Below are 68,468 nucleotides of genomic sequence, written 5' to 3'. Positions count from 1 at the left end.
ATGTGTACAGTGTATATAGAAAAAAGAGGGCTTTTAGGTAGTGGGTGAATTATAATTTGTTTGATGGTTATACGGTCAATTTCCCTAAATTAAATAGCATATAACTCTTTTTTGGGAGAAAAAGACCCTTCCTAGCGTGTATTAAATCCATGACCTCTTTGGTCCCTACGTTATCAGCAACAGAAATATTGGTAGTTAAAAATATTATTAAAAGAAAATATGTTATGTATGTTTAATATTTCTCTCATTAGTTATAATTTTCTCTATTTTTTGTAATTGAAATGAGTTAATAATTCTTTTCAGTCCACATCACATTGATTAGAGTTTGTTTTTAGTATTTTTATCATCAAAATGAGATCATTCGTTTTTTAGATTTATTAATATTTTGCATATTTGATGAAAATTTATATAATAAATAATTAACTCAAAATATATAAAAGTATTATAAATTAGTTAATTTTAAATAAACTACTTAGAAATTAATTTGGTAATATTATCATTAATTTGTCTAAAAAATTAAGAGTTCTAATGATAAAAATTAATAAATAACATGTCAGATAAATGTTCCTTTCATATAATGCTTGTGATATAACAGAATCGATTCCCCATAAACCAATAATGCGAAGATATCTCAAGATAAGGTGGCACAATGTTGTGGTTGTAACTTAACAGAGTATGAGTGTATGGCTTGGTTTTGTAATCAACAAACGTTGTTGTGGTTGTAAATTAACGAGTATAAGTAGTGTATGACTTGGTTTTGTGATCACTGGTCACGGAACGATTTCAACGATGACAGCATGTTTTTGACAATGACTTTTAAGAGCATGCCCATTGCAGATATGTGGTCGAGTATTTACGTATGAGAAAAGAAAAAAAACTAAACAGAGAGAAAGAAAGGAGAAACTCTGATTTATTTATTTTAAGAACTCTTTTAATTATATTAAGGATATCAATATTAAGGATATTTAATATTTACGTATGAGAAAAGAAAAAAAACTAAAAAGAAAGAGAAAAAAGAGAAACTCTGATTTATTTATTTTAAGAACTCTTTTAATTATATTAAGGATATCAATATTTTGTTTGCTAGATATGGAATACTGATGGATGTGCGGCATGATCCTGCTCCAAACTATATTTGTTTGTACTTTGTTGTCATTAGCTTATTGAGTCATAACAAAAAAAGAAAGAAAAAAGATTGAGTCACCTTAAGTCATTCACGGCTTGGGCTACTGAAGGACTATTGTTATCAATCACGTCTTTATTTATTTTATTTTTTTGGTCGCAGAAGTTACCCAAACTCTTGACCCACCCGACCTCTTGACCATGCATATGAATTGTCCGGATCGAAAGTTTGTCTGAACCTTGAATATACTTGTCTATAGAACGTCCATCTAGTCCTATGCAAAACTGAAGGCAGTACACTTATTGCTTACCCTTCTTATTTTTCTCCTTTTGTTTTGGTTTTTAGTTATTTTCGGTCCATTGGATGGAATTGTTCATTTTTGGAAGCCTATAGGTATGCATGCCTTAAAAATGCATGGTTTACTTATTTTGGTATTGCTTGTTGAGTATGTTGGATAATTCCAATTAACTTGAGCAGAAAGTTAACTCATTAAAGTGAAGTTTGATGGGTTAAGGAAAAAAGAAAACATATCGAGCTTAAGAATGTTTCCATATTATTATTAGGAAAAGATGTAGTTTCGTCATATATAAAGAAGTCTCATAGAGAGATGTAACATCAAGAAAAAACACATTGAAAGGTTTAGTTTTGAGTGAGTTTCTAAATCTAATAAGAAGAGAAGTTCTTATAATCTTTGTGTTTATGCAACTTTAAATTGGTATCAGAGCACGGTTGACGAGAAATCTGCAAGAAGACCAAAATACCCTTCGAGAAATGAATGGGTACCCTTCGAGTTAAGAATGGGAGGTGTGTGTGGCAGAGATCAAGTCAAAAGATCCTGGAAGTCAGTTGTGGGATATGAGATGAGTGTGATCCTTAGTTTGAGGGGGAGAATGTGAGATATCAAACTAAGTCTCACATTGGAGAATTAGACAAAGAGTGTCTAATATATAAATAGATGTCTAACTCTGATTAGTACGAGGCCTTTTGGGATGGAAACCAAAAGTAAAACCATGCGGGCTTACCTAAGGCCCAAAGTGGACAATATCGTACTAATCAAACAATATAGAGTTGGACATGGATTTAATAAATCCCAACATTGGTATCAGGTTTCAAAAATTGTTTACAAGAGGAGTTGTAACTCGATCAAAACATGGGAGACAATAACAATTCTCAAGGACGTGATAAAGGTCTTGAGATGAAGAAGGACATATGATGTCCGATGCTATCATCGACCAACTACACCGTATGGTCGATGCGAATGAAAGTGATGCTTCGTTTATACGATGTTTGGGATACGATTGATCCAGGGAGCGATGATGCAAAGAAGAACAATATAGCGATTGCTCTAATCTTTCAATCAGTCCCGGAAGCGCTAATACTTCAGATAGGAGAACATGACACATCGAAGAAGATTTGGGAAGCTATCAAATCCCGTAACCTAGGTGCTGATCGCGTGAGAGAAGCGAGGTTACAGACTTTGATGTCTGAGTTCGATAAACTGAAGATGGCAGACACAGACACGGTGGATGACTACGTAGGAAAACTTTCAGACTTAGCATCGAGAGCAGCCGCGTTAGGAGAGATAATGGAAGCATCGAAGATGGTAAAGAAGTTTCTGAAGGGACTTCCACGAACGAAGTTCATTCATATCGTAGCTTCGTTAGAACAAGTGCTGGATCTAAATTCAACGGGGTTCGAAGATATTGTTGGGAGATTGAAGGCTTTCGAAGAATGCATAAAAGAAGAAGCCCAAGATGAAGATCAATCGAAGCTAATTAATGTTTGTAAAGAATGATACGCAAGGTTGTGGAAGCCATAACAACTCGCGAGGAAGAGGCAGAGGTAGAGGTTATGGTGGAAGAGGAAGAGGACAAGGAAGGTCTAATGGTTCTGATGGTCATAACAAAGGAGGAGAAGCTTCGGACAAGACCAAGAAGGATTACTCTAAAGTTAAATGTTGGAGATGCGACAAAATGGGGCACTTCGTGTCACATTGTCCTACACAACCAAGAGAAGAAGCTAACCTAACGGAAACACAAGAAGCAGATGCATTATATATGCATGAAGTAGTATTCCTCAACGAAGAGAGAGTGTTTCCTAAGAGGTTTGATGAATGCGATGGAAATACGAGTATATGGTACCTTGACAATGGTGCAAGTAATCATATGACAGGCAAGAGAGAGTTCTTCTCAAACCTAGACGAGAGCATCAAAGGCAAAGTCAAATTTGGTGATGGATCAAACGTCGATATTGTTGGGAAAGGTTCGAACACGTTCATCAGAAAAATAGGGGAGAGAAGAGCACTCAAAGACATCTACTACATTCCTAGTCTAAAACACAATATCATAAGTCTTGGACAAGCAATCGAGATGGGTTGTGAGATTAAAATGAAAGAAGACTTACTGATGCTGAAACATCCTCGTGGAAGGCTATTAGTATAAGTCGCAAGGCAACCAAACCGATTGCACAAGGCGCCAATGGAGGTTGAATTTCCGAAAGTATCGAGCATCACACGCATTAGAGTTGGTACATGCTGACTTGTGCGATCCGATATCACCATCAACACCAGCAAACAATAGATATGTATTCGTCTTAATGGATGATTACTCAAGATATATGTGGACAATGCTGCTAAGAGAGAAGAGTGAAGCGTTCGATCGGTTCAAACAGTTCAAGGAGTATGTGGAGAATCAAACGAAGCTAATACTCAAGACTTTTCACACCGATAGAGGAGGAGAGTTCACATCTTCTGAGTTCATTCGTTTTTGTGAAGAAAACGGTGTAACTAGACATCTCACTGCACCGTATACACTGCAACAAAACGGTGTGGTTGAGAGAAGAAATAGAACACTAATGGAGATGACTAGAAGTTTGATGAAAGCTATGAAGATACCTAATCAGCTATGAGGAAAATCAGTACGTCATTCAACGTATCTCATAAACCGCATTGCTACAAAGGCTTTGGAAAACAAGACTCCATACGAAGGCTTGTATGTTAAGAAACCGAACATTGAGCATCTAAGAGTCTTTGGATGTGTAGCTTTCGCAAAAATCAACTGTCCTCATCTCAAGAAGCTGGATGATCGATCAAGGATGGTGATCAACCTAGGCACAGAGCCCGGCTCAAAAGCTTACATGCTCTATGATCCGATTGCGAAGAAGATAGTTGTTAGTAGAGATGTAATCTTTGACGAGAAGAAAAATTGGGATTGGTCCACACTATCAACAAACGTAGACGAAGAACCAGGATCATTCAAGCCTCCTCATATCGATGTTACAGAAGAAAGAGATGGTGATGAGCATCAAGATCACCAACACCACGAAGCGCAAAACAATAATGAAGAAGAAGAAGATGTAGACGCAGGTGAACAAGAGCAAGTAGCAGAGAACAACGATGCAAACCAAGACCAGCATGTAACATCAAGATATGGCTGAAACATTCGAAAACCAAAGCGGTTCGATGATTACATTCTACTCGCCGAAGTTGAAGGTGGTAGACTCTTGCTCACCATCGATGGTGAACCAAAAAGTTACATCGAAGTTGCAGTGATACAAGCTTGGATCGATGCAATGACGGCAGAGATTGAATCTATCATCAAAAACAAGACTTGGAAGCTCGTCAAGAAGCCGGCAGGTGTGAAACCGATACGTTTGAAGTGGATATACAAGATCAAGAGGAATGCAGATGGAACAGTGATTAAATGCAAAGCAAGGCTAGTTGCAAAAGGCTACGTGCAACAACAAGGCATAGACTTCGACGAAGTGTTTGCACCAGTTCCTCGAATAGAAACCATACGACTACTCTTGGCGTTAGCAGTAACTAATGGATGAGAGATCCATCACTTAGATGTGAAAACTGCGTTCCTGAATGGAGACTTAAATGAAGATGTATACGTGACTCAACCAGAAGGCTTTGTGGAGAAAGGGAAGGAGGATCATGTGTACAAACTTAGCAAAGCACTATACGGTTTGTGTCAAGCTCCGAGAGCTTGGAACATCAAACTCGACCGTGTTCTCAAGGAGATGGAGTTCACGAAGTGCACCAAGGAACCTTCGGTATATCAAAAGAAACAGAAGGGGGAGCTGCTGATCATAGCTATATACGCTGATGACTTGTTTGTAACAGGGACTTCGCTCAACGTTATCAAGCAATTTAAAGATGATATGCCAAGAAGATTTGAGATGTCAGACCTCGGGAAGCTTACATACTATCTTGGTATAGAAGTAACGCAAGCAGCTGATGGCATTCGAATCAAGCAAGGAGGATACGCGCAAGGTATACTTGTCAAGATGAAGATGGAGTCATGTAACTATACTCACGTTCCGATGCACACGAGTTTGAAAGTATCAAAGGCAGAGGAGGAGCCTGAGATTGATGCAACATCGTATCGAAGCACCATAGGATGCTTAAGATATCTTCTTCATACACGACCGGACTTGGCGTTTTCGGTTGGTGTATTAAGCAGATATATGCAGAGTCCAAGAGAGAGACATGGAGAAGCAGTGAAGCATCTACTACGATACATAAAGGGCATTACAGAGCATGGTCTCTTCTTCAAACGAGATGGAACAACGGATATTACAGGTTACAGTGACAGCAGCCATAACATAGACGTTGATGATGGAAGAAGCACTACAGGGTTTATGTTCTACCTAGGAACATCGCCGATCACGTGGACATCGTGCAAGCAACCCATGGTGGCACTCTCTTCATGTGAGGCGGAGTTCATGGCAGCTACATAAGATGCAAAACAAGCAATATGGTTGAAGGAGTTAATGGCCGAGATCATGAAAAAAGAAGACAAGAAGGTCGTGTTGAAGATTGACAACAAGTCAACAATTTCCCTCACCAAGAACCCGGTGTTTCACGGTAGAAGCAAACACATACCCTCGAAGTACCATTTCATTTGAGATGTGTGGAGTTCAACTTGATCGAAGTTAAACATGTACCTGGAGTAGAGCAGAAGGCAGACATACTCACTAAGCGATTGGCGAGGATCAAGTTCGAAGCAATGCGCAAGTTCATCGGAGTTCAGAAGATCAACATACCCGAGATTCGAGTTGGAATTAAAGGGGAGAATGTTGGATAATTCCAATTAACTTGAGGAGAAAGTTAACTCATTAAAGTGAAGTTTGATGGGTTAAGGAAAAATGAAAACATATCGAGCTTAGGAATGTTTCCATATTATTATTAGGAAAAGATGTAGCTTCGTCCTATATAAAGAAGTCTCATAGAGAGATGTAACATCAAGAGAAACACATTGAAAGGTTTAATTTTGAGTGAGTTTCTAAATCTGATAAGAAGAGAAGTTCTTATAATCTTTGTGTTTATGCAACTTTAATCCTAATGGTTAAAATAATTAACCAAACATGTATATATTTCTATTCACAAGGGGTGCTAAATTTCATGTATGCTATTTCTCTTGAGAGGCTGTGATGATTCCGATGATGGTGTGGATGCAGGAATGTAAGACCATGCCAATGCTGCCGGTGCCGTCCCGGTAAATTTGGTGGCCTAAAGCATATTTATATACAATATCATATATTTATAAAATATAAATATATATATATATATATATGCTATTTGAAATATAAAATGATATAGTAGGTTAGTTACACCAGATTAATATCAGATAATTAGTAGATATTTTAGTAAAATAAAAATCACTAGTTTGTTTGAACTATTATTATTTGCAATCCTAAGTAACACAAAAATAGGAACACAAATAACAAATAAATTATTTCAATTAAAAGAGGTTGTTTAAAAAAAAATCAAATTAAGAGAGGAACGCACATGTAAAAAAAAGAAGGAAACATTACAAGTCAACATAAACCATAATATTGAAGGTGCAAACTCCAACTCAAACAAAAAGTGAAAATAACGTTTTTAACCACTTGACCATAATCATTTTTCAAAAAATGTGGCCTCTAAAATTGTAAGAAAATTTGTGGCCTAAAGCTTTTGCTTCACTGGCCTTATGGCAGGGACGGCCTTGAATGCTGCGCTCTCTAGGGTAATGGTTGCTGCAATCGACTCCTATATCCATCTCTGCCTCTTATTTCTATTCTCTCTCTCATTGTGCCATCTTTGTTATCAAAAAGGTTGGAGATACAAAAAAAAAATGATAAATAATATACTCCATTTGTTTTGATATGTAAGTAGTTTTAGCAAAAAATGTTTGTTTCACAATGTAAGATGTTTACATAATCCAAAGCACCTTTTACATTTATTACATGTTGTGTGACCAATCAAATAATTCATACCTTTTTATTATTTGTTGAATTTATGTATTAAATGCTATTTTTTCAAAAGTAAAAGTTTTCTTAATATTCACACTTTTAAGTTTTAACTAGAACTACTTACAAATAAAAACAGAGGGAGTAGATTGATTTTCCTTTACCTAGCCTCTTGGTTTTGTTGAGACATTTCTTGGTTCGTGGATTCGTAATAGTGTACACGGTCTACCAAACATGCAATCACAAAATTCTTAGCTTAAAGCATAGTTTCCATCTCCATCTCTACCCCTAACTTGACCATCCTTCTACCTAGAGGGTCGGAGACAAACATAGCCACTTCGGTTTTTTTTCTCTTCTTGATTTCCATTAGTTAGCTCATCCTTGTCTCCCTTGGTTCAGTGTCGATGTTGTTAACTGAACTCCCGATGCGGCAACTCCGTAGTTAGCCGGCGTCGTGTTCTCTCTTCCCTGTCTCTTTCTCTCTGTTCTTTCTTGTTTTTATCCAGAAATTTCTCATCTTTTTTGGCTTCTTAAACTCCACCATTGTCACTGTAATTGTTCAAGATTACCGGAGCCGTCTCAGGGTCTCTTGGCTTTTGTTCTTCATCTGCAGCCCACATCCATCTCTCATGACACCACTTGCCAGATCTGTGAAGCTCGACAGCTCAAAGCATCACTTTCCTTTCAATCCGGTGAAAAAATCCCGGTTGAAAATCTACAAACTATTGCCTTCTTACCACAAACATCATTCACTCTTACACCTCCTAGTACTCGCTCGTTCATTCTCAGCTTGATAGAGTCTGGTGACAAGCGGTCTTGTATGGATTCCGTCAAAACTATAAGGATCCGAAACGGTAATGTTGGCTTCCAAAGTTTTTGGATTAACTCATCTGTCGCTTACTCCTCAAATCTCGTCAAGTTCATACACCTGGTCACCACTGCTCGCTCCCACCCTTTTCTATCTCAGTCTCTCTCTATTTCCCGGTTAAAAGGCATAGTAGTCGTCTCTCCACCATGTCAATTTGAGTCACCAACAGTTTGGATTCCGGTTCCGAGACCTCTCCTCTTCACTGGCGCATCCCGTCGAGTCGACCACCTCAGCTTCCTCACTGTCGACATACTCCCTTTGTGGTCAATTATCCAACGCCGCTGCCTCTCTACATCACCAACAGGTGTTGTCCTAATTTGCTTGTGGTTGGGCCAGACCCATATTTTTGAAGGCCCAATAGATACATTTGAATCAATCATCATGGCCTTAGTTGCATGACTTCAGAACCCATCAGCTGCAATATTTCAAAGCCCAAACCTGAAGATTATTATGGTTTCTTGTTACTGTCGTGTTTGACAAGTACCCGAATCTCAAGGCCAAGAAGGCTGAGCCAAACTTTGAAATCGTGTCGTCTTCAGTTCAGTCTAGAATTGCTCACCCCTCCCCCTCAGTGCTCCACCAGCCAGATCTACTGCCGCTACCGCCTCTGCCCCCTCCGATGGTGTCATCCACATTGTGCGTTTCAGTGTCAAATTCAGCTATGGACTCAGAGATGATAATGGCATTACCAGTTTCACCTTCCTTCTCACCGAAAATATATCCTATATTGTATTTGAGATTCACCTAGTCTCTCTGGAGAGTATCGTCGGATTTTGGAGTTGTTCCTCCTCAATCAATGGGTTGTATGACATCTGATCCATTGCTCGGAAACTTCAGCGTCAAATTCAAACAATTAAGGTTTCTCTTTCTGACTTTGTCAACCATTCGGTTCGTTTCAGTGTCAAATTCACCAATGGAATCGAAGATGAAAAGAGTTCCAACCGCCTCAACATCTAGCTTACCGATATTTTTGCTACCCGGATCTATTGAGATTCACCTAGTCTCCCTGGGTAACATAGATGGTTATAGAGCTGTTCTCTTTCGTTTGACGAGTGCACTAGCCTCATTCGGTTTCCCACCCCTCTTCAAACCATTTTCACTAGGGTATTTCAACGTCTTTTTTAACTATTAAATCTTTTTTGAATTGTGTTTCAAGGATTCAAGTGAAGATTATCCGCGGTTCTCTTACTTCGAGCTAATCTCTCCTTTTAACACTTCTATCATATGTTTTATTGCTTCTATGTTATTGTTGTTCTCTTACTTTGAGGTAGTCTCTCCTTTTAACACTTCTATCATATGTTTTATTGCTTCTATGTTATTGTTGTTGTTTATCTCGCTGTCGAAAGAAATCGTCGTAGGTTCTTAGGGTTAAATTATTGAAATTTGTTCAAAAAAAAATTAAAAAAATAAAGTACCTATGCGTAACTGAGGTAACCGGCACGAGGCAATCGCAGCAAATTGAGAACAGGAATAGAGAGATTCAAAATAGCGTTTCGATAAACGCAGATCAAGTCAGGCCCCACGCTTTTAAACAAAATCACAGAAAGTGACCTAAAGAGCACGACAAGGTTCAAAGCTCCAATAATAATCTCACAATTTAAAAATAAAAAGAAAGAAAAGCGAGAGATAATTCGGTGGGAGACAGACAGACAAACAGGAGAAGAGGACAAAATCATATCTATTGTCTTTTCAATTCTCGATTTACCCCAAAAAAGAACTTGTTTACTGTGTGTGTAAGTTAAACGATTAGCATCCAACCCGCATGATTAAAAGAAGATCCTTTTTCGATTTCATCTGCTATTCTGTAACTTCGATTGATTTGGCTGCACAAGTTTCTGTGTACGATTTTGGATTTCTAATCAAAAAGGTTGCTTTTTTCTTCTGGGTTTGTTTCTTCACTGATTAACAATGGCGCCTGCATGATTGACTGTAGAAAAATTAGGGTTTTTTTTTTTGCTGTAAATTGAAAGATTTTGAGGCAATTTGTGTTTGTGTGTGTTTTAGATATAGGAATCAGAGAAATGCAGGAGCAGTTGGTATGCCGTGGATGTAGAACAACGTTGATGTATCCAAGAGGAGCTATAAATGTGTGTTGTGCTTTGTGTAGAACCATCAATCCTCCTCAAGGTAACAAAAAAACCTTATCTGTCTTCGGATCTTTTGTGGCGGTTTTATTGAAGCTTGTCAATATCGAAAAAGAAAAGAACAAGATAATATGTTTTGATGAAAAAGTAAGCTTTTATGATAACATATTTTGTGTAGGAATGGATATGGCTAACATCGTATGTGGTGGTTGTGCGACAATGCTCATGTATACACGTTCTGCCACTAGCGTTAGATGTTCTTGTTGTCAGACTTTGAACCTTGTCCCAGGTAAAATCATTTCTAAAGCTCAAACAGAATTTGTGCAGTTAACTTAGAATAGTTTCAATTTAAGTTGTAGCCTTTTGAAAATTGAAATGTCTAATTGCTTTTTATGTCATGACTGGATCTGTTTCTTCTGTATAACCTGTAACTCGCAGCACCTTCGAACCAGACGGCGCGTATCAACTGTGGGCATTGTCGGATAATCCTCATGTATCCCTATGGAGCATCATCTGTTAAATGTGCTGTTTGCCAATACGTTACTAATGTTCATGTAAGTATATATATGTATATTCCTATAAAAGTATACTGTTGGCTGTTGCATGAGTATTTACTATCGTAATCTTGTATTGATTGTGCTGGAAACTTGCTTCCTCTATAGTTGAGAAATGGAATGGCTCCTTTCTCCATGAACCGGCCTAACGTAACAGCTTCTCCACCAACAACAATGCCCTCTGCATCAACTGTGAGTTACCATTGACAGTTCTAGCTATTAGTTTTGTATAATCAGATTGAAAACACCTAAAGAAAGAGTAATATTACTTTGTTTATTGTTGATTCATGCCTTTTCAGACCCAAACAGTTGTTGTGGAGAATCCCATGTCCTTGGATGAAAGTGGAAAACTGGTGAGCATTGATTACGTAGTTACTAATCGTCTTTTCTTTGTAGTTGTACTAACGTATATAGACTTGTCGAAGATCTTTGACCAATGAATACAAAAAAACACTTGCAGGTGAGCAATGTTGTTGTTGGAGTAACAACCGCTAAAAATTAATCTGAGGAGATTCGGTTTCTTTCTTTGTTTGATTTTGTGCATATAATAACATTGGAAAACATCTGTTTATGTCTCTGAACTTTATGGTTCCTTTTCTTTTTAACCCCCAAGAATTGGTCTCTTGATCTCCGTTTTAATGAGTTTGAGAACCGATGGGTTTTGGTTTGCTTTTATTGAGTTTTTGAGCTGTATTGTTCGTCTTTAATCTTGTTATTCCGGTTATTGAGTTTTTGAGCTGTCCTGTATTGTTCTGTCTTGGCCGGTTGAACCGGCTCTGGTTTGGATTAAATCAGTGTGTGGTGAGAAAAAAATGGTGGAAAGCTCCAACATCACAAAATGGTTCAGTTCATAAACTTGTATCCTTGTGATATTCCATTTTATGATGTTCAGTTTAGAAAATAGCTTGAAATGGATAAAAGCTATTGGTTCATTTTAAAAACGACACAATGATAAATACAAACACAATATAATAATTTTGTTTATTATTTTCATATAAAAATCAAAGAAACATATGAAAAGTCAAGAAGTCAATACTTGTTTAAGATTTGGGTAGATGAGATTATCCGAAGAAAAAGTTAACTTGCCACAGAAGAAACAATACAAAAAGAAGAAAAATCAAATCTAGAGTTTTTTTCACTCAAATCTTCACAACAACCAGAACCTAAAATTAACCCTCCAAAGTTAGATGGTCAGACAAAAGACCAAACACAAATATATATAGGCAACACTCTCTACACATTATAACACAACACAAATTTACCACCTTAATCTCCAAAAAAAATGGCGGTTGCAAAGCTCGTGTTAGCTGCTACGAGCGGTAAGAGCAGCAAAATACTCTTAGGGCTAAGAGTACTTGCCTTCTTGGCTACGTTATCAGCAGCAATTGTAATGGGATTGAACAAAGAGACGAAGACTTTTGTTGTGGGCAACGTTGGAAATACTCCGATCAAAGCTACCTTCACTGCTAAGTTCCAACACACTCCAGCTTTTGTGTAAGCTTTATTACTTTAGAATTATAATTTTGAGATGCCAAAATGTTAATTTTTTTGGCTAATCATGTTTTGATTGTTTTGATGGTTTTGTTGTTGGGAGAAAAGATATTTTGTAGTGGCTAATGCAATGGTTAGCTTCCACAACTTGCTGATGATTGCTCTTCAGCTATTTGGAAGAAAGACGGAACTCACTGGTTTTCGTCTTCTTTCCATCGCTATTCTCGACATGGTAAACACAGTGCCAGCTTCACTATGTGGTCTGAGTAGTGTGATGGTCTAGAGCAGCGATATCAGTGGTTTTTATTTTAAATTTTTTTGAAAAATATAGAATTATTTTTTTATAAATTAGACATACATATAATTTTAACTTAACTTTTTCTTATATATATCATAACTAAATTTATCAAAAATCTCATACAGCATAATCTTTTAAAAATTATGCTGATAAATTTGTTCTCAAAACCAAGATATTATCATTTTTTACTAAAAAGTCCTATAATTATTTTTTCGCACATATAAATCTACACCTTTTTTTTGTTCAAAATACATATATACACTCATATGAATATATTAATTTTTCTCAAAAGTCCTTAGTTGTTAACTACTAGACCAACTACTTGGAGAAGGTGGACTAGTAGATGTATTAAATGTTTTTTTTTACATTTTTAAAATCAAGATTATAAATATTTTCACATTTTTATAGCTTTGGATATAGTATGCGTATATATCATGTGGATTTCTTGAAATTTTAAATAATATCGACATTTTTTGTCAAATATTAGTTTAGAAAAATTGAATTTTTAGATTTTTTACTGACTTGGCTTCTTCTTGGCTTATGAAAAAAAACTTAAAAAACAGCTGAATGTGACTCTGCTATCGGCGGCAGCAAACGCGGCGGCGTTCATGGCGGAGGTGGGGAAGAACGGAAACAAACACGCCAGATGGGACAAAATCTGTGACAGATTCGCCACTTACTGCGACCACGGCGCCGGAGCACTAATTGCAGCCTTCGCCGGCGTGGTACTTATGCTCATTATCTCCGCCGTTTCCATCTCTCGTCTCGTTCAGCCTAATAAATGCTCCATCTCCACCACCGCAGCATCTACCTCCGTCGTCCCTTGAAAACATCGCCTCTTCAAAAATTACACACACACGTGTGTATCTTCCCCCTGTTTCTTACTTCTTTGCTTTCTTGAGTGATTGTGTAAGCATCTATGCATTTGCCTTGTCTGTTACTCTGTTAGTAAACTTTCTTTTTTTAGGTTGTTAAATGTGATGGACCCGACTATAATGTGATTTGATCTATCCACTGTATTCATCATCATCCATATACTACATGGTTCGCACCTGTTTGTATCACCTTATTGTACTTTACTACACTACTAGTAGTATAATACTGATTAGAGGTGTCAATTGGGCGGGCTGACCATGGGCTAGCCCAGTCCAATTCGTTTTGGGCGGGCTATGGATGTGCCCAATTAATAAATGGTCCAACTGGACAAAAGATCAATTGGTACATGGTCCAATTGGGCGAAGACCAAATACACAATGGGTGTCCATGGGCTTCCTAAAACATGTTTATGAGTTTAACAAAAGAAAACATAACTTTGCAATTTAACCCAAAACAATAGTTTTATCGTTAAAATAAAAAATTCACGATTTTGACGGGAAACATAATTTCACAATTTTGACGGAAAAATGTATTTCATTAGTTTGACGGGAAAATGCAATTTCTCGGTTTTGGCGGGAAAACGCAATTTCTCGGTTTTGGCGGGAAAACGCAATTTCTCGGTTTCAGCGGGAAAACACAATTTCTCGGTTTCAGCGGGAAAACACAATTTCTCGGTTTCAGCGGGAAAACACAATTTCTCGGTTTCGGCGGGAAAACGCAATTTCTCGGTTTTGGCGGGAAAACGCAATTTCTCGGTTCTGGCGGGAAAACGCAATTTCTCGGTTTTGGCGGGAAAACACAATTTCTCGGTTTCTGCGGGAAAATGCAATTTCTCGATTTTGGCGGGAAAACGCAATTTCTCGGTTTCAGCAGGAAAACGCAATTTCTCGGTTTTGGCGGGAAAACGCAATTTTTTCGGTTTTGGCGGGAAAACGCAATTTCTCGGTTTCAGCGGGAAACACACAATTTCTCGGTTTTGGCGTGAAAACACAATTTTTCGGTTTCGGCGGGAAAACGCAATTTCTCGGTTTCGGTGGGAAAACGCAATTTCTCGGTTTTGGCGAAAAAATGCAATTTTCGGTTTTGGCGGGAAAACGCAATTTCTCGGTTTTGGCGGGAAAACACAATTTCTCGGTTTCGGTGGGAAAGCGTAATTTCTTGGTTTTTGCGGGAAAACGCAATTTTCGGTTTTGGCGGGAAAACGAATTTCTGGTTTTGGCGGGAAAACGTAATTTCTCGGTTTCGACGGAAAAATGAAATTTCTCGATTTTGAAAGGAAAACATAGTTTTACAGTTTTGACAAGAAAAAAAATACTTTTATAATTTTGGAAAGTAAACATAATTCAAAATTTTAGAAATAAGATCTAGACTAATAATTAAAAAATAATTATAAATTTTATTGGGTGTCCATGGGTATGCCCATTTGGACATGGTCTCTATTGGTCTTGGACATTTGTTTGGACCATTGTCCAATATGGACCACCCATTAGTGCCCAAAACTGAAATGGTCCAACTGGTCATGTCCATTTGTACCATGGACGGACCATTTGACGGCTATAATACTGATACAGTTACAAATAACATACATTTCTGAACCTTATAATGGTTTTTATGAACTTATTAGATTCAAACTGTGAGTTTTAATCATAAATCTCTACGATGTTGATACTTTTGTTAACTAATCTTAGAGGCTTGATTCTTGTGGACTAAAATCTGAATAGTGAAACCCACAACTCATCATCTCTCACGATCATGCTCAAATCATGAAGCTTTAATTCGAAAACTGCTTGTTTAGGTGAGAAGTAGAAACCCAACGTTAAGAACACCTACTATTTTCTCTTCTCCAAACTCAAAATCGCCACTTATAAATAAACCCCCATAAAAGCCCATAAACACACAAAAATATCACAAAGCAAGAGCACAAAAAACACCAAGCAACAATGTCAAAAATCTCAAAGGTTTCTTCTTTCTGTTTACTCCTCCTCGTCGTCGTCTTCTTCCTCAGTTCTCAACCTGCACTCTCACTCCGTCTCCCAAAACCGCAGTCAGAACTAGCATCACCTCAAACCATGATCGATGACTCATCTCCAATGGGAATGATCGACCATGCAAAAGCCATGATTGCTGGATTCTTCAGCCACAAGTTTCCACTAATGGGCTGGCCTTTCCCAAAGTACCCACCCTTCACAATGGTTAACCCTAACGTTCCAACAAAACCATCTGGAGCTCAAGAGGAATCAGAGAAGTTACCTTCTTCCCCAAGCAAACTTAACAAAGATGGACGAAACGCATGAAAATTGCTGTTGGAAACATTTCTATGGTTTTACATTTTCATTAAAATAAAGAAATTGTATCTTTAACAATTGAATGGTAAGAGAAAGAAAATATTATATATCTATCAATCAGCTCAAAACGATTTTAGCTATGACAGATACAGGAATATTCACAACGTGTCCTGCCTTTCCAAACAAACCTATTCTTCCGAAACTAGAACTTGAACTGTTCTTTGTCGGCTCGAGGGTTATGCTTAGTACTTGAGTTTCTCCCGTTCCTATAGAGAACAGAGAAGGAGATACCTTCATTGAAACACCATAAGGAGGACTCCAGCCGACATTGTATGTCTCATTTCCAGCTATGTTTCTCACCGACCTTTTGAAAACTTGCTTGCCATTAAGGGTTGATACTGTGATTGATGGCAAGTTGAGATCAAAACCGCTAATTGTTGAGCTGTTGCTAGAAGAACAATCAATCCCAGTGTAGTTAAGCACCACTGAATCTGAGCCATTGATTCCACAAAGAAATGACATATAGTCTTCAAAACCTACAAATAATACATTTTGATGAAATTGGTAAAAGAAAAAATTTAGTTGAGTGATCCAATTTTTGAATATAAACTTACTAGTATCAAATATTAAACCAGGGTCTAAAGCTGCCGTGGCGTTCACGAAACCGCTTCCCATATCAAACGGTGTTGCGTTAAGGAGGCTTTGATCAGGATTGGCATAAGTACGCTGAGCCATAATGGGACCTCCTCTGTTATCATTAAGAAGAGCGGTTGTTGAAAGTGCAGATGCGATTGCCGAAGGACTAAAGTTCGGGTAGGTTTGTTTGATTAGTGCAGCCACACCAGCTACATGAGGAGCAGCCATGCTTGTACCAGACATCATTGCAAATTTCTCACCTAAAACAGAGTAAACAGAACAGAGCTTTAATCCAAAAGTCAGTGACTTTATAGAAAGAACCCTCTGTTTTCACTTTGTGTAATAATGTTTACCTTCAAACTCGGTTGAATCAATGGAAGCGGAACTCCAAGCACCCCAAATCGAGTTTCCAGGAGCTACGAGGTTAGGTTTCAATATGTCAGCGTCGTTAAAGGAGTTGTCTTCTGGATCAGGTCCTCTTGCTGAGTAATACATAACCATAGGAGCTTTGTTACTGAAGTTAGCATTTAAACCGCCTTCAATGGCTGCAACTGCTCCAAATTCAACAATCTCGTTGGTGGTTGCATCTCTCTCAATAGAAGAGTTATAGTATTTAAGTAAAATCTGCAAAAAAAAAAAAAAAAAAAAAAAAACATATCGTTAAATCATTAGAAACAGCACAAAAAAATTATTATTTATTCTCTTGTACCTTTGAATCTTCTGCAGATGGAATTATGATTCCAGGCATGTCCATTGGCGTTGGATTGATCTGAAAACCAAGAACATAGGGGTCCATATAGAACACAACACCAACTGCTGATAGATTCTTGGCAACATCTAAAGCTTGTTTTATAGTCGAAAGGCCAAGAACGAAACGAACAGAGTAGCTACACATCAAGAGATTCTCGGAGACAAGTTCTTGATTGTAATTTTCATAATCTTGACATTCACCTAGATACATGTCTGTATCTACAGAAGTGCTATTGTTCAAGGCATGAAAAGCTGAGACCATCTTGTACATCTTTCCATCATCAGTAGGACCTATATAAAATAAACAAATCAAACAATTTATAAATCCATATTTTTCGATCATGCCGGTTATGAAATAATGACTTACTTGAGAATCCTACGCCTGGAATAGTTACATTGTTGCCTAGCGTTATGGAGTTGGAATAAACTCTATCATGAGAAGAAGCACCAACTGTGAAAATCCAAGGACTAAAAGATGACATGCTTTTAGGCGATGGACCGGTGTTTCCTGCAGCTTGGACTACAAAAATTCCGGTTTTTACAGCGGAAAGTATGGCCATGTCTATAGGGTTGAAGAAAGTGGCAACACCAGGAGGTTTTCGGTTCGGTGTAATCGATAAACTTAATATATCTACTCCATCTTGAGCTGCCTAAAAAATTCACACTCACTTATCAAAATCTCATGTTTGGAAGAAAAGGTGAAACCTTCAGTTAGACTTAGTTTGTTGTTTTGTAAACCTGATCTATAGCTGCAACAACATCTGCAGCAAAGCCTCCAAAACTCTTGTACAATGCCTTGTAAACAGAAATTCTGAATATAAAAGTTTAAGTTAGTTTGTGTATATTTAACCATTGATCCAGGTTTTGTTTTGTTTGTCTACTTACTGCGCACGAGGAGCGATTCCACTAGCATTTCCAAAGCTATGGTTAGAAACTATCACTGGAACTCCATGGTTACCAGCAGCAATCGAAGCTGTGTGTCTGCATATATATCAAAGGTAACAAATTTTAAGCTACAAAACTCTGTTTTATATAATATATTCAACACATTCAGTAGTCACACTTACGTTCCATGACCATCTCCATCGAATGGAGAAGCATAATCTTCAGATGAGTTAAAGGTTCCTCTAGTTATAGCCGATTGCACGAAATGCCTAGCTCCAACCAGCTTTTTATTGCAAGACCCTGATGGAAAATCTGGGGTGACTTCACAAACACCTGAGAAATGCTTAGGGGTTGGATATGAATGCTGAGAGTTAATGTCTTTGTCACTGAAACTAGGATGATTCGGATCGATTCCAGTATCGATAAATCCGATAACTATTCCTTCTCCAGCAGTCTCAAATCCACCTTCTTTGACCCATGCTCCTTCTGGTAAACCCATAAACTGTGGAGTATATGTTGTTGCTGTCCTAACAGAGAAGTCCAACACTATGTTTGCTACTTCTTTTCTCATTGAAAGCTTCTCAGCCTTTAAGAATAAAATCAAAGTCAGTTTAGTCCTTATTATACATTGTTCAAGAACTATATATAGAGTTTACTCCTTATTATACAATGATCAAGAACTACATATATACCTGTTGTGAGCTAACAAAGACGGCAAATCCATTGATTAGATAATTGTAGCTATAAAGCTTTATATATTTTTCTCCTTTTAATGTCTTTCTCAAGAAAGAATCATGAGTTTGAGCAATAGATGGTGGTCTTTTTGGCCTCCCCCTCCCATGACGTTTCCTGGAAATGTTTCTATTAAGAAATTCAAATTAATACAAAGATGGTTTAACTAAAGCTACACACAGATAATCTAGTGACAACACAAAAAGAAATAAATTTTCAGTACCTTGGTTGTAATTTTGGTTTGAATTTAGAAGTGTGGCCATGCATAGGACTTTGGTGTCTATGTCTAATCTGTTTAAGCTCTTCTTCCTCAAAGAGATGAACAAAAGGAGGTTGTTTAAGTGTGACAATGTAAACAGCAGTATCATCATCATCATCATCACCAGCATCGTCTTGTTGTTGTCCCAAAATGTTTGACAGAAACCCAAAAGAGATCATCACTAGTAATAAAAACCCAAAGTTCACCAGCATAACTCTAGCCATTTTTTTGTTCCTTCTAAATCAAGAAAGTGGAAACAACAGGGCTTTTTGCATTGGCCACCACTAGGTTTTGTACAGAGAATGAATGAGTCATGAAACAACTCAAACCCCACCAAGAAACAGAGATAAATAAAGAAAGCTGCAAAAGAAGAAGAAGAACCCATTATAACATTTATGGTTAAGTAGTGGAATTGACAGAAACACACAAAAAGGACCTGCCTTTTCGTGTCGGAGGTCGGTGAAAGAAGAGTGCGTATTTATATATATTAATATATTATCTATGTACCATCAGAGAGATGCAGGTAGAAGTGAATAATCCCACGAGATTATGAAACCCTTTTTTTTTGGTAAAATGTTAAAGCTAATATGAAACCTTTTTTCTTGGATTCTGGAGTAATTATGAGCCAGTTTGAGTGGATACCACGTACTTGGTTCCCACATGTTTAAGTGCGATCGAATTAAAAGGACTCTCCTTTTTGTTTATGTTTCTATTAATTATTCAATGTTTTTTCTTACGGTTGATCATTCAGTTTGTCGTTTGATTTCTTTCGTTTTGTCTTTGTTTTTCACTTCTAGCGGTTTATTTACACAAACTAAAAGTCTTAAAATGTTTTTGTACTTCTACCAGTTTACCGTTTGATCCCATTTTCAAAAAAACAACAAAAGATTTTCATTTTTGTAAAACATAAAATTTATTTATTTATTGTTATTACAAAGAAAACTCTATAAATTAATATACAATGAACTAGTTAACATTTTAGATAGATAAATTAAAAATATAATACTATAAATTAGTGAAACAATAATTTTGACAAAAGTTTTATCTAATATATACGCTCTATCAATTAAAAAATTGATTAGTTATTACATATTAATATACAAAGATATAAATAAAATAATCTATTAAAATATGAGTGTAGTGTTATTTTGTTAAATTAAAATTATTTTAGGATCTATCTCTATTTTCTTACTACATCAAAACTTATGATGTTTTTTTGTTAAACAATTATAAATGCAATGATTGTTTATGCGCCATTGTTTCTAATAAATTGGCATATCAATAAATGTGAAGACAATGAGTGTCATCAAGTTCATACAACAAAATATAATATCCAATCAAAATATTTTTTAAAACAATATGAAGCTTTTATAAAAAAAAAAAAAAAACTAATTTTTTGAAAAAAACATACATTTATCGAATCAAAATAATATACAATCGTAATATATATTTTCAAAACAATATGAAGTTTTTCTATTTCAGACAAATGAAAATTTGGAAGATTACTGTTTTAAACATTATAACTAAAGATTATTAGATACACTAGGTATCTTTAACAACATTCTTTTAAAAATACCTTTACATAATATTCGATCAAAAGACCGTAGGATGTTTCATACAAAAAGCTGATAGGGATAATTTGGGTGTTACTTTGTTATTTAATACCGATGAAGTTTTCGTAAGCTAATGTGTTTTAAACTTTTTTTCTTTCTAAAGTTTATGATAATATTTATTGTTTTGTTGATTCAAAATTTTGCTTGTTGATGTGAGTAATAGTTCTTGTGGTAATTAGTCACCAAAAAGTTAAAAGTATCATACTTGGGGTGAATTTGTGGATTAGTCATTTTTAAGTTTGTAATTGTATTGTAAGAATGAGATAGTTTAAGTTCGCAATTATAAAAATAGGTAAATCTAGGATGAGAAAGAAAAATCATGTGCCCATTTTAGGTTTTTAGCCCATAAAACTTGAAGGTCTTACCCTATAAGGCTATAACTTGTTGTTTGACTTGAAGAGGCTTTTACTCATAAAACTGATAAACCATACCTATTGCAACTATTTTTTGGATAAGTTTTTGGGTAAATTAATACAAAAGCATTTTTCTAACAATTTAATTTAAATTAATATAAAGTTGACATGAACACTTTATGAATTAATATAAAGTCAACATGAACTTTAAAATTTATAAAGTTTACCCAATAACTTGTCACTTTTCTTGATTTCTCGTGGTGCTGCAGTTTCATATTCATATGCAATCTTTTGACAATTCCATGAATTATTGTTATTTGCCTCAAGTCTGTATATTTTTCCCAAGTGATTCAGAAGAATCTCATTCACTTCTCTCTAGATCTGATCATCTCAGCTGCGGTAATGTATCATAACGATCCGTACAACTCTAACTATCATCCAACTGTTAATGAGATTCCCACTAAGTGTCAGTAAGATACATGGACCATGGAGCAACCCCAAGTTTCTTCTACAGTTATTAACTTACACAAACAACTCACTTGCAACTACAAAAAAAACATTCACCAGCTACTTAGAAATACTCCGCCAGAAAGTATGAAATTCTTTTAATTCTCCAAAGCATTTAGTCCAATCATTCATATACATGGACAATGAAAATAGCTCAAACTTCAGTGTTTTCTTATGTGAAAAAACTCATTTAACTAGTAAAATTAGACGACTTTTGATGGGATTAAGTAAGACACATGACGATGACGTCAAAGAACATGATCATTTGATAAGTAACTTATAAAAATGCATAAGAGTGTCGATGAAAAAACCTCTGTAGTCTTTGAAATCTGAGCAACATAAGACCAGCTCCATCGACGAGTTCAGGAGAGGTTCTAAGGGAAAAAAGACAAAAAAAATAAATGAAAAATGCAAAAATATGAAAGAACCGGTGTTTAATTAGGAGAAAGTAGAAGTGGTAAAAACCCCTAATGTGGCGGATCCGTATTGGCTTAAAAAAAGAGTGTGAAATCAGTTTCTCTCCTTCGCCGTGCTTTGTGCGAAATCAGTTTCTCTTCTTCCTCCATTCTCGATCACTCCGTCTCCTCTCTCGAATCTCATCTCATCCTTCTGGGTTAGGCAAAATCTCCTTCTGAAGCTATGATGAAGATCAGAAGGGAAGAAGGCTTCAAGAGAATGATTGTTTCTGGAAATCGATGGTGGGAATGAGCGTTCAACGGGAAGCCGACGAAGACGGCAAGATCTCACGGGAAGAAGTTTCAGGTCACGGTGGAGAAGGAGACATCAAGGATTTTGGTACGGTTAAATCTCAGTGATGTTTAGTTTTGATTATTAGAAGTTTTATTGAAACTGATTGGGAACTTGTGTTTTTAAGTTGTAGAGCCTGATTGGGAAGTTTTATTGAAACTGATTGGGAAGTTTTGTGAATGTAATGTCTTATGTGTTGGACTTGTACAAAAGAAAAGGTACGACCTTTATTCAGTTTCTGTGGGAATCTCACATTGCAATTTGTGTCCATGATCATTGTTTCGTTTCTTGACAGCTACTTGTCCTTGGTGGAAATGGGTTTGTGGGATCACATGTCTGTAAAGAAGCTTTAGATTGCGGCTTATCTGTCTCTAGCCTTACCAGGTACTCTGTTTTTTTTTTTTTTTGATCAAGTTCAACTTTTTGTGGTTCACCATTGAAGCTTAGCTAGTTTATGTCATATGTTGAACCATTTGTATGGGTGTTATAGATCAGGTAGGTCGTCTGTACAAGAGTCATGGGCTTCCAGAGTTACATGGCATCAAGGTACTTGTTAGATCACTTCAACATGTTTTAGGAACTAGAATGTTTCCTCTATGCTACTTCCAGAGTTACATGGCATCAAGGTACTTGTTAGATCACCTCAATATATCTTCTAAAACACTTCCATCTTACTATTTGGTTCTCGTGTATTAGTTTTCGTTTGTCTTCTCAAATACTTGTAAAAATCTAAAACACTTCCATCTTACCAATTGCTTCAATGTCAAAAGAAAAAAAATTAAGAACTTCGTAGGGGTTCTCCCATTGGACCTTTTCAAAACAAATTACAATATTAAGGGTTCTAAACTATTTAAAATACACAATTAATAATTAAATTAATTTTAAGAACCCATTAAAGGTTCTAACCAATGGAGGTGCTCTAAGAGCACCAGTAGTGGTCATTTTTAAGAACGGTTTCTTCCTGCAAATATAAATAAAAAAAACGGAATAGCAGGAGAGAGGAATTGAAAAAAAGAGAATCGATTGTTCTTTCAGATACTTTTCACAAGGTTTAAAGCCCTAAGACTAATGGCCACTTATCAATTTTTTATTGCCACACTTCTACTTTTCACTTTAAATTTTATTTGATTAACAAAATCACTTTAGATAAATTATGCAATAATGCTAGAGAAACTATGTCTAAGAATTTATTACTAATGGAGCATTCCCAGTGGAGAGTTCTACCCTGAGAGTTCTAAAAATACATGAATTTTTTTTTTCCAGCTACAAGAAATTTACTCTGATACGGTGGAAACCATCCGATGTATGAAAATGTGTAAACACCTACACGACGTTTATGTTAATACATGCCACATATACAAAGTAAATGATTATAAGGTAGCAACATCACAATCGGGTTTAATTGATTTTATTTTAAGTTAATGGGTCAATACGTAATTTATCAAAAAATCAAATTAAAACCAAAAATCCGACCCAACCTAAGGAATAACCCGACCCAACCTAACTAATTACCCGACCAAACCTAAATCTAATTAGGGTTCGGCGATTTGGTTTTGATGCTCGAACGCTAAAGGTACACTACATGATTGAGATTATATAACATTACACTCCAAGAAAGAGCATCACATTCCCGGACGTATAATCGGCGGTTACATGTGGTTGGAGTTTTCGATTCAAATCGCTCAAAAACTCGTTATCTACATGAAAATCAAAATTTTCTCAGCTAAAAGCTTAAAATCATATATATTAGGTTATGGTTTATTCTAATCAAGTAAACATCATTAGAAAACACAGTTAAACTGTTAAAACCGTGAAGGAAAAAACAAAAGAGAAACATAAATTAAGGTTTTGCGAACAGAGGATAAGAAGAAGATGAGGACAGTATTGTCATTTTACATTTATTAATGATAAATTATTGAAATAAACGAAACACCCCCTTCATACCTCGAACACGCGACCTGGACAACGTTATGGAGGGAACCAACCACTAAACCACGACAGATAACAGTTAAACACCTAACATAATATAATATCTATATTTTACAAAACCATCTTCTTTATCGTCATCTTCACATTTGTCTTCTGTAAAATTATCTTCTTTGTGAAGTGCCTGCCCAAATCTTTTTAGTCTCATCTAATCTCAAGTTTAAAATCGATTTTCTGCAAACACATATATATGTTCTCAATTTTCTCTTGTTGAGATCTACACATGAACTCATACATGAACACTCATATAAAGAAAATTCTGAACCCATGTCTGTTTTGCTTCAGATGGCGTCACATGTACACTACAAACTATTGTACCGATATACGTCAAGCCTTCCGAGAACAATTTTTCGTCAGTAATTTTCGAGGACTTCCCAACAAAGAGGGCCGTTGCGATGTACCTTTAGCGTTCGAGCAGCAAAACCAAATTTTGACACATTTTCATATATCGGATGGTTTCCACCATATTACACTAAACTTCGTGCAGCTTAGAAACTTTTTTTCAAAATACATATATGCATATGTATATTATATATTATATATATATATATGTAATTGCAAGGTTTTAAATTTTATGGAAACTCCTAAGCCAGAACTCCCCCATTGTGAGCAAAATACATATATGTTGGGTTTTCCATAAAGTTTTAAACTTCGCATATATGTGTTTTTAGAACTCCTAAGCTAGAACTCCGCAATTGGGGGTGTTCTTAGCGTCTGTAAGCATAAAAAAAAGACGTTTACACTCAGAGACACTTTGTGTCTTTTGTTTACGCTCAAAAACACATAGTGGATATGACACACATTGTTGGGACATGTGTTTTTGTGGTGGACAAAAAAGCCCTTAACTTGTTAACCAGAGTGAATGGGAAGAGGATGTTTCCTTTAAGGAACCAAACCAGATATCCCTTCTGATTGGAATAAATGAAAGAAGCTAAAAAGTAAAAGTAGTTTTAAACTCAGTTTTTTGGATTAAGCATTTGTGGGACAAATGAAATATGGAAATATATATTGTGGATAGAAAAAAAAAGTGGATTCATGAATTGTGAACACGTAAATTACAAATGAGTTGTAGAAACAAGAATTATGGACAAGCAAACTAAAATCTGCTTAATTATCTTTTTACTTGTTATATGTACATAAATATAGTATAAAAGTTAAGTAAATCTGAAAAGTCATCGAGCACAATCAATAAAAGATTTATGGACAGAAAGAATGTGGACGCAAGAAACGTGGACACTTAACATATACTTATGGATAGATATGTATGGACGTAATGGTTGTGGTTACGGTGAACAGTTGACAGGGAATAAACTATTCTTCTCTGTTCTCTGCTAATTTTAGAACAAAGAGACGAAAGTTGAGATATATCCTTAGAAACAAAACAAAGCTAAAATGGTTCGATTTTGAATCAGAAATTGCACCTTGCATGTCAAGTGTTTGTGGACATGAAAAGTTGTGGACGAGTTAGATATGAACATACACATTGTGGATGGTAAAAGTATGGACATTGGAAAATGTGAACACATAAATCAAGGTTTTGTGGATGAAGATCTTGTGGATGAGGTCTTATGTTCAAGGTTTTGTGGATGAAGATTCGGCAGCCACCTCCACCAACCACCACCATTGTATCCATACTCACGTCTTCCACCATCGCCTCCACAACCACCACCGCCTCCACTGTGGTATCCACCGCTTCTTCCACCACGCCCTCCACCGCCACCGCCATCGTTTCCACGGGACTGAGCTTCGAGAATCTATCTGTTGCAAAAAGCCTTTCGGGGAGACGGAACTCACCTTCCATGACGGGTTTCTCTCAATCAACGGTGGCTGGCGGTGGTTAATGACGAAATCGACTATCGCCGGAGAAGATCTGATTTTTAGAAACTTGATTAGGGTTTGGCGAAGGTTTGAGTTTCTAGATCTACAAAAAGTCGGGGAAGAGAGAAAACTAGGGTTTGTCTCTTGGAATCTACAAAATGAGAAAGAGTAAAGAGATCGACTATTTCAAAATTCAAGTAAAAAATATCTGAAAATATATTATTTGTTTTATTGTTTCTATGTTTGTTCGGTCTCTCTTTAGTTAGTGGTTTACTAGTTAGGAAAACCAATTTTTCTAGTTAGACAATTCATGAAACCCACTTTCGATAGAGGTGAGGGTTAAGCTTGACATTTCACTAAAAGAAAGTGTCCACTAAAACCAAAGTGTCTTAGAGTGTAATTCATAACACAAATTGTGTGTGGGCGTAAATATTTCTTAAAAAAACACTGTGAAGTCGCAAGAACTAAGACACATCAATTAGCCAATCACATCATTTGCTCACGTCCCTTACTAATTTTAAATTGACCATCACACATCCAAATAGTTAGCCAATCACAACATCTAAATATGCCACATCATTTTCTTTTGTCTCTGAAGTACTATTCCATTTTCCTCATCTGCTAAATAAACGTATTTTCCCGTACCTTTAATCATTTTCTCAACAAAGAATTTTTTTAAGATTTTATATATGTGAATCGTTCTATTTGGTATGTCAAGAGATATTTAATCTGTGACATCATACTCTCTTCACTCGATCTGCTGATGATTTCAGAAGATTCTCTCCAAATTCATGTTAGCTTTCTCGACATATCTGGTATGTCAGTATTGCATATGGTTTATAGTTCTAACCGTGCTTGTAATTTGATGCATGTATAAAAAGATTGTTGTTCTTTCATTTTAGGATCTGATATACTTTCATGTCACTAGTTGTTCTCCATTGATATTAAAGTTTTGTCTTACATTCAGCATCCAAATTAAGTGGATCCATTGCATCCAGATTTCTTCGAGTTCACTGGTCGTGTGGTTACTTTAGTGTTGATGCAAAAAGTTCAAAGTGGGGGTGCTACTCAGGCCGTGTTTTCTTCCTACAGTTGGACGGAAAGAAAATTGGTTTGTAAGATATCTGAGGACACGGATCGAATCATGTACAACAGCTGCAAACAGATTCTAGAGATGAATCCAGTGTCTATCGATTCATACGCAGGTCTTGGTCTAGCATTTGTGTCTGAAACCGAGGTGCTGGGAGAAAGGGAAACAGAAGAGATACTTAAAGATGAAAAGTCCATTGCCGTTAACAACGAGAGCAGGGAACAATATGTCAGTCTCCTAATCAAAAATCGATTTGCAACATCAATCTCTGAGTAAGTAAATCAGTTTTCTCAGGGATTCTCGGATATAGTTTCAGATACTTTACCGTCCACATCCTTTTTCAAGATTGCGATTATAGATTTAGGATTTCGATAGCATGTTTAGAAGAGGAGAAAACCTGATAAGCATAGATGATTGGAGAGCGCATACAGAGTACCATGGATAGCACTACCATCTTGTGTAGGATAGTCATGTCCAAATACATTGAGTTCAGGAAATCTTCCAACCGGAACTTGCTGGATATAAGTCATGAGATTGTTTGGTATGCCCTTTGAATATTCTCCAATTCTTCCGCTCTCGTGAGCTCCAATAGGATTGAAGTGCCTCAGAGGAATTATCCTCCACTCTGGTTCTGTCGCGGGAATGTCTCTAGCTATCTTGTCAAGAAACAGTTGCACAGATAGAAATGAAATTTCAAGATCTAAGTCACATATGATATATGATCTTCTGTAATATTTGTTTCATTATTACAGAAAAACTAATGGGGATCATGTGAGTCGAAGAGCACACACTATTTGAGTAATTCATCATTCAATCTTTTTAAAAAAGTTATTTTCTTTTTCTTTTTTCTCCGCATATGCATATGTGTTATTTATGGTTTAAATTAAGACATCAGTCAAAAGTATAAAATATCATAAACTAATGTGTAATCATAGTTCACAAATTTTTTGAAAGATTGATTTTCTGTCAACCCAAACTAGAAAAGCTATTATAAGCATAAAAATTTTAAAGTTAAAACAATAGGGATTTGATGAGTAAATTATATGTGTATTTTTTAATTTAATATGGATAGTGTAAAAGTGATAAATATTATCTTCTTCTTTTTCTTACTGGAAACACAAATCTATTATTATAAGCAATGGTGGAAAAGTCAGAAACACTTCCCTTCCGAAAACCAAGAAACGGTATTGAGAAATAGAAATACAAATTTAGAGAAATTTGCGTGGCCACATCTACATCCGAATTTACCTCTCAAAAATTTAACTAATCCAAGTTAAAAAAGACTACATAACTGCGTCCATAAGTAGTTAATACATTCTTGTTACCTTTGATTACGAGGACAAAAAAATGTATGCTTCAGATTGCCGTTACCGAGGCTACATCTTACTTCTAGTTCTATTTTATTCACTTGTGTTTGATTTAGCTTCAAAAATAGACATTTCTGATGATGTAAGAGGCAACCAAACCGACAGTAACTGGAAACGTTTTCTCTCTAATTCCAATCAACATGGCAAAGAATATACTAGTTGTATAAGTGTAGGTGCTGAAATTCCAAAGCTGTATCTTTTTTGTGATGAATCACCTAAAGACATTATTACAAAGATCAATTTTGCTGATTATGGAAATCCTATCAGTGGTTGTAAAGACAATAGACACGGCAATTGCAGCGCACCAGCTGCCTTGAGGGTGGTCAAAAAGGTTAGCAAAAAATCAATGAATATTGACAATATGTTGTGGATTAGTGAATCTTATTGTTAAGTTTTTTTGTGCAGAATTGTCTTGGAAAACTCAAGTGTGAGCTTAAGAATTCGGACGAGATGTTTGGTCCGAGTCACTGCAAAAAAGATATTAAGCTCACTGTTGAATATACTTGCACAAAATCTTAGGTTTTTAAGTTTCTCCTTAATTAAGGATTTAAAAATAATTTTGGTTTGTTTCGTTATATGATCATGTTCTTGTTGATTATTAAAGGAGCATTTCAGATATATTTTTTTATTTGTTATTTTGTAACAAAGGTTGATGTGTAGAACCACAAAATTTCTGATTGAAAACCATGAAACAGACGGTTGAAAACGATAATATAGCGGTAAACGTTTGAAAATCATTAGGAAATAAACGAAAGAACAAACAATGTCAAGATTTTGTCTATTTCTTTAACTCAATAAATTGGATGTAATATGTGACAGTTATGTACGATTTTTGAATTACATGATACAAATGCGTTGAAACTATTTTGAAATATCCTAAACAGAATCTGCGAACTTATATCTACGATATACTCTTGAGATTTAATTACGTTGAAAAGGACTAAAGAGTTTGAAAGTTTTATTTACGCCAGAACGTACATATAAAAAGAGAAGTAAATATCTATTTATATAAGAAGATATATTTGATCTCCAAGATAAGTATAAACAAAAAGAGAAAAGTAATATTTGTGAATCTTCTTTTTTTTTTTTCAAGTAGAGGGTAACAAAAAATTTCCGATATTATCTGAAAGTATTCCAAAATTATTTTGGCGCAATCTTAAAGATTTGGATTTATCAAGATATTGTAGACAAAAATTAATAAAATTTATCTACAATATTATGCAAAAGTTTGACATGAATTTGCTCCACAAATAACATTTTTGTGAGCCATGTGGCCATATTCATCAAGACCTAAGACCAAGTCAGGCTCGGCATTGGCGGGTGTGCATGTGAGGTTTGCCTATATCCCTCTCCCTCATTTTCCATAGTGTCTCCGCAAGATTTCAAAAATTTTAATAGAATATCATATATACTTTTTACTCTTCGCCATGGTTTAATAAGAAATTTTTCATTAGAGCCCAAAAAGACATATTTTCGCATTTGTCTTTACAATTAATCCAACATTTACTCAGTACAATGGACTTGTAAAATTCGGCTCCAACAATCCTCCACATGAATAGAAATTACTCTAAACACTTGCAAACTAGATAGACTATGCAAGCTTGACAGACAAGGCTTAACAATAGAATATACAGACCGGCTCTTTGAGAGTATACTCGAATACTAGCTGTTGTATGAGGTAATATCATAGTTCAGCCATGAACCAATCATTGTTAATATCCCTTGAGTTTTGCTTAGTCAATAGGTGAATATGATGTCGCGAACACCCATATTTTTATGAAATCGAGACAACATGTATAACCCAGTTTCATTTTCTCAGAATTAATTATGTTCTCTATTAAGTTCATTTTAATCATGAACTAATCTGGTTTATCATGTATACTTGGAGAGCATAGCCTGGACTTCATGTCTCATTTACACTCACTAAGTGCAGTTGTCATATAAACAGAAAGTATTTTGTAATACTTCACATACCTATATATGAAGGGTATGGTCTTATCTCATTAAGCATTCATTTTTTACATGAACCATTGTTGACATCGTGAGATGTGAGTAATTCTCAGTACTTTTATTAGATTATGCTTGATTTAGTTGTCCCTTTGAACTGGCATCTTAGGATCTCAAATCACGTTGGTGGAGTTTCCATCAAACATTCTCTTTAGTCAAAAGCAATAAAATCATTTTTGATGATTTCAATACTTGATGTCTTAGTAAACCTTTCGTAAATGGGTCTGCATGGGTCTTTTTTTTTTTTTTGAGAAACTCAATAGATGTCTCACAAATGATGATGCTCTAAGATGGACAGTGTTAAAGGTGATAAATACTATCTTTTTTTTTCTTTTTTTGAAAATACAATTCTATTAATAAGCAATGGTGAAAAAGTCATAAGCAATGCCCTTCCGAAAACTGGATTGAGAAATAGAATTACAAAATGAGAGAAATTTGTTCAGCTATATCTACACACGAATTTGCCTCTCCAAAACTTAACTATCCAAGCACTACAAGAAAACAGCGGTATTCTGACGGACATTCCGACGGAAAATGAAATCCTCGGAATATCCCGAGGATTTTCCGAGGATATTCCCACGAAACACAAAATTTGGTTTCCTCGGAATTTTCTCGGAATATACTGACGGAATTCCGAGGAAATATCAATCCGTCGGAATATTCTTATGGAATACCGAGGAGAAATGTATTCCTCGGAAAAAAACAATGAATCCCGAGGATATATTATAGCCGTTGGAGAGCCGTTGGGGGATTTTAAAAATTCCGAGGAAATTCCGACGAACTAGCCGTTGGCGTCGGAATTCCGTCGGAATTTCCTCGGTCTGTCGGCAGGATTTCAACTATAAATACAAGCACCCCTCTTTGTCTTCATTCACTACATATCTTCATCCTCCCTCTTACTCTCTTTACACACGAATTTGATTCATAAAAAACATGTCTTCTTCAAATTATTTTCGTTCTTGGATCGATCGACCTCATTTGGATCCGAACACGAGATTGCTTACGGAAGAATACCAACGAGGTATAACCGAATTCATGGGGTTAGTTCACCGACAACCGGAAGCAAAAACATGTATGTTAAGATGTCCTTGCTCTAATTGTAAAAATAGAAAGGTTATTAAAGAGTGGGATGTTTGGACTCATCTATATTTGAGTGGGTTTACACGAAGTTACAAAATTTGGTATCATCATGGGGAAACTAGTTATGAACATGGTAGTACTAGCGAACCTCAGCCAGCGGGTAGATTAGAAGAACCAATTAGAACGTATGTAGATTATGGTGTAGGTACTGAGCAGATGTTAAATGATCATTTTAGAGGGGAAGATTTACCCAATGCACAAGCTAGGAGATTTTATGATATGTTGGATGCTGGAAAGCAACCATTGTACGAATGTTGCAGAGATGGTCATTCAGCTTTATCATCTGCTACAAGATTGATGGGCATTAAAACAGATTATAATTTGGCTGAAGACTGTGTGGATGCGATTGCTGATTTTGTAAAAGGTATTCTACCCGAGGATAATGTAGCTCCTAGTTCATACTACGAGGTTCAGAAACTCGTAGCTGGTCTTGGTTTATCGTATCAGGTAATAGATGTATGCAGCGACAACTGCATGATTTATTGGAGGGCGGATGAACAACGGGTTACATGCAAATTTTGTGGGAAGCCTCGTTATAAAGATACGAGTGGAAGAGTTCCAGTGCCATATAAAAGGATGTGGTATTTGCCTTTGACGGAAAGGTTGCAGAGGTTGTATATGTTTGAACGCACATCGCAACCAATGAGATGGCATGCAGAGCACTCAACAGATGGTGAGATCAGACATCCTTCGGATGCAAAAGCGTGGAAGCATTTCCAATCAAAGTATCCCGACTTTGCGCATGAGAGAAGAAATGTCTACCTTGGATTATGTACTGATGGTTTCAGCCCGTTTGGCAAGAGTGGAAGACAGTATTCTCTATGGCCAGCCATTCTTACACCATACAACCTACCCCCAAACTTGTGCTCGCGACGAGAGTTTTTGTTTCTCTCGATTCTCGTTCCCGAACCAGAGCATCCTAAGAGATCGCTTGATGTGTTTCTTCAGCCACTAATATATGAGTTGCAATAACTATGGGCTCAAGGTGCTGAAACATACGATGTTTTGTGTAAAGAAAACTTTCAAATGCGGGCAGTACTAATGTGGACGATAAGTGATTTTCCAGCATATGGTATGTTATCTGGATAGACAACGCATGGAAGGCTATCATGTCCATATTGTCAAGATAACACTGATGCTTTCCAACTAAAACACGGAAGGAAAACGTGTTGGTTTGACTGTCACAGGAGATTCCTACCACCTGATCATCCATATTGTAGGAGTAGGAATTTGTTTACGAAGAACAAGAGGGTGTTTGACAGTCCACCTCCGGAAATTTGTGGGAAAGATTTGAAGACACAACTAAGAGATTTTGGTGCAGAAAGGACGCCAGACGTCGGTGGACATGAGTGTTTTCCGGTAGATACTATTGGAGACCTACATAACTGGCACAAAAAAAATATTTTCTGGGATCTGCCATACTGGGAGGATCATCTGCTAAGGCATAATTTAGATGTCATGCATATTGATAAGAACTTTTTTGACAATCTCATGAACACGATCCTTAATGTTCAAGGTAAAACAAAGGATAATTTGAAGTCAAGACTGGATTTAGTCGATATATGTGCTCGTTCAGAACTTCATGTTGATGAGAATGGTAGGGCTTCTTTTCCCATATACCGACTTGATACAGAGGGAAAAGATGCGTTCTTTGATTGGATTTCAAACGATGTGGAATTTCCAGACGGTTACGCATCTAATTTGCGTAACTGTATCGACAGAAAGGAAGGAAAGTTTACTGGCTTGAAAAGCCACGATTGCCATGTAATGATGCAGCGCCTCCTTCCGTTTGCCTTCAAGGAACTATTACCACGAAATGTTCATGAAGCAATTGCAGGGATAAGTGGTTTCTTCCGCGATTTATGCACGAGATCAGTGACTCTTGAAGGTATTGAAAATTTGAAGACTAACATAGCCGTGATTCAGTGCAACCTTGAGAAGATATTTCCTCCCTCATTTTTTGATGTTATGGAGCATCTTGTTATTCACCTGGCAAGAGAATTGGAACTTGGTGGTCCTGTGCAGTATAGATGGATGTATCTGTATGAGCGGTATATGTTCCATTTGAAGAAGATGGTGAAAAATTTAAGTAGGGTGGAAGGTTCTATAGTCGCACAGATGATCAATGAAGAAACTTCAAACTTTGCCGAGTACTACTTTCCAGCAGAAGTTCAGACCAAAAACAGAAGACCTGCTCGGCATGATGATAGAGGCGAATGGGCAACATATCATGTTACGGTTCCAGACATTTTCACAGACGTTGGACGACTAAGCGGAAAACCGAAGGACCGTCGACTTACTGAGCATGAGCGCAGTAATTTGCAAACATATTTGCTCACCAACTGCGAAGATGCTCTTCAATATGAGAGGTAAATAAATTAGCTTACAAATTTTTATTTTAATAAGTTGAAATTTAAATCTTAATTAATTACATTATTGTCATCATATGTACAGGATTTTGATGGCAGAAAAGCGGTTCGAATATAGATACGCCACAGAGGACAAACTAAAAGAAATGAAGCAGATAGAATTTGCTGGATGGATGTTTAGTTATGTGAGTGCTTTAAACAAATTAAATATCATTTATCACATATTTATACTAATTCACATTTATTGATATAACATATATATGTGCTATTAATAGGTGTTTGTTGGTTTGGCCAGAGGTGAAACATTTGACGATTGGATACGCGAGATGGTCGTTGGACCAAACTTTGTTGTGAAGTCATATCCGAGATTTTTTACTCGAGGATATGCATTCACAACTCAGAAGAAGAGACGTTCGAGTACGACTTATGATGTTGGCGTTTGTTCGGCATCAGGAGATGATGTATACTACGGACACATACATGAGATTTTGGAAATCAAGTATTTGGGCATGGTTGGATTGCGCTGTATTGTTTTCTATTGTGATTGGCACGACAACACTCTAGATCGAGGTGTGAGAACTAATGCATTTGGTGTTACATCAGTAAATTCGAGGCGAAAGCTGCAATATTATGATCCTTTCATTCTTGCTTCTCAGGCCGATCAGGTAATTAAATGTTAATTATTCAGAATGATTCATCATCATGTGTATTAATTTATAATCTTACTAATAATTTTTTAAATGTTACAGGTTTGTTATATCAAGTACCCCCGGGTAAGGAACAGAGATGATCCATGTGTTACTGTTACAAGACTCAACCTGAGAGGCCGAGTTCAGGGAAGTTCTGGGTTGGAAGACCCACTACAACCAAGCACATCCGGCAACTTAACTGCAGCAGAAGATTTAGCTAGAGTTGGCCTTGTAGTCGATTTAACCGACTTCGGAGAGGAAGCCGTCGTTCACGTAGAGGATGAACCAGTGATTGGAGAATTTCACCAAGATCCAAATTCAGATTCATTTGATGATAATGATTCGGAAACAGACTAGCATCAACTTTTTTTTTTTAATAGAAATACCGAGGAAATTCCGAGGGAAGATAGGTTTTCCTCGGAATTTCCTCGGAATATTCCGACGGAATTCCGAGGAAGATAAGGGTTTTCTCGGAATTTCCTCGGAATATTCTGAAGAAATTCTGAGGAACTAGGGGTTTTTAACCGAAAAAACGTTTTGCGGATTGAATAACACGTATATAACCTTCATTAAGTGTCTTAACCAGATTATGAAGTCAAACTTTGGTGTTTTACCCAATAACAAACACTTTTACGATTGCATGAACGAAAACCACACAACATAAGAGAAGCACTTATACACTTTAATAAACGGTAAAAGGAATACTTACAATTATTTTTGAAATTTTGTTATTTCATGGTTTATGATCATCTATACAAAGAATCCTCAATGGTATGCATTACAATTGTATAAGAAATGAAATACGGCAAAAAAAATCGATGTTTTGAAACCCCAAACCGTTTTTCCTCGGAATTTCCTCGGTAATTACCGAGGGTATTCCGAGGAAACATGGTTCCTCGGAATATTTTCATTTAACCGGGTAAACCAAGCCGCCAAATAATTCGCGAAAATTGAATTAATGATTTCCGAGGAAATTCCGACGGAAGTATTTAATTATTCCGAGGAAATTCCTACGGACATTTTCCGCCGGACGCCTCATTTTATTAGGTCGAACCAGATCTTCTTCCCCATTTCTCTCTTCCTCTCCGCCGAAGCTCTCTTCCTCTCCGCCGTTTCCTCCCTTCTCTCTCCACGATTTCCGGCGAATCCGCCCTAATCCTTCTCAATTTCAGTCACTGCATCATGTATGAACCCTATCTCACTCTCTTAGGTTAGATTTGTTAGGTTTTTAAGTAGATTTGATGATTTTGGAATGATATTTATAGATTTTTGTTAGGGTGAATGGTAGGATTGTGTAAAATCGAGTTTGATTATGGTATTCACTTGATCTGGAATTTTTTTAATAGTTTTTATTAATTTTATGGTTATAAACTATTATTTGGGATTTAAAAATATATATATATATATATATATATATAATTTTTATATTTATTAAACATTTTTAATATTATTAAAACTATTTTTTGTAATTATTAAATTATTTATTTTTTATTTATTAAAACTATTTTTTGTTTATTAGAACTATTTTTATATATTTATTAAAAAATTTTAATATCTATAAAACTTTTTTTGTGATTAAAAACTATTACTTGGGATTTTTGTTTTAAAAAAAAATATATATATATATATATATATATAATATAAATTTCTATATTTATTAAACATTTTTAATATTATTAAAACTATTTTTCGTAATTATTAAACTATTTTTTATTTATTAAAACTATTTTTGTTTATTAGAACTATTTTATATATTTATCAAACATTTTTAATATCTATAAAACATTTTTTGTGATTAAAAACTATTATTTGGGATTTAAAAAAAAAATATATATATATAATATAAATTTCTATATTTATTAAATTTTTTTAATATTATTAAAACTATTTTTTGTAATTATTAAGCTATTTTTTATTTATTAAAACTATTTTTTGTTTATTAGAACTAATTTTTAAATATGTTTTTTTTAATTTACAGGTCTAATGATGATCAGACCCGGCCTCGACAGCGTCGTGGTCGTGGTGGTACGGGGAGCCAGTCTCGGGATTCCAGCCAGATTCAGGATTCCGCTTCGCCCCACAGCTCCTACCATACATCTCCCTCTACTTCACCCGCTCCTGCTCCTCTCGCTCCCGCTGCTGCACCCGCTCATGCTCCTCCGGGTCCTCCGGGAGTGATGAGTGTTGCGGAGTTGGTTCGACAGCCCGGTCGTGACCATCTTCCCTATCTCACTCCGTGTCCACATGGACGGGATCAAACATGGTAATTAACATATTTTTTTTCATTAAAATTTGATTCATTATTATTAATTTGTTCTTTTTATTAGGTTCAACCGATCCAGGAACAGGATCAACGCATGGATCAACCGTATGATGTACTCGGTCCTCGACAAGGAACATCCGACTTTCACTGACTTCCCTACCGACAAGCAGCATCTGTGGTTTCGTCAGTTTGCGGTAAGTATTCTAATTTTTTACTTATATTTTTAATCTTTAATATAAATTTTCTACTAATTGTGTTTTTTTTTCAGCAAGAATTCAACTGGAATTTCGATGATACGCTCTTTATCTATCACCACTTCGTCCATAACGTTATGGACAAATATGGGAAGCAGATCCGCGAGTGGAAGAAGAAGTGGGAAATCAACAAGGTTGTTTTTAATTTATTAAACCTTTTTTTTATTTATTAAACTATTTTTTTTTTATTAAAAAGTCTCAAAGTCGATGAACAACACGGTCTGGACGGAGTTGTGTGTGCATTGGGATAAGGAAGAGACGAAAGAAACTTCTTCCACCAACTCCACCAACCGCATGAGCGACCGTAAAGGGAAGAGCGTCTTCAAGCATAACTTGGGTGCTCAATCTATTGCCACTCTGGGGGATCGCATGGTAAGTTCAGCCGCTTTTTCTTCAATTATTTAAGTTTTGAAATTTTATTTTTTGTGCATTTCTTCTAATTTCTAATGTTTGTTTAATTTATGTTTTTTTCAAGGCGGAAAAAAATGATAGCGAGCCGGTTGATGATCTCGCCCTAATGAAGAGGGCGTATACCAACAAGAAGACCAGCCATATTGATGATGGTCTTGTGAGGGAAGTGGCCACCCTGGTCCAAACTCTGGTGCAAGACGAAGTGTCTCAGCTTCAAACCGACGATGACGATTCGACGGCTTCGACCAACTTGTCCCGGTTTCGAATCAACGAAATCGTTGAATCGGTAAATTCTTTTTTTTAAAGTTCAATTCATTTATTTCTTGATTTTTATTTTATCATCTTTTTATACTATTTAAATTTGGCTATTTTCTATTTCAGTTGGTTCCAAAGAAGTAGGGACGTTTGGTCGGTTTGGGTCGTCGCCCCCGGTCGGTTCCTCCTTCTTCTGCACCACCGCCCTTTGTTGACCCAGAAGTACTTACGGCTCAGTTGAAGGACAAAGATGATCGCATATCTTTGTTGGAGACCCAGATGGCGGCTCAACAGTCGGGCTATGAGGCACAGAAGAGGCTGAACCAGCAAATGATGGAGATGATGCAGAGGATGTACCAGAACGAGGTGTTCCCGAACGTGCAAGACCCGTAGTTTTTTTTTTTTCAAAAACTCGGAATGTTTTATTTTTATTTGTACAACTTTGAATATTATCTAATATGTTTTCAATTTTAATTTTAATTTTATATTTTCGAATTTAAATTTCAAAAATTTTATTTTCTTAAATTTTTTTTTTTTTTGAAATTCCGAGGAAATGAACCCTCGGAAATTTCCGACGAACATTTCCTCGGAATAAGTCGTCGGAATATACCGAGGGACTCCTTCCTCGGAATTTTCCGAGGGCTCCGTTCCTCGGCAATTCCCGATGAAAATTCCGAGGAACATTTCGTCTGAACTTCCGAGGATTAGACCATCGGAAAATCGATCGAAATATCCCGAGGAAGTTCTCCCTCGGTATATTCCGAGGACCTTTCCGACGAACTGGTGGTCCTCGGAGTTTTCTCGGAAATTCATTTCCTCGAAATTCCGTCGGAAATTTCCGAGGGATTTCCGAGGAAAAATGAATTTCCGAAGAGTTATTTCCGAGGACTTGTTTCGTCTGTATGTCGTCGGAATAACGTTATTCCGACGACATACCGACGATTTTTTTCCTCGGTATGTCGCTGTTTTCTTGTAGCGAAGTTAGAAAGACTATGAAACTATATATTTATTAAGTAGTTTCTTATTACCTTTGATTACGAGGACAGAAAATGGATACTTCACATTGCCGTTATCGAGGCTTCATCTTGCTTCTAGTTTTATTTTATTCACATGTATTTGATTTAGCTTCAAATATAGGTATTTCTGGTGATGTAAGAGGCATCAAAACCGACAATAATTGCAAACATTTTCTCTCTAATTACAGTCAACATGGCAAGGAATATATTGTGTGTGGTGAGCAAGTGTGGAAGTAACTTCAGTATTGGAATTTACATGTCGTAAATCAGCTAAACAAATTGCAAAGATCAATTTCGCCGATTATGGAAATCCTATTGGTGAGTGTGAAGACTTTAGACGCGACAAGGCGCAGGCGCACCAGCTACCTTGAGTCTCGTCAAACATGTTAGCAAAATTAACGAACATTAAAAATGTGTTGTGGATTAGTGAACAATAAATATCTAAATGAGTCTTATTGTTTTTTCTTTATAATGAATCTTTTGTGAAGTTTTATTTGTGCACATTGCCAGTTTAGTCTCAATCGGTGCTTAAAGCGTATCGGAAAAATAATGCCTCTTAATGTAATTAATTTTAAATTATATTTTAAAATATAATTATAATTTACTTTTGTCAAAATATAAAATTAAGAAAACTTCTTTACTTTTCCTTGCAAAACCGTTAATCAAATTTTCGTTCTAAAGAACCGTTGATCAACTTGGAACAACCAAATGTTTTATACATTTTGCTCAATTAATATTATCGACAGCCCATTTATTTTCATGAAATATAATCAAACGAAAATAGTTTTTTAGCTTCAGTTTTAAAAATCTTGAAAATAAAACAAATATTGTTACTAATGTGTGATAAATAAGTGTTTGGATAACAACCATCTATTTTTTAGAAATTATAACATCTCAACCTTTTTTATTATTCTTTTTTTAAAATATTACTCATATACTAAAATTCCATAAATGTGTAAATATATGTTTCTAGGTATAGTGAAGAATAACTATAATTTACTCAAATCAGACTAATATTAAATTCAATTTATAAAATTTTATTGAATTATTTTGAGAGCATTATCTAATTTATAATAATTTATGTTTATTTACATTTCTAAATTTCTAAAAGAGATTAGAACAATTACCAAAAAAACAGTACACATAAAACTTATATGGCATTGGGAATGCATCAATTCCTCAGTCAAACAAATATTTCGGTAGGGCAAATTTGTTTTGTTAGAAGTAAATAATTAGGTTTTTATGTAATATTTTTATAATTGTATTTTATATATATAATCAAAAGAAACTGTTTCTATTATCTCAGAAAGAAATCGTATCATTATCAAAGTACCATCACATTTGTTATTATTGTAAAAAGGAAGATGTAAGGGAAAAACGAAAGCTGGATTTGAAGCCTTGAACTGAAGAACAATAGAGTTCTTAGAACATGATTAATCCGAGGTTCTTATGATGGAGTTCTTAGCGGAAGTTAGGAAACTGTTTCTTAACTTTTAACTAAAAAAGTTAAGAACCGGTTCTTATATAAGTACTTTAAGAAACCAGTTCTTAGTCTTTTAATTGTTTCTTAACTTCCAATAAGAACTCCACTCTAAGAACTCCGGGTTAATCATGGTCTTAATCATTCAATAAGAAGGGCTATTGGTTGTTTGGCACCTTTCAATTTTAATAAACGCTGGCGCCAAAACTCGATGCTTTATAAGGCAGGTTTTGTAATTGTATAGAATTGTCTTGGATAAACAAGTGTGCAGTTTCTCTCAACTATAAAGGCTCGCCGCATTTATCATTGATGATGTAAAGGTTTCTCTTAGCAAGAGTTCTCTGAGAATTTAGATCTTCTAACCAAACCATTTGAAGCATTGTTCTCTCAAAAGGATAAAAGTACTAAAGACAATAGTAGAACAGCAGAACACCAAGTAATGATGTCAGAATTAGATTTTTTGGAATGTTGGAGATGGATTTCATCCCTTGACAGGGTCCATCAAGTAATCGAGCTCGGCCTACTTTAATCCAAAAGGTGGTCTAAAGTTATGCAGACTTGGAGAAAATGAAAGAAGATTGGCTATATAAAGAGAGGCTGAAGACTAAGAAAAGGCATTCACAAACTTATAGATTTTTCGGCACAAGATTAGAGTTTCGTCTATTTACTCTGTTTTTGCCGGAAACCCATGTTTTCATAAGATCTTTGCTTAAACTATTTGTATTCGTCTTTCGATCTATTCAACAAACGTCTTTTGGATAACTCACCATTGAATTTGTCCTTGCATCAAGTACGTGCCAAATTCTGATTAAACATTGAATCTCTCATGTCTTTTAATTGTAAAAAAAAAAATCTCCGTTTCTGAGTATAAATTGGGTATGTGTGACATGAGCTCGAAGGGGTTATGTGTTGTGTTGGTTAGAGACTTGGAATCTTGTGGTGCATGTCAACGGTCGGAGATTTATGACACTTGTAGTACAGATTTGGTTCAGAGTTGATAAACTAACAATCCTACTCATTTATACATATAACAATATTAGTTTAGAATTCTAATTGAAAGTATTTTCGTTAACAAAAAATATTTCAAGGGGGATGGCAAGATATTGCATAGTTTAAGAAAGCTCAACTTTTGGAGGTTTGGATGATCCTCCTTTCACAACTTTACAGTCAACACCCCCTTCCTGAATCTCAGTTTTCCACATCGATGTCTCATGGATTGATAACGGTATAGTTAGTGATTTAGGGTAGAATTTTAAAAATCATATAAGTGCTCAAACATTCGGACTCCGAGACTGTAGCAGAAGTGTCTATGGGTCCTATATGCTGAGATGTAATGTTTGCTCTAAAGTCTAAACAGCATCCTGTTTAAGAGATATGCAAATCTCTTATTATCCGGTGCTGAGTAAAATTTAATGGATATAATTCTCCATGATAGCTAGAACTAGAAGTAATTTATTTTTTCATATAGATCAGATTAGATATGGCCAGATAGACACTTTATCCTCGAAACAATTTTTTGTCTGGACAAAATTTGGTTAACTGACAAAAAAATATATTCAACTTTTAAATGTATTGGTTCGGTTTGGTTCGATTTGATAAATACTAAAACCGATTTTATTGCGGGTTTGGTGTTTTTCAGTGTAGCTTCTAGGATGAGCGTGACTGGGTCAATAAAAGTTAAATCAATTCGTATGCCACACACACGAAACTGAAGGAGATAAGAGCGGCAAAACCCACCGAGTCGTCGTGACTCGGTGAGACAAGAAAAATGGTAGTTGCAGCAGCAGCAGCATCCACTCCATTTTCACTCTCTTCCGCCGTTTTCACGCGCCGCCGTAGCTTCAGAGTAAGCGCCACTCTTTCTCGGGAGCCCTCTCCTCTTCTCCGAGCTGCTCAGCACACCGTAAGTGTTATTAAAATTCACAAAACAAAAGAAAGATCCAAACTTGAATACAAAGTTTGTTTCAGGTGGATAGTTACGTGGAGAGTGGGATGGTTGTTGGTTTAGGATCTGGAGAAGCTTCAGACTTGGCTATACGTTATTTGGGTCACCAACTTCGTTCTGGTTCTATTCAAGGTGTTGTTGGTGTACCAATGTGAGAGTCCTTTTGCTTTTTACTTTAATCCAACAAAGAATCAATCTTTTTTTTTTGGTATTGTTGAATCTCTATAATTCTTGTTCAGGTCTGCTCGAAGTGCGAGCGAAGCAGCAAAGTATGGAGTCCCCTTGAAACATTTCCGGGATGATTTTCAGGTAGCTCTGCATCCGTGCTTTGTCTAAACATCTATCTTTCAGCTTGGGATGTAATGTTTGCAGTGTGACTCTTCATCTATGTAGATTGATTTTGCATTCCATGATGCTGATGCTGTAGAAGAGGGTACTCTTGTCTCAGTTATAGGAAGACGTACAAGTACAACACAGGAAGATGACTATATTCTGCTACAAAAGGCGAGTGAGTTTTTTTCTAAAAGTTGCAGTCTTTTTGGAACAAACTCATTGTGTAGCTTTTGGCTTATAAAGAGAGATTCACAATGCAGTCTATTGTGAAAGCAGCTGATGAGGCAGTCTTCCTGATAAAGGATGAGCAATACAAGTCTGGACTTGAAGGATCTATCCCTGTCTTAGTTCAATCTGTAAGAAAACTTCTTTTTGAAAAATTCTTTTTTTTTTTTTTAATCCGGAATTGATTGCTTGAAGTTTCGTTTGCAGCTAAATTGGTTAGCTGTAGCTGAGGAGATAGATGACTTGTACTTAGGAGATGCAGAGGTCTGAGTCTGGTTCTTTTGCAAATATTTTCTCAGGGTTTCGGTTCTATTGATCCTCACTTGTTTAGTTGTATTTTGGTTTGTGCATATGTGGAAAAGGTGTGGAGAAGAGCTTCTGTGGGAGATGCAGGCCCTCTTGGAGGAGACTTTCCTATTGTCACCAGTGATGGTCACAACATTCTTGATGTTATCTTCACAACTCCTATTCCAAGCCTCGGTAATAGCTTTGGAACTTTACAATGTTCTCTATTGCTGTTTGATATGGGTTGATTAATGCGAGATTATGCAGCTAACGTGGCTAAAAGCCTGGACAATATTGATGGGGTGGTGGACCATGGACTTGTTATGAAAAACAGGTTAGTTTCACCAAAAGAATCAAATCCACCTCTATGTTGGTGTATATAATCCGTCCTCCCTTTTGGCATTACAGATGCACGGTGGTGATCGCGGGAGAGACAGAAGTAAGAACTGTTACCTTGCAGACTAGTGCAGTGGAAGGTGGTGTATGAAACCATTGGGAGACTTTGTAGAAGTTGTTGATTCCATAGGACAATGAGAGGGTGGACTAAACCAGCTATTAAGATGCCATTCAAAACCACTGAGGAAACTGTTCTACACATTGTACACTCTGTTAATAGAGCAATAATACAATTTTTATAACTGTACTATTATAATATCAGTAGCTTCATTTTAGAGAAATCACCAGCATAAACCTGGGAGATTCTTAGAGCTCTAGTGACAAAATAAGGTTCAAGCAATTTTATAACTGACCAAAGAGTTCATAAAAGAAAACAATCACTATAACATGGAACCTTCTTTATACTGGCATGAGTAAACAATCTCGATTCGATTAAATATTCGTCCGAACGATGTCGTCGATGTGTATGGTATTTTACCATATCAGGGTTCGCTACAAAAGGCTCTTGAAGGAAGAAACAGCAGAAGCTAGTTTAGTGGCTTTAGTTGCAAAGTGAGCCTCTCTCTACACTTGTAAGGTGTTGAATTATACAACTTAAATTGATATTTAATATACTGTTATAGTATATCTTGAGATAAGGTAAGAAAGGTTCCAAGAAAAATCAATGAATGGTGGAGCCTACAATACATTAAGGGGGGGGGGGGGGGGGGGGGGGCAATGAAGTTTCCATGAAATTTCTACGAAGCCTCTCCTCTCTTGGGAGTATCAACACGTAGAAAGCTTCTTTGTTAAGTCTTCCCCTCCACATATCTCTTTATAAAGCGTTGTGATCTTGTTCATCTTTCCATCAAACTAAGCCGGTTGCTCCTACAAAGAGCTTATTCACTCTTTTGGATACAACTTGTTTGGTGGTTTATGGAAAATTTAGATTCCATAAGAACAACAAAAATTAAAATCTTCTTCTGTATTTTCTTCTTCATGACTTCCTTCTTCTTTGTCTCACAACTGTCTCCATCCTGTCTTCACGAGCTTCCTCTAGAAGATGTGCGCAGAGTCTTTCTAAGTCACACTCATAAAGAGTTCAAAGAAAAGGAATCACACTTTCATTGATAATGAAATCAATAGAGAATGCTACTGAGCTCCTACAGGCGATTAGAAAATCTAATATGGCGATAGTCTTGCTCTCTATGAAGTGTCTATGAGAACAAGATTATCGCGATCTTAGATCCTCTAATTGCTTGTAAGAGCTGATCACCAATGGATCATTCGCTATTGATCTCTTCATCAATGAAAGGTATGATTCCCTTTCTTTGAAATTCCTTTTGAATGTGACTGAGAAAGCTTCTATGTACATCTTCTCCGCGGAAGCTCATGAAAACAAGGTAGAACCAATTGTGGACAAAGAAGGAAGACATGAAAAAGATAGAGAAGAAGATCAACTTTTTTATCCATCTGATGTAAGGAAACAAAGGGAGTGGGGAGGGAATTTTGGGAAGGCCTTACAAAGTCAATAGCTACACATGACCACACTAAACAAACAAGTGAGTTTTCTTAGTTGTATAGATCCACGAACGGACTCGGCGTTCCACGCCTATCTTCCACAGTTCCACTAGTAAGTACATAACCAGGCACAATATATTTTCTCCACATAAGCTATAGAAGCCTTCGAAACAATATGTAAATTCATGAAATGAAAATATAAAACAATAACAAACTAAGGTATTGTTATTTCCTCTGTTTTAAGAAGAAGCATATCCATGAGGATGAATCTTTTGCCACCTCCAAGCAACTTGAAGACTATCCTGAAGATTAGTGAATCGAGCAGTCCAATTCAAATCTCTCAAAATCTTTGTTGGATCACTATAAACCTCTGCGTAATCTCCTGGCCGTCGGGGCAGTAAATCTACTTTAATCTCAACTCCTGTCGCCTTCTTACACGCCTCCACAAATTCCTTAACTGATCTTCCTGTTTAGCCAAACAAACAAACAAACTGTAACTACTATCTCGTGTAATGAAACCAATTTATGGTAATGATAATGTTACCATAACTACATGAAAGGAGGCACTTAGAAATAGATATTTTTTGTTTTGTTTTACAATGATAATGTTAAAGTACCTTTTCCGGTTCCAACGTTGTAGATACCGACTTTATGAGGCTGAGCTTTCTCAAGAGCCTTTACGTGAGCATCCACGAGGTCAGTAACATCTATATAATCTCTAATGCAAGTCCCGTCTGATGTTTTGTAGTCTGTTCCTTTCACCTATCAAAACCATATCATGTAAAGGTTCTTGCAAAGAATAGATTATAAAACATTATGCATCTTGAAACCACATGTTGTTTCTTACTTGCAGTCCGGGAATGAAACCGCGAGCGGCATCAAAACAAGCACCGGAGATACGTCCCTGGTCACGAAGTTCGGGTCTTGGAGCTTCTCCTAATCTACCTCCTGGATCTGAACCAATCACATTGAAGTATCTGCAAGTTCAGAGATTCATAAACATTTGCATAATTGTTTCATTGATCATAGAGTAACAAAAAAAGGCTAAAGAATATGCTCAATGAACCTAACCTCAAGATCATAACAGCCATGTCAGAGTTCTTAGAGAAATCCAAGATCATGTCCTCTGCCATCTTTTTAGCTTTCCCGTAAGGATTAATCGGAACCTAAATCAAATATTTTCATTAGAAGAATGAGACAAATGAATTTGTAATGAATTAATGATCTTAATTTTACCTGCGGGGTATCTTCAGTAATCGGCATTTTTTCAGGCTCTCCATAAGTAGCACAAGTACTAGAATATATCAGTTTCTTCAATTTATGTCTAGCCATAGCTTCAAGAACTCCTAATGTGTTTGATGTAATGTTATGGTAATATCTACGACAATCAAAACAACAAACAATGAGACCAAAAATAAATAAATAAATAAATTCTGGCAGAAATGTTTAAAACTGCATTTAGAAGAATGAAGAATATACTTTAGAGGATAAAGAGTGCTTTCTCCAACATAAGCTACGGCAGCAAAATGCATCACAGCGTCAAAGGCATTCTCTGAGAATATTTTCTCCACCTGAATTGTAACGATCGGTTAAGAAAAAAAGAACCTAAACTTCTATGCTTCAAAGGCTAACAAACACCATACAGCTGCGGGATCTCCTAAATCAGCATAAATGAATTGGAGTCTTCCAGTTTGTGGGAACAGTCGCTGTAAAACCTTAACCGCACCAAGGTTCCCACGGGAAAGGTTGTCCTGTTGAGAGATCAAAGTTCAAGTGTCATCAAAAAGGACATTTAACTACTGTAAGAGAAAAGGACTTTTAGTTACCACAATGGTTACGCGGTATTTATCTTTAAGCAGCCTTAAAGCCGCATGTGAACCGATATAGCCAGCTCCACCAGTGACTAACACATGAGTCACTCCTTCCTCTCTTCGAGAGAACTGAAAGCAAAGGGAACGAAACCACATAAAACATTAACAAAATATAAAATGTTTTAAGGTTTTTGAGTATGAATTAATAGGAGATACCACGCTTGGGGATGTGAAACTTGAAGCTTTATTGATCACAATAAAGGCTAAGATTATAAGTGAAGCTAGTAAGAGAAGCTTTCCCATAAGATTGCTCTTTGTTTTGGATTCTATGTAATCCATATCTGCATTTTTTTAAAGAAAATGAGAATCCAAAACTTATCTTTCTCAGATAATATGATATGATCTCAAATAGTGTTGCGAGCAGTAATAATCTCTCTACCTCCTGGAGACAGAGGTTTTGAGTTTTTTCGTTGACTTCTGACTCCAGACAAACTCGTCATTGGAAGACTTCAAAATGTTCTGTTTCTCAAATAGAGACTTCAGAACAAACCCAATAAAATAAAACAAACACTCACAACAATCAGCAGTTAGCAACCATGGAGTTCATGTTGCTGGAGATTGCTGCAAAACAAAGGAACTAATAAAAATTGATTACAAACAAAAGCATGTCAAAGCTACCAAATTCTGTAAACATTTATTATATGCAAGAAAAAAAAAATATGTTGGAAGTAGAACCTGGAGCAGATGAAAAGGAGAAGAAAATTTTGAAATTTATGAAATTTTCATATGAAATGAATACAATAAGAATATTTGTTGTTATGTTCATCTGTATAACTTATATTCATTAAAAACAATATGAAAGTGCACAAAAAAGAATGAAATGAATACAATAAGAATATTGTTGTTAAGTACAAAAGGTTGCACAGAAAAAAGAGCAGAACAGAGTACACAACAAAGAGTCCAAAAATTGTAAGAACAAGTCATCAAAATTGACTAAAACTCCGATCATTTTCTGGAGAAATGTATTGTGATCTGGTTCCAATCTAGATAAACAGAGTGAAAGAGAAACCTGAGATAATCTTAATTCGTAATGTTAATTTCCCAGAGACAAATCAGATAATAAACATCTAATTTTTTTCAGAGAATATAAAGAGAGAAACAGAGATTTTTTCACCTAATAATTGTGAGAAGACGAGAAACAGAGGAATGCGTTTAAAGATGGTGAGAATGCAAAACGCTTGATGTTAATTAACGGAGTGTGAGAGAAACCCGTGAAGATACAAAACGTAAGAGTGAGAAAGAGAACCAGAGAGAGAAGAGAGTATGAGGATTGAAGAAGACAAAGAAGAAGGAAACGTGAATTGCAAAACGAGAGCACGACTACGACCTAGCCGCGACTCTCTTTCTTTATCACGTCGGTTATGTGTTTTTAGTATATATTAATATATTCGGTAAAAATATTTTGGTATTTTAGTCTATGGAAATCAGTTTTGATATTTATCTCCTTTTTAAACTTTTAGAAAAATTAAATATCTCCTTTTTATGGCTTTTAATATTTATCTCTTTATATAGGGCATTTGTTTACATCAAATTCATTGTACCAATACTCTGACAACATGGAAGGATTGAGTGGATTTTGAAATATTTTGGTTGACTTGAAAACATGACACTATTTGGATTTTTATTTCACAAATGCCAAAACAAAATTTTACCCGAAAAGCTCCTTGGATTTAAACTTGTAGAATCTACTTATTATTAATTTATTTTAAAAATAGAAACAATTATTAGGTACAATTAAGAAGAAAAACAATAGAAAACACTATAAGAAAGATAATCTTATGTTCTTTTTTTTTGAAAAAGATTTTACTATTTAAATGCAGGAGACCGAAAATGTTTTACAGAGTTTGAACTCAGTAGGCCAAGTGGTCTATCTAAAAGATACAAACTTGAATCAGTGATTAGTTGGATGGGTTTCAAGTAGAGAACCATTGGGTTTCAAGTAGAGAACCATAACTGAAGTAGAGAAGAGGAGAATTTTGGCCTGTCGATTCTTAGACTGGAGATCCTGTTTTTTTACCGTAAGCTTTATTTGAGCTACCAGGCCGTCAAATGAAGTGAAATGAGCATTGTGCAATCGATTGTTCCTCTCTGTCCAAAGCGTGTAAAGTGTCGCCTGCTAGCATATAAGTAGGAGAGTCTTTTGGACCTTATTTGAAGTATGGCTCTTAATTTGGGGAAGTATGGCAGTCCATTGACGAAATGATGCGAAATTACATTTTGATGCCATGATTTTCCAAACGTCCCAAGCAAAGTTACACTCAAAGAAACAATTGACACATCAGCCACATTACATAGGAGACAACACGGGTCAGTTTGTAGTCCCCAACTTAGGATTCTGTCACGAGTGGGGCATCTGTTCCTAACCATCAACCACACTAAGAACATATGTTTGGGTATACCACCTGAGAACCATACCTCTATGTGCCAGGGGACAGTAGGTGAGAGAGGACGGAGCAGATGGTAGAGGGCGCCTGTTCGAAATTTCGTCTGCCTTTGGTTCCCAGGCCACCATTCAAGTTTATCATTTGCATCATTAAGCGTGAGGGTAGAGATATATGAAATAACCTCTAGTTGCTGTCAGAGCGCGCATTTGGTAGGATCCAAGGACCATTCTCCCGGAGTTCAGCAAGAGTAGCTCTTGCATTGACAGGGAAACGCATCGCACTAGTAGTACCGAGATAGTCCGAGAGCTTTCCATAGGGGGACCAGTTTGATGACCAAAAGAAAGTGGGTTTTCCATTGTGAACACGCTTCCTAATCCAAGGAAAAATTATTTCCCTAGAATCAAGGAGCTTATTCACTAGCCATGAATGTTTCTGCCTCGTGTTGATCACCCAAAACATTTCAATATTCCCATCAAGAATTTCTTCTCTAAACCATGAAGACCAGACTCAGATTGAGTCTGTGGAAAAGAAAATCAACCATATCATTTTTAGAGCACACGCCAAGTTCCAGGATTTCAGGTTCCTCAGTCCCAAGTCTCCTTCTTCCTTCGAATGACAGCAAGATTCCCATGAGACCTTTGCAGAAGCAGCAGCGGAGATATCTCATTTCCAAAGAAATTTCGAGCAGAGAGAATCAATCTCATGAATAACACTCTTCGGGAGTATGAAGGAGCTAGTCCAGAAGTTGGTGATTCCGTTGATAACTGAGGTCACCAATTGCAGTATACCGACGTAAGTAAGTTTCTTTACAGTCCAAGAACGCAGTTTAGTTTTTATCGACTGGAGTAGAGGAGCACACTGAGGAAGTGATATCTTTTTTGTGTGCAGTGGGACACCCAGATACCGAATTGGAAGCACCCCAGAAGAGAGACCAGTGTGATCCTTCAAGTCCTGCACCTCTGCTTTAGACATTCCCGTCACAAAGAAAGAGGTTTTCTGCACACTAATAGCAAGTCCCGATCTCTGCTCAAAGTCCTTTAACACAGCTAGTATGGCCTGAACAGAAGAGAGAGAGAGCCGCCTGAGAAGATAAGCAGATCGTCAGCGAACGATAGGTGGGTGAGTTTCATTTTTCCACAGCGGGGGTGGTAGTGAAAGAGGCCCGAGGCCGAAGCTCTTTGAAGCGCCATGGAGAGACAGTTCATTACCAACACAAATAGGTAAGGGGATAGAGGATCCCCTTGCCTAAGGCCTCTCTTCCCTTTGAAGTACACGTAAGTAGAGCCATTAAATGCAATGGAGAAAGAGGGGGTGCATACACAAGCCTCCAACCAACGTATCAAAGGCTCCGGAATGTTGCAACTTCTCAGGCACACAAAAAGGAACTCCCATCTTACAGTATCGAAGGCTTTGGCGATATCAACTTTGATAGTTATTCTTTTTTCTCCTCCCTTCCCATGGTAGCCTTGGCCAATCTCTGAAGCCAACAAAGTGTTTTCGATCAGCAGCCTTCCCTGGACAAAAGCAGTCTGATTTGGCATGATGAAACCTGGGAGTATCAACTTCAATCTCTTCACAAACAGTCTAGATATGGTCTTGGAGGTTGTATTGCAACAAGAGATTGGCCTATAATCTACCATGAAAGTAGCTCCTGTTTTTTGGGACCAACATCAAGATAGTGACATTTGTAGACCGGGGTAAGAAGTAAGACATGAATTTTTTTGATATAGCCTGCAGAAACTCCGCACCAACAATCGGCCAGGCAGATTTGAAGAAAGCAGAGGTGAACCCATCTGGACCAGGAGACTTACTAGGATTTAGCTTCTTTAACGCATTTGAGATTTCTGCAAAGGTAGGAGCAGTGGACATCAACATACGGTGGTGATCTGAACAGGAGAGGGAGTGAAGACCTTGCAGCCATTGGTAGGACGCAGAAATAGGAGCCAGGGAGTCAAGCGCCAGAATAGCTTGGAAGTGAGAGATGGCCTCTAAGCTGATAAGGTCAGGGTCAGTGATGACAGAACCATCTGAGAGGGTGATTGACCTGATGGAATTTTGAGAAGCGCGGGCAGCTGCTACACTTTGATAGAATGGGGTGTTGTGATCTCCAAGTCTCAGCCTGTCCACCCTTGATTTCTGCTGAAAGAAAGACTCCTCAATCCCACACACGAAGAAATATTTTTCTTGGAGGTCTCTCTCCTCATTGAACATAATCGTTGAGGGGTTCGCCATTGCTTGTACCTGCACCAATTTCAGCAAACTATTAGCCCCACACACTCTTTTTTGGATATAAAAAAAACTCTCTTTATATAGTGTTTTGAGAGGACGCTTTATGTTTTTCAGTTTATAACCCATCGAAGAGAGATCCAATGCAGTTCTTACAGCAAGAGTCCACACTGCCTCAGTCAAAGAAGGAAATCAGGGTGTGTGGTTAGGTGGTTAAAGAATTTGAAAGGTTTAGTTCCAGAGGAGGGGAGGGGGCAGTCCAGGTTTACAACACAGGGAGAGTGATCAGAGAATTCATGGGGATGGAAGGTGGCAATGCTATTGGGGAACTGTCTGATCCAGTGTGAGTTCACCAGAGCTCTGTCAAGCTTCTTAGTGATAGGGTTTTCTGGTCTCTTGTTTGTCCAAGTGCGAGAGTTTCCTTGGAAATGGAGGTCCTCAACACCTAAGTCCAGGAAGAAATCTCTCACCTCCACCATATCAGCAGTTAGATGATTTACTGAAAGAGAGGAGTGCTCATCATGGTGAATTATTTGATTAAAATCTCCTCCAATTAACCAGCACTGATCCTCCAAGTAATAAGTTTGCTGAACTTCGAGCAAGTCATTCCAAAGATCCAGTCTCTCTTCTCTAGTGTTTAAAGCATAGATGGCTGAGAAGTAAAAAAAATTGTCCAGTCTGGAGGGTAACTTTGCAGGTGAGAGATTGACGAGTCTGGTGAATTTCTTGGACCGAGACAAAAGGATTCCAGATAATGATTACTCTACCATCCTCATCTGTGTTATGATTCGAAATGTAACTCCATCCAGGGTAAAAAAGAGATAGTAACTGATTCAAGTTTGGTTCCTTTATGTGGGTTTCCAAAAGAGCACCTATAAATGGCTGGTGAGAAGAAAGCCATTGAGCAAAAGGTCGGTGTTTTACCGAGTCATTTATACCTCGGACATTCCAAAAAATAGGTTTGTACACATTTAAAAAGATTTGGGAGACAGTCCTTGTGAAAGGAGAGCACCCGTGGCAGGGGAATCAGAGGCAGAGGGAAAAAAAGCGGGAGAAGGAGAAGCGGAGGGGGAAGTAAGGGAGTGGAAGGAAGGGGAGGAGTGGGATTGGGGAAGGAGAAGGAAGATCAATATCCATTTCTGCAGGAGGTGGGGATTGAATCTCCAACAGCACATAGTTTGAAGGTTGGGATCCTGAAGGAGGTTCAACAATACCTACATCATTTGAACTTTGAGTGGGCAAGCTTTGAGATTTATTTGATGCAGGAGGCTCTGATATAGGTTCACGTACAGTCACCACAACCACATCAGGGATGTTTCTAGAATCCTTGGTTCTGTCCTCTCTGTTCACAGGGAGCCATTGTCTTTTGATCTTAAGACAGTCTTTGAGGATGTGCCCCAACTCCTTACAATGAGAGCAAGTAGGTGTAAGCCACGTGTACTGTACTTCAACTCGGAAAACAGCACCACTCTGTCGGAAAAGTTCCAGCACCGTAGGAAAAGGCTTTGTGGCATCAGCTTCCACTTTCACATGAGCCACCGACAAGCTAGACAGGTTCTTCGTCCAATCGTCCATCTCCTTCGGATTACCAAGAGCATCAGCTATCCAACCTAGTCCTTCATTGGTCATTAAATCGAACGGGACCCCTATGAGATGAGCCCAAATTGTAATTGCTTCCAAAGAAGAAGTATCCGCCACTTCGCCATCAGGCCACTGAGCAACATGAAACATAGATGTGTCGACATACCAGATGCGCTTTTTTAGAACTTTTTCTCTGATGTAATCACTTGGTATGCGAACAATCACCGACCTAGCAGGTTGATTCATGTTGATTTCCAGTTTATTTCCTTTTCCCCACAAATAGTTGAGGACATTCTGAATAGTCTTGAATGCGGGTATTTGATATCTAGTGATTTTGTTAAGTTTTAGATTCATAATTTAGCTTATTATGATCATTTTAGATTGTATTTAGGTGTCTACATTGCATACATTTGTTCATTTATGTGCATTAGGGTTTGGAGTGCTCAATTGGAAGTTTTTGGCGACATTGGAGGGTTATTTCTGCAAATTGGAAAGTCTTGGGCTAGTTTGTAAAGAACCAGAAGTCCGGGACCTGTTTTGCAAATAAGCAAGAGCTCACCATTGGAGCTCACGAGCTTTCTCCTCGCTGATCCGGAGCTTGATGGCACGGCGAGGTTGATTCCGACGATGAGCACGGCCACGGCGGTGGAGCTGGGCATGGCGAGGGGACGAGCTGTCACAAAAAGAAGCCCGTGGTGGATGGCTTCAACTAAATCTCGTGTTTGACGAGCCGCGACGGAGCGAGATTGGGACACGGCCACGGTTCTGGTGTGGTCGCGGCTTGGAGGAGAGCTGAGGTGGTCGAGATTGATGATTGCAGCACCGGCGAGTTAAGACATGCAGAGAAGTGGAGTTTGCGGCTTAGCGAAGCAATGGAGCTTAGGCGTGGGTGGATGTTACGGACAGGGGCTCACCGCGGAATCATGGCAGAGACTTGAGGCAAGGACTGCGGACCTGTGGACGCGGGCTAACACAGGCCATGGAATCGAGGCAGAGAGTTGAGTGGTTCGAAGGAGACGCCGTGGCAGCACGACGCGGATAAGCTCAGTCCGCGGAATCGGACCAGAGAGCTCGAGGTTGGCGTGGACGAACCACGGGTCACGGACGCGGGTTGGAGCCGTCCGCGGTCGATGACAAGATCAGCCAATCCATTTGTCTTTCGGGTCAAACCTGGGTTTGTCAGGTCGACCCGGTTCGAGTTTTAAGCCTTTATAAATACTTTTAGACTAATCTTAGGACTTATCTTGTTTTCTATCTAATCAAAACCACTTTTTGGGTGAAAGATTTAATCTTGATCATTATCTTTTGTGTTTGTTTGAGTGCTTTGATCATTAATCATGTTTAGACTTAGATCAACTAATGATTTAGTGTCTACCATGATAATGAGTGAGTAGTCATCTTTGGATTCGGATGATTAGGATGATTAAGTGATGATCTAGAATGTTTAGAGGGAAATTAATATGTTTCTTTGCTTGATTGAGTGATCTTAATGCTAATCTAGAGTTGGCCATTTTAGATTAGAAATCTAGACATTTCATTGCGCGGAAGGTGTTCGATGAAATGTCTGAGCCAACTCAACATGCTCTTAGCTTACTCTACCAAAGGCATTTGATGTTAGGGGAGTTTAGAAAGTTGAATGATATATTCTTAATGATTGCTTGATTGACACAAACCAAAGGCATTTGATGTTTGATCAATGAGAGTAAATGAGCTTTTGTCTTGACAAAAAACTTGCTTATAATTGTTTTCTAGACTTAGGGAAATGTGTTGATTGAAACCTTGTCATTTTAGATTGAATCTTAGTCATTCGAAATAAAATTCCTATACCCATGATTCCTCCTTTATCCATTTGCTTGAAAGTTGCTAGTTAATTGTGATAGAGTCTTGTTAGCTTAATCAAATCACTTCATTACATTGAATGCATTTAGCTTAAGTATGAACCTGAATTCTCTTTGAATTGAAACACTTAGAAATGAATTGACATCTAAAATAATACTTTGATTTGAACCTCGGATCCTTGAAAAGTCCTTATCAAATTTGGTGCCGTTGCCAGTTCTAAGTTGATTTTGACATTGAGATTTGGTCATTGCTTGCGACTAAGTCTTATTTTCTTGTATCTAGTTACTGATTCTCTCTCCTATCTCTTTTGAATGTCAGGTACATGAACTTGAGGAGTTGAAGACATTAGAAATTTTGGAAGGGAGATTGCAAGGAAGAGAAGAGAAGAAGAAAGGCAAGCTCATTTGGACAGAGTTGAGCTTGATATGGAAGGGAAGCAGCGCCAAGCTAGATCTATTGGCACATATGATCAGCCTCATATCCATGGGAGTAGGCTGGGTATCAGGGCACCAGCTGTGGAGAACTTTGAGATCAAATCCAGCTTGATCAACATGATAGAGAACAACAAGTATCATGGTCTTACTTTTTAGGATCCACTTGATCACCTGGATCAATTTGACAAGTACTGTGGCTTGTCAAAAACAAATGGTGTCTCTGAAGATGGCTTCAAGCTGAGATTGTTTCCATTCTCTTTGGGAGACAAAGCTCACACATGGGAGAAGAACCTTCCAAGTGACTCTATCACCACTTGGAATGAATGCAAGAAAGCCTTCCTCAACAAGTTCTTCTCTACCTCAAGGACTGCCAAGCTTAGGAATGAGATCTCTGGCTTTCAACAGAAGAATTTTGAAGGTTTTAGTGAAGCATGAGAAAGGTTCAGAAGCTACTGGTCTCAATGCCCACATCATGGTTTCACCAAGGAGAGTCTGCTCAGTACCTTCTATAGAGGAGTTTTACCTAAGTTCAGAAGCCAGCTGGATACTGCAAGCAATGAGTTCTTCTTGGGGAGAACTGAAGAAGATGCTGAGAAACTTGTAGAGAACATGGCTCAGAGTGATTCAGTCTATAATGATGAGCATGATAGAAGCAACAGAGGCAGTGGAGGTGATGATCAAAACAGAAGGAAAGAGTTGAAGGCTCTACAAGACAAGTTGGATAAGCTTCTCTCAGATAGAGCCACACAAGAGAAGGTGAACTCTGTTGGTGAGCAGATTCAAGAGTGGATTGCTGTGGTTAATGAAGTTGATGGTCTAGAAGGTCAAGAAGAGTTGTGCTTTGTGAATGTGATATCTTCTCAATTTGCATTGTTTTAACCATTCATTCTAGCATATGCTGACCATTTAGGATAGCATTTAGATATGTTTAGGATTGCATTGCATTACATATGTCCTTATCAGGTGATGGAGATTTCAATTGGTGACTTTGGAGCATTTAGAGATGGTTTGGAGGCAAAAAGGGGTGATTCTCGAGAAAGAGACGCATTGATCAAGTGTCCCAGCGGCATAAGGAAGTCCCAGCGGCCTTTTGGCCCCTCAAGAAGCCGCTGCCAGCGCTGTGAAATGGAGAAGTATGGGAGCGGCCTTACGCAGCGGTGTACCGAAGCCGCTGTAGACGCTCGAGAGATGAAGACTCAAGAAATGGAGACCAAGTGCGGGAGCGGCCTGACGTAGCGGTGTGACGAGACCGCTGGCAAAATACCTCCTTACCTGCCGCGTTCGTACTTGTCGCAGCGGTGTACCGAAGCCGCTGTAGACGCTCGAGAGATGAAGACTCAAGAAATGGAGACCAAGTGCGGGCGCGGCCTGACGCAGCGGTGTTGCGAGACCGCTGGGAAAATACCTCGTTCCCTGCCGCGTTCGTACTTGTCACAGTGGTGTGATGATGAAGCAAGTAAGCCGCTGCGAGGCGGAGCGGTTTCACGTGGCCGCTGCGAGTCAAGAAAGTCAACATTTTCCGGGTTTGACCAGATAATTACCAATTTGTGTTTTGGTTTACCCAGGTTTGTTGGGTTAAACCAGGTTCGACTTTAAGCTACTATAAAGGTCCTTCAGACCTAATTGTAGGATCTTATCTTGTTTTCTATCAAATCACAAAAGAACTTGGAGGTGAAAGATTATATCTTGATCATTTCTCTCTTGTGATTGCTTGATTTTCTTGATCTCTTATCATGTTTAGCACCAAATCATCTTTGATTCTTGGGCTCATCATGGAGAGTAGTGAGTAGTCATCTTTGGATTCATGGTTTAGGGAGATTAAGGGTGATTAAGCTAGATCTAAGGTGTTTAGGTATAGATCAATCTTATTCCTTGCTAGTAGAGGGCTTTTAATGCAATTTTAGAGTTGGCCTCTCCAAAGTTGAGCTCTAGGCATTTCATACCCGGAAGGTGTCTGATGAAATGCCTGAACCAACTCTCCTAAGCTTTTAATATCCTTTGCCAAAGGGATTTGTTGTTAAAGGTGTTAAGATAGCTAGTAGACTTGAGATTAATGATTACTTAGGTAACATTCAACCAAAGGAATTTGATGCTTGAGTTATCTAGGTATATGAGCATTCATCTAGGGATAGAGTTTGCTTAGGATTGTGTCTAGGCCTAAGGAAGATATAAATTGGTTAAAAGTTGATACCTTTAGGTTGAACCTTGATCACCCAAGATCAGTTCCCATAGCCCATGAGTTCTCACTTCTTATAAGAAAGAAAGCTTGTGCCTTTATTGCATTTTAGGTAGTAAGTTAGTTTCAAATCATCTCAAAAACTGGTAGCACTTAGATTAAGCATGGTCTTGCATTCCCTTTGCATCATAATCACCTAGGATTGGTTCGACAATCTTTTATACTACATTGATTTGATCTTAGACCCTTGAAAAGTCTTGTATCAAATTGGCGCCGTTGCCAAATTCTAAGTTGATTGTGACATTGGGATTTAGTCATTTGCTTGAGACTAAGTCAATTTTTATTTAATCGTGTTATTGCTTCTCTTTGTTCTTCTCTCTTTGCATTTCAGGTGTATGAACACAAGGAGCAGAGGTCCAACAAACCTAGTTCCAAGAGTTGAAGACATTAGAGCACTTGAGAGGGAGATAGCAAGACAAAGAAGAGAAGTAGAGCAACAGGCTCACTTGCAAGGGTTGGGGTTTGATATGGAGAATCTGCCTCAAGATGGTGAAGCCCAAGGAGGCAATGGTCCATGAGCTGATCATTTTAGACCACAACGCCAGCCACAACATCCACAGCGCCAAGCTCGTGCCATTGGAGCCTATGATCAACCTCACATTCATGGTCATTGGTTGGGAATCAGAGCACCAGCTGTGGAGAACAACAACTTTGAGATCAAGTCAGGGCTGCTCAACACTATAGAGAACAACAAGTATCATGGTCTTGCTGCTGAAGACCCTTTTGATCACTTGTACAAGTTTGATCAGTACTGTGGCTTGTCCAAGACAAATGGTGTTTCTGACGATGCTTTCAAGCTGAAGCTATTTCCTTTCTCTTTGGGAGACAAGGCACACCAATGGGAGAAGACTCTTCCAAGTGACACTGTCACTACTTGGGAAGATTGCAAGAGAGCTTTCATAGAAAAGTATTTCTCTACTTCAAGGACAGCTAAGATCAGGAACGAAATCTTCGGATTTCAACAAAAAGGTCTAGAGAGCTTCAGTGAAGCATGGGAAAGGTTCAAGGGTTATTGGACTCAGTGCCCTCATCATGGTTTCAGCAAGGAGAGCTTGCTTAGCACCTTCTATAGAGGAGCCTTACCACAGTGCAGAAACAGGCTTGATACTGCCAGCAATGGTTTCTTCTTGGGGAGAACTGAAGAAGAAGCAGAGGAACTGGTGGAGAACATGGCTAAGAGCGACTCAGTCTACAGCGAGGAGCATGATAGGGTCAACAGAAATGATGATCAACAGACAAAGAGAGAGATCAAGTCCCTGCAGGAGAAGATGGACTTGCTTCTTTCTAACCAAGCTAAACAAGAGCAGGTCAACTTTGTGGGTGGTCCTATTCAAGAGATTCCTCCCAAGATTAATGAGGTTGATGGTTTGGAAGGAAAAGAAGAGCTGTGCTTCATCAACAACAATGGTTCTTGGTACAGGAAGGAACCTAACTTTCAGTACAACAACTACCAGCAAAAGTCCTACTCAAACAACCAGCAAGGAGGATACCAGCAGAGGCAAAACACTCAGCAAGGGAGCTATCAGCCTAGGCAAAACACCCCTCCTGGTTTCAACAATAACAACAATCAGTCTACTCAAGCTCAAGGAAGTTCTTCACAGGCTCCAGCTTCAGATACAAGTGTGGATGCAATGTTCAAGAAACTTTTGGATTTTCAGGCCAAGAATGAGAAGACAATGGGTTATGAGTTCACGAAAATTCACTCCAAGATTGATGGAAGTTACAATGAGCTCAACAACAAGATCCGCCATTTGGAGAATCAGTTTGCTTCAATGAACTCTCAGCCAAGTCGCCAACAAGGGGCATTACCTGGAAAGCCAGAGCAAAATCCCAAGGAGACAATGAAAGCCATCACCCTTAGGAGTGGAAAACAGCTACCACCAAGAACTCTCATTAGGGATAATGAGAAGCAAGATGGGGAGGTGGTCATCAATGTGGATGATGATGTAGTTATTATGGATGAGAAGACCAATGAAGAGATCTTGGAGAAAATAGTTGAAGCAAAAGGAAAAGGTAAAATTGGAGAAGAAAAGAAGGGGGAGAACAAGAATGAAGTTGCTACTTCATCAAAAGAAGCTCTATTCAATCCTCCTCCCTATGAACCAAAACTTCCTTTTCCCGGTAGATTCAAGAGACAGCTTTTGGAGCAATACAAGGCTTTATTTGAGAAACAAATGAGTGAAGTTCAGATTACTATGCCCATAATTGATGCCTTCATGCTAGTGCCTCAATACAGCAAGTTCCTCAAGGATGCTGTAACTAAGAAGAAGAAGGAGATGGAAGGCATGGTGGTTCTTACTCATGAGTGTAGTGCTATTATCCAAAGGCTAACCATCCCTAAGAAGCTTGAAGATCCAGGAAGCTTTACTTTACCTTGTGCTATTGGGCAATTTACTTTTGAGAGGTGTCTATGCGATTTGGGAGCAAGTGTGAGCCTTATGCCTCTCTCCATTGCTAAAAGGCTTGACTTTACACAATACAAGAAGTGTAGACTCTCTCTTGTGCTAGCTGATCGCTCAGTGAAGATTCCATTGGTATCCTAGAAGATCTCCCTGTCATGGTTGGAAATTGTGAGATCCCTACAGATTTTGTGGTGTTAGAGATGGATGAAGAACCAACAGATCCTTTAATATTGGGGAGACCTTTCTTGGCTACAGCAGGAGCAGTTGTGAATGTTAAGGAAGGGAAGATTGATCTTCACCTTGGAAAGGGAAACATTCTTCACTTTGACATCAAGGAGGTGATGAAGAAGCCTATTACTCAAAGCCAAGCATTCTACATTGAGGAGATGGAGGTGTTAGCTGATGAACTTCTAGAGGAGTTGGCACTTGAAGACTCTCTACAACATGCCTTAACAATTGAGAGAGAGGTCCAAATGGTTGAGAACAAGGAAAGTGATGCTTATGTGAAGATGCTGGACTCTCACAGAGAGATTAGTGATGAAGAACAGAATGAGGAGATTTCATATGAGGATCACCATGCTTCCCCAACTTCTCAACAAGAGAATCTCCAAGAGGATGATTGGAGTGAACTCAAAGCACCAAAAGTGGAGCTTAAACCTCTTCCCCATGGTGTAAGGTATGCTTTCCTTGGCCCTAATGAGACTTACCCTGTCATAGTGAGTAGTGAGCTTAGTGAAGATGAATTGTCTAAACTTTTGAATGAACTTAAAAAGTATAGAAAGGCAATAGGCTACTCACTAGATGATATTAAAGGGCTATCACCTTCTTTATGCATGCATAGGATACATCTAGAGGATGAATCTATGACTTCTATAGAACATCAAAGAAGGTTGAACCCCAACTTGAAAGATGTTGTTAAGAAAGAGATTCTAAAACTCTTAGATGCAGGAGTCATCTATCCTATTTCGGATAGGAAATGGGTGTCTCCTGTGCATGTTGTTCCAAAGAAAGGAGGAATGACTGTGGTTAAAAATGATAAGGATGAACTAATACCAACAAGAACAATAACAGGACATAGGATGTGCATAGATTATCGAAAACTTAACAAAGCATCTAGAAAGGATCATTTTCCATTGCCATTCATTGATCAAATGCTTGAGAGACTTGCAAATCATCCATATTATTGTTTTCTTGATGGGTATTCAGGGTTCTTCCAAATCCCCATACATCCAAATGATCAAGAGAAAACGACTTTCACATGCCCCTATGGTACCTTTGCTTATCGAAGGATGCCATTTGGGCTATGTAATGCTCCAGCCACTTTCCAAAGATGCATGATGTCTATTTTCTCTGATCTTATAGAGGATGTTGTGGAGGTGTTTATGGATGATTTCTCTGTCTACGGATCTTCGTTTTCTGCTTGTTTGTCAAATCTTAGCAGGGTCCTCAAGAGATGTGAAGAGACCAACCTTGTGCTGAACTGGGAGAAGTGTCACTTCATGGTTAAGGAAGGGATTGTGCTTGGACACAAGATTTCAGAGAGGGGGATTGAGGTAGACAAGGCCAAGATTGAAGTGATGGTTGGGTTAGCTGCACCAAAGACGGTTAAAGACATTAGAAGCTTCCTCGGTCATGCTGGATTCTATAGAAGATTCATCCAAGACTTCTCGATGATAGCAAGGCCAATGACTAAGCTTCTATGCAAGGAGGCTGCATTCGTCTTTGATTGGGAATGTCTACAAGCCTTCAAGAAGTTGAAGGAGAAGCTGGTTAGCGCCCCAATTGTGCAGCCACCAGATTGGGATCTCCCCTTTGAGATCATGTGTGATGCTAGTGACTATGCTGTGGGAGCTGTTCTTGGTCAAAAGAAGGACAAGAAGACTCATGTGATCTACTATGCGAGTAAAACTCTTGATGAAGCCCAAATGAAGTATGCCACAACTGAGAAGGAGTTGCTAGCCATTGTCTACGCCTTTGAAAAGTTCAGAAGCTACTTAGTTGGGTCAAAGGTCATAGTCTACACTGATCATGCTGCATTGAGACACCTCATGGCCAAGAAGGATGCTAAGCCAAGGCTGTTGAGGTGGATCTTGCTGTTACAAGAGTTTGACCTTGAGATTAGAGACAAGCCAGGAGTTGAGAATAGTGTAGCAGATCACTTGTCTAGACTGAAGATTGAGAGTGGGATCCCTATTGATGAAGGGCTTCCAGAAGAGCAAATCATGGCCATTGGAGCGGTGGTAGCAGTTTGTGAAACTGGAAAGAAACTTGAAGAAGTGAAGGCAACTGAAGAGAAAGGGCCTTGGTATGCTGATTTGGTGAACTACTTAGCTTGTGGGAGAGAGCCACTTGATCTTGAGGGATATGCCAAGAAGAAGTTCTACAAAGATGTGAAGCGATACTATTGGGATGAACCTTACCTCTACATCCTTTGTAGAGATCAACTCTATAGAAGAGCAGTAGCTGATGAAGAAGTTGAAGGGATCCTCACACACTGTCATGGATCATCCTATGGAGGGCACTTTGCTACTTTCAAGACTGTCTCAAAGGTGTTACAAGCTGGGTTTTGGTGGCCTCATATGTTCAAAGACACTCAAGACTTTGTCTCTAGGTGTGATTCATGCCAAAGGAGAGGAAACATCACCAAAAGAAATGAGATGCCTCAAAACCCAATTCTAGAAGTGGAGGTGTTTGATGTGTGGGGTATTGACTTCATGGGACCATTCCCATCATCTTTTGGCAACAAATACATCCTTGTAGCTGTTGACTACGTCTCCAAGTGGGTAGAAGCTGTGGCAAGTCCCACCAATGATTCTAGGGTGGTGATAAAGATGTTCAAAAGTACCATCTTTCCAAGGTTTGGAGTTCCAAGAGCTGTCATCAGTGATGGGGGTTCTCACTTCATCAACAAGCTGTTTGAAAGTCTTCTCAAGAAGAATGGTGTGAAGCATAAGGTTGCAACACCATACCATCCTCAGACAAGTGGACAAGTTGAGATCTCCAACAGAGAAATCAAGTCTATTTTGGAGAAAACAGTGGGGACTACAAGGAAAGATTGGTCCATCAAGCTAGATGATGCACTATGGGCTTATAGGACTGCTTACAAGACTCCTTTAGGAACCACGCCTTTCAACCTTGTGTATGGGAAGGCTTGTCATCTACCGGTTGAACTTGAGTACAAAGCATTGTGGGCTGTTAAGTTGCTGAACTTTGACATCAAGAGTGCAAAGGAGAAGAGACTTCTCCAACTCAATGAACTGGAGGAGATCCGACTTGATGCTTTTGAGAACTCAAGGATTTACAAGGAGAAAACCAAAGCTTTTCATGACAAGAAGATCTTGAAGAGAGAATTCAATGCTGGAGATCAAGTGCTTCTCTACAACTCTAGACTGAAGTTGTTCCCCGGGAAGCTCAAGTCAAGATGGTCCGGTCCTTTCAAGATCAAGGAAGTTAGGCCATATGGGGCAATTGTGTTATGGAACAAGGATGGTGGAGACTTTACAGTCAATGGACAGAGGGTTAAGCTCTACATGGGAGCCACAACAGAGGATGAGAGAACCTCGGTTCCTCTCTCCGATCCCATTGTCGCCTAGCCAAGAAGAAAAGAAGTCAAGCTAGAGACTTAAAACAAGCTCACTTGGGAGGAAGTCTCATGTCTATCCTTGTACATATTTTTATTTTTTTTCTATTTCTAGTATGTCTTTGGCTATTTTTCTGTGTCTATCAGACCTTCAGGTCCAAGAGGAGAGATTGTGGCATTAAACGAGGTGTGGTGAGGTTCAAAACGCTCACAGCGGCCAACCACAGCGGTCTACACATACCGCTGCGACTAAATGAGAAATATGCTTGAAGTCTCACAGCGGTATCTTGGAGCGGTCTCATCAAACCGCTGTGAAAATACTCTACCCCTGCCCGATTCGTACTTGTCGCAGCGGTCTGTGAGATTTTGAGGCAATAAGCCGCTGTGAGAGGCGCAGCGGTCTGGCAGAGCGGTTTACGGTGACCGCTGCGACACTCAATTGCGCGTACCGGCGTCGATTTCCGGTTCAATTCAACTGAACCGGATCGAAATCACCAAAACCCGACGCGAGACACTCCTTCTTCCTCTCTAAAATCGTATCTCTCTCTCTCTCCCTTATCAAAAACTCCATACTTTCATTCTCTCAAACATAAAAACTCATAAATCTCTCAATTCTTCACCAAATTCGTTGATTCAAGTTGCTATCTCCGTGATTTCACTTCGACTTTTCATTTCCCTACTCTTGTTTATCTGAAACAAGCTAAGGTATAGAGAAATCGTCATCTTATTTTCGGATTTAAAATTTCCATTTTTTAAAAAGTGGTTGCATGGTTGATTTCTTGTTCAATACTCGTTAATTATGTCCTTTTATGCTTGATTGATGAGTTGGGTAGATGAAAAACGTGTTTAATTGACCTGAATTCGAATTTGAAAAAGTTAGGGTTCATATTGGGGATTTTCGAAATTTGAAATGGAGTGATTGTTTGATGTTAAAATTGAGTTTATTGAGTCATAGAAGATGAGTATGAATGCCATTTGCTGTTTTTGAACTCATTAACTCTTTCCAAGCTTTAATTTGTTTCTTATTGATCATGTCACTTATACAATTTCGAGCTTGTTGATAGCAGGACATGGGGAAAGATCGCGGTCCCGGAACTGATCGCATTGTGGATGTAGGCACTTCGTCTCGAGCTGGGACAAGAACCAACCCACCACGAGCAGGACGATCAAAGCCAAACCCACCAGCTCAAGTTTCCCGGCGCAGAGCTCCACAGCAAAGAGAAAAGTCGCCAGCTGACAGAGCGACATTAGAGGCAGAGATCGAAGAGATGATAGAAGAGGGTCTTAGAGCTGATACTGAAGATGAGGAGGAAGAAACACCTGCTCCCAAGCCAGCTAAGAAGCGGAAGAGAGTGCCCCCAACCAGCAAACCGACTTCAGCACAACTCTATGAGCGCCTTTATGATGATGTCAAATGGAACCCCATGAGATTTCCGGATGCTGAAGCTCTTCATGCGCTTGGGATCTATGAAGATGTAAGGATGATTCTCCGGAACATGGGCATGGAGTCACTACTTGGCATGAGCTACGGGATTCACAAGGAGGCTTCTTGTGAGTTTTTGTCCACATTCTTCGTGCAATACCATTGCGACGAACATAGGACCGAGGGGTTTGGGCGCATCAGTTTTAAGATCAATGAGAGAACCTATAAGGTGGGTTTCAAGAAGCTAAGCTCCATTCTCGGTTTCTCAGACAACCGTGAGTCGTTTCTACCTGCTAGGTCGGCAATTGTGGATGACATATGGACAGTGATTACGGGGTGGTCGCGTACAGCGGGAGAGGACAAGAGCAATGACATCTCTAACCCGGGAGTGAGATATGCCCACAAGGTCCTTACTCACACCTTTTACTCACGGAGGGAACCAGGCGGAGCAAACGATGATGAGCTCAAACTTCTAGCTCTTGGACTTCTCCCTATTCTTGAGGAAGGAACGCTACTCCACACCGATCCGGAAGATTTTGAGGATTTGGGACTTGTGGGATTGTTGATGAAGCGGTTTGAGTACTACCGAGATTGGGCTTGGACAACTCCGAATGAAAAACCGACGCTGTTTATCGGGAGCTTCATTACTCCGATCTTGGAAGCATTTGGGATAGATTTGGGACCTCAGGATCATGCTCCAGCCTCCATTGATCTCGCTTACTTGAAGAAAACCCATTTCCTTACCGGCCAATCTGGCAATCGGTATGGTTACCCCTTTTGGTCCACTGATCTCGAACCTGAGCAGCTACAGATATTCCTACCTTGTGAGAGATTGACGACGCTATCTGATCCTCGGCATGTACTCTTCACTCCAGCTGCTCATGAGCTTATTCCCGCAGATTTTGGTGTACTTGAGACCATCACCAAAGCGCGCAAAAAGAAGACCAAGGCCAGTTTTTCTCGGGCAGCTCGTCCTAGTGATGCTGATGACGAAGGACCGACCACACCAGCCTCGGTGTATGGGACAGAGAGATACCACTTTCAGCCTTATGGTGGAGTTACACCGAACATTGCATTGCGCCAAGCTCTCTCTCAAAACGCCAAGTTGCTTCGGTGGAACAAGATGCAAGATTCCACCATCCACAAGCTGAAGAACTCAGTGAAAGCGCTTAAGAGACAGATGAAAAAGGTCACTGCACTTCTCTCTCAAGTGTCTATCGGTTCTGGTTGTCAACGGGATGACGTGTTGGCAGCTGCTGGTCCATCTGTAGACTTCTATATGTTAGTCTTCTATGGACCTCCTCGTTCCCCGGAGTACCGACTCCGTCGTAGACGCAGGAACACAGCTCCTCCACCCCTAGCCTCCTCCAACGAGTCTCCTTCAGTCGCTACCGACGACGACGACACGGAGGGAGCATCCTCCTTTGCTTAGCCAGGTTTCATCATCACCCTTCCTTTGTATATATCAGTTTTTCTTTGCATTTATTTCTCTTTTCGGTATCTCCTCCTACTTTCTAACACAGAGACTGTGTGAACAAAGTTTGGGGGAGGTATCAAGTATTTGATCATGTTTTCTTTGATGAATTGAGTCTCATGCATCGCATTGTACATACATATATGCATAGAAAAAACCAAAAAAAAAAAAAATTTGAAAAACACAAAAAGAAACATGTAGTTGCATCACTTGCACTTTTAAGATTGAGTCTAGAGCATATAGGTTGCATTCACTTGCATTGGGAATAATGATTTAAAATGCCTTGCAAAGAACCCTTGTCTAGAACTCAAAATGACACCCTAGTTAAACATATCAAGTAGCTTAAGCATCTCTTGAAAACCTTGTACGCTTCGAGCCTTGAAAACTCTTCTTGAAACTTGTTTGCTTGCTTGATGTTAGCATTGTTCTTAAGATCAGCTCCAATAAACTTGGCTTGAATGAACTTAATCTCTCTTGCATATGGGCATTTGCATACTTGATCATGGATCTCATACACATTTGGGTTATCTTATTCCTTCATACCTATCTTTGTTAACCCAAATGGCACTCCTTACCCTAAAACCCTAACCATTCTTTGAGACCAAACATTGAATTGCATGAGTGAGGCCTCTTTTGATAGCTTGTCATGTGCAAAATCTTGAGAGTATTGGAGGCGACATAGGTTTATTCTCATCTCTTGCTAGCACAATGAGTTAGCATTTGGGGGTGGTGAGAGGGGTTTGTGTTTAAATTTCAATATCTTGGGTTTGAGAGTGAGAAAGATGAGAGATATGAAAATAAAGCTCCTAGGGATATATATAAAAAAAAATGATAATAAGAAGCTCTTGATTATGCAACAAAGAACCTTCCCCCTAAAAAAAAAAAAAAAAAAAAAAAAAAAAAAAAGGTGGGAGAGCTTGTGGAAAGTGGATTAAAATCCCTAGTGAGTGGGTCATAAAAAAAAAAAAAGAGAGAGTTGTACATTGGGTGAGTGATGTGAGGGGTTTTAGATTGATTTTTGAGATGATGATAAAGAGGGTAGAACTTGTGATCATTTATAACAAAATGGGGTAGAATGATGAGAATGAATCTATGTATGCATGAGTTGCTTCTAATCTTAGATAAATTTTGCATAATGATCAAGCTCCTTGTTTTGAGTGATAACCACCCTTAAATAAAAAAACATTTGAACCCATCTCTTCATTCATATTAGACCATTGCATACCTAGCCAAATGATTGAGATCATGTGCCCATTTGTGAGACTTCACCTTGTGTGTGTGTGTGTGAATCAATGTGAGAGCTGATTGAAGGGACTTGTTGGTAGAAAGTATTGCAACTTGAGTAGAGGAAAAAAGAGTATGGATAGGCCTAGAGAAGCTAGAGTATAATAAGGAGAATGCTCATGCTATTTGCTATGTTTCTTTAGGATGTTAAGTTGAGTGCTAGGAAGTGTTACTTTTGGCTATGAGTTCCCACCTTCAAACCTCTCTCTCTTATGAGTTCTTACAAGGTCACTTGAGGACAAGTAAGATACAAGTTTGGGGGAGTTGATATCTTCTCAATTTGCATTGTTTTAACCATTCATTCTAGCATATGCTGACCATTTAGGATAGCATTTAGATATGTTTAGGATTGCATTGCATTACATATGTCCTTATCAGGTGATGGAGATTTCAATTGGTGACTTTGGAGCATTTAGAGATGGTTTGGAGGCAAAAAGGGGTGATTCTCGAGAAAGAGACGCATTGATCAAGTGTCCCAGCGGCATAAGGAAGTCCCAGCGGCCTTTTGGCCCCTCAAGAAGCCGCTGCCAGCGCTGTGAAACGGAGAAGTATGGGAGCGGCCTTACGCAGCGGTGTACCGAAGCCGCTGTAGACGCTCGAGAGATGA

The 68,468-nt window shown here is 38.0% G+C and overlaps 8 protein-coding genes, 2 long non-coding RNA genes and 2 other non-coding genes across 21 annotated transcripts; 7 read left to right on the top strand and 5 right to left on the bottom strand.

The window, feature by feature from the left end:
• The first annotated feature begins 9,824 nt into the window (after positions 1-9,824).
• On the top strand, positions 9,825-11,613 carry LOC106380463 (protein LSD1). Of its 3 annotated transcripts, none has more exons than XM_022711352.1 (7): positions 9,825-9,961; positions 10,233-10,355; positions 10,491-10,601; positions 10,751-10,866; positions 10,975-11,058; positions 11,166-11,219; positions 11,327-11,613. In XM_022711352.1, exons 2-7 carry the CDS (start codon positions 10,250-10,252, stop codon positions 11,366-11,368), a joined length of 513 nt encoding a protein of 170 aa, XP_022567073.1. In that variant the 5' UTR covers positions 9,825-9,961; positions 10,233-10,249; the 3' UTR covers positions 11,369-11,613. The 3 variants fall into 3 exon arrangements, with proteins under 3 accessions (XP_022567073.1, XP_048619728.1, XP_013675681.1); XM_048763771.1 differs by having other exon boundaries at positions 9,839-10,067; XM_013820227.3 differs by having other exon boundaries at positions 9,853-10,095.
• A 389-nt stretch (positions 11,614-12,002) lies between these two features.
• LOC125590310 (CASP-like protein 1B1) lies at positions 12,003-13,684 on the top strand. Its single transcript, XM_048763770.1, has 3 exons — positions 12,003-12,360; positions 12,466-12,589; positions 13,219-13,684. Exons 1-3 carry the CDS (start codon positions 12,149-12,151, stop codon positions 13,480-13,482), a joined length of 600 nt encoding a protein of 199 aa, XP_048619727.1. The 5' UTR covers positions 12,003-12,148; the 3' UTR covers positions 13,483-13,684.
• Positions 13,685-15,471: 1,787 nt separating this feature from the next.
• BNAC07G18070D lies at positions 15,472-15,929 on the top strand. The gene has a single exon (XM_013820224.3). It carries the CDS (start codon positions 15,472-15,474, stop codon positions 15,823-15,825), a length of 354 nt encoding a protein of 117 aa, XP_013675678.1. The 3' UTR covers positions 15,826-15,929.
• On the bottom strand, positions 15,848-19,822 carry LOC125590309 (subtilisin-like protease SBT2.3). Of its 2 annotated transcripts, XM_048763769.1 has the most exons (10): positions 19,043-19,597; positions 18,780-18,948; positions 18,270-18,673; positions 18,088-18,183; positions 17,941-18,013; positions 17,570-17,852; positions 17,162-17,493; positions 16,806-17,076; positions 16,431-16,712; positions 15,848-16,352 (listed from the first exon to the last, which is right to left on the bottom strand). In XM_048763769.1, exons 1-10 carry the CDS (start codon positions 19,300-19,302, stop codon positions 15,934-15,936), a joined length of 2,589 nt encoding a protein of 862 aa, XP_048619726.1. In that variant the 5' UTR covers positions 19,303-19,597; the 3' UTR covers positions 15,848-15,933. The 2 variants fall into 2 exon arrangements, with proteins under 2 accessions (XP_048619726.1, XP_048619725.1); XM_048763768.1 differs by having other exon boundaries at positions 15,848-16,712; positions 19,043-19,822.
• A 1,813-nt stretch (positions 19,823-21,635) lies between these two features.
• LOC125590308 lies at positions 21,636-22,154 on the bottom strand. The gene is made up of 2 exons (XR_007326628.1): positions 22,017-22,154; positions 21,636-21,925 (listed from the first exon to the last, which is right to left on the bottom strand). It is a non-coding gene; the product is annotated as an uncharacterized LOC125590308 (long non-coding RNA).
• On the top strand, positions 21,833-31,043 carry LOC125590307 (beta-galactosidase 15-like). Of its 2 annotated transcripts, none has more exons than XM_048763767.1 (6): positions 21,833-22,346; positions 22,432-22,516; positions 22,594-22,682; positions 22,789-26,917; positions 27,070-28,890; positions 28,965-31,043. In XM_048763767.1, exons 5-6 carry the CDS (start codon positions 28,540-28,542, stop codon positions 29,076-29,078), a joined length of 465 nt encoding a protein of 154 aa, XP_048619724.1. In that variant the 5' UTR covers positions 21,833-22,346; positions 22,432-22,516; positions 22,594-22,682; positions 22,789-26,917; positions 27,070-28,539; the 3' UTR covers positions 29,079-31,043. The 2 variants fall into 2 exon arrangements, with proteins under 2 accessions (XP_048619724.1, XP_048619723.1); XM_048763766.1 differs by having other exon boundaries at positions 21,835-22,346; positions 22,426-22,516.
• Positions 31,044-38,956: 7,913 nt separating this feature from the next.
• Positions 38,957-41,084, top strand: LOC106377638. The gene is given in 3 exon segments (XM_048764156.1): positions 38,957-39,196; positions 39,241-39,310; positions 39,313-41,084. Coding segments are annotated over 3 exon segments (330 nt in total). The 5' UTR covers positions 38,957-38,996; the 3' UTR covers positions 39,373-41,084.
• Positions 41,085-42,084: 1,000 nt separating this feature from the next.
• On the top strand, positions 42,085-43,908 carry LOC106380459 (probable ribose-5-phosphate isomerase 4, chloroplastic). 2 transcript variants are annotated; one of them, XM_013820221.3, is made up of 9 exons: positions 42,085-42,346; positions 42,412-42,539; positions 42,628-42,697; positions 42,782-42,892; positions 42,982-43,077; positions 43,154-43,210; positions 43,309-43,426; positions 43,499-43,565; positions 43,640-43,908. In XM_013820221.3, the coding sequence occupies exons 1-9, from the start codon at positions 42,212-42,214 to the stop codon at positions 43,716-43,718; spliced, it is 861 nt and encodes a 286-aa protein (XP_013675675.2). In that variant the 5' UTR covers positions 42,085-42,211; the 3' UTR covers positions 43,719-43,908. The 2 variants fall into 2 exon arrangements, with proteins under 2 accessions (XP_013675675.2, XP_013675676.2); XM_013820222.3 differs by having other exon boundaries at positions 42,782-42,896; positions 42,998-43,077.
• Positions 43,909-45,157: 1,249 nt separating this feature from the next.
• On the bottom strand, positions 45,158-48,353 carry LOC106380457 (putative UDP-arabinose 4-epimerase 4). Of its 5 annotated transcripts, none has more exons than XM_013820220.3 (11): positions 48,113-48,352; positions 47,378-47,559; positions 47,155-47,279; positions 46,954-47,067; positions 46,771-46,878; positions 46,607-46,698; positions 46,364-46,505; positions 46,199-46,293; positions 45,975-46,104; positions 45,745-45,889; positions 45,158-45,593 (listed from the first exon to the last, which is right to left on the bottom strand). In XM_013820220.3, the coding sequence occupies exons 2-11, from the start codon at positions 47,436-47,438 to the stop codon at positions 45,367-45,369; spliced, it is 1,239 nt and encodes a 412-aa protein (XP_013675674.2). In that variant the 5' UTR covers positions 47,439-47,559; positions 48,113-48,352; the 3' UTR covers positions 45,158-45,366. The 5 variants fall into 5 exon arrangements, 4 of the variants coding, with proteins under 4 accessions (XP_013675674.2, XP_048619720.1, XP_048619722.1 ...); XM_048763763.1 differs by having other exon boundaries at positions 47,378-47,575; positions 48,113-48,345; XM_048763765.1 differs by having other exon boundaries at positions 47,378-47,475; positions 48,113-48,342.
• Positions 45,658-46,383, top strand: LOC106380458. The gene is made up of 2 exons (XR_001276357.3): positions 45,658-45,823; positions 45,981-46,383. It is a non-coding gene; the product is annotated as an uncharacterized LOC106380458 (long non-coding RNA).
• A 7,481-nt stretch (positions 48,354-55,834) lies between the features above and the next one.
• Positions 55,835-55,941, bottom strand: LOC125590745. The gene has a single exon (XR_007326749.1). It is a non-coding gene; the product is annotated as a small nucleolar RNA R71 (small nucleolar RNA).
• A 2,689-nt stretch (positions 55,942-58,630) lies between these two features.
• Positions 58,631-58,737, bottom strand: LOC125590743. Its single transcript, XR_007326747.1, has one exon. It is a non-coding gene; the product is annotated as a small nucleolar RNA R71 (small nucleolar RNA).
• Positions 58,738-68,468: the final 9,731 nt, after the last annotated feature.

This window comes from Brassica napus, chromosome C7 (genome assembly GCF_020379485.1).
Source record: "Brassica napus cultivar Da-Ae chromosome C7, Da-Ae, whole genome shotgun sequence".
NCBI classification, from domain to species: domain Eukaryota; kingdom Viridiplantae; phylum Streptophyta; class Magnoliopsida; order Brassicales; family Brassicaceae; genus Brassica; species Brassica napus.
This window is presented reverse-complemented; position numbering and strand designations above follow the sequence as displayed.

Bases quoted from the DNA above. Each gene is read 5' to 3' on its own strand.
- LOC106380463 (XM_022711352.1), top strand. From the start codon at position 10,250: ATGCAGGAGCAGTTGGTATGCCGTGGATGTAGAACAACGTTGATGTAT. The intron at 10,867-10,974 runs GTAAGTATATAT...CTTCCTCTATAG, and splicing joins AATACGTTACTAATGTTCAT to TTGAGAAATGGAATGGCTCC. The intron at 11,220-11,326 runs GTGAGCATTGAT...AAACACTTGCAG, and splicing joins TGGATGAAAGTGGAAAACTG to GTGAGCAATGTTGTTGTTGG.
- LOC125590310 (XM_048763770.1), top strand. From the start codon at position 12,149: ATGGCGGTTGCAAAGCTCGTGTTAGCTGCTACGAGCGGTAAGAGCAGC. The intron at 12,361-12,465 runs GTAAGCTTTATT...TTGGGAGAAAAG, and splicing joins CAACACACTCCAGCTTTTGT to ATATTTTGTAGTGGCTAATG. The intron at 12,590-13,218 runs GTAAACACAGTG...CTTAAAAAACAG, and splicing joins CCATCGCTATTCTCGACATG to CTGAATGTGACTCTGCTATC.
- BNAC07G18070D (XM_013820224.3), top strand. From the start codon at position 15,472: ATGTCAAAAATCTCAAAGGTTTCTTCTTTCTGTTTACTCCTCCTCGTC.
- LOC125590309 (XM_048763768.1), bottom strand. From the start codon at position 19,302: ATGGCTAGAGTTATGCTGGTGAACTTTGGGTTTTTATTACTAGTGATG. The intron at 18,184-18,269 runs GTAAGTGTGACT...ATATATATGCAG, and splicing joins GATGGAGATGGTCATGGAAC to ACACACAGCTTCGATTGCTG. The intron at 16,713-16,805 runs GTAAACATTATT...ACTCTGTTTTAG, and splicing joins TGATTCAACCGAGTTTGAAG to GTGAGAAATTTGCAATGATG.
- LOC125590307 (XM_048763767.1), top strand. From the start codon at position 28,540: ATGTATGCTTCAGATTGCCGTTACCGAGGCTACATCTTACTTCTAGTT. The intron at 28,891-28,964 runs GTTAGCAAAAAA...TTTTTTGTGCAG, and splicing joins CCTTGAGGGTGGTCAAAAAG to AATTGTCTTGGAAAACTCAA.
- LOC106380459 (XM_013820221.3), top strand. From the start codon at position 42,212: ATGGTAGTTGCAGCAGCAGCAGCATCCACTCCATTTTCACTCTCTTCC. The intron at 42,893-42,981 runs GCGAGTGAGTTT...TTCACAATGCAG, and splicing joins ACTATATTCTGCTACAAAAG to TCTATTGTGAAAGCAGCTGA. The intron at 43,566-43,639 runs GTTAGTTTCACC...TTGGCATTACAG, and splicing joins GGACTTGTTATGAAAAACAG to ATGCACGGTGGTGATCGCGG.
- LOC106380457 (XM_013820220.3), bottom strand. From the start codon at position 47,438: ATGACGAGTTTGTCTGGAGTCAGAAGTCAACGAAAAAACTCAAAACCT. The intron at 46,879-46,953 runs GTAACTAAAAGT...ATCTCTCAACAG, and splicing joins AATACCGCGTAACCATTGTG to GACAACCTTTCCCGTGGGAA. The intron at 45,594-45,744 runs GTACTTTAACAT...TTGGCTAAACAG, and splicing joins CAACGTTGGAACCGGAAAAG to GAAGATCAGTTAAGGAATTT.